This window comes from Macadamia integrifolia, chromosome 5, assembly GCF_013358625.1.
Source record: "Macadamia integrifolia cultivar HAES 741 chromosome 5, SCU_Mint_v3, whole genome shotgun sequence".
NCBI classification, from domain to species: Eukaryota; Viridiplantae; Streptophyta; class Magnoliopsida; order Proteales; family Proteaceae; genus Macadamia; species Macadamia integrifolia.
Genome location: NC_056561.1, coordinates 45,100,415 through 45,170,956, shown reverse-complemented (window position 1 = coordinate 45,170,956; position 70,542 = coordinate 45,100,415). Strand labels below are relative to the sequence as shown.

Sequence of the window (70,542 nt, the reverse complement as noted above, 5' to 3'; positions counted from 1 at the left end):
TCTCTCTGGGGACTAATCTAAGCACCAAGGCCGCAAGCTGAGGAACAAAAGAACTAAATGGGGGGAGCGAAAAGGCATGGAGAGGCCCCAGGATACGACAATGAGCATGTTCTTTGGGGTATCAATAACTGGGCGATGATGAAGAGAGGCTATCTTGATGGAGACATCAAAGTAGATGGCATTCCAAATCTTTTCGAAAGAACGAGAATTGGAAGTCCATCTATGAAAATACCTCTCCATTGAGACATGGTTGATTGTGAAGAAGGCGAGCTTTCCGATAGTGTCACAAACAGATAAACCGGCATAAGTCATATCGACCCACGTCCATTCTCTACTCAGAGGGAGCACACATCTTCTCAAAGGCTAGCAGTGACTCAAAACTTTCTTCTAGACGAGGAGGAGAAGGGACAAGAAAAGAAAAGGTGGTTCACGTCTTCGGTACCATTCCAGTATAGGCTGCAAGAGGAAGGAGCCTGGATGTCGCGAGAGATCAGGAAGAACTGGGTGGCGAGGCAATTGGTCATTGCTTACCAGGTAGTGAAGCTGTGATGGGGGATATGACCTTTGAACCAGATATCTTACGCCAAGGAACGAGGGGGCGTTTGGAGCGAATGAAATCCCAAGCAGAGGCAAAGTTGAAGGTGCCAGAGGGAGAAGGCATCCAAGAAATCAAATCACGTCTCCCACGATGGCCCCGGGGGGAGGTGGGGGGCCAGATACCATCTTTGATGATAGTGCTAACCCTAGTAGATCAGTTGAGTACGAAGGAGTTGATGGTTCTAGAGCTGACAATACAGTTGAGGACTCCAAGAGGATGCCAGGGGTCAAGCCAGAGAGAGGTTGAGGAACCACCCTACTTTAATTCTCTAGGAAACATCAGCTTCTATATCACCCTCCTTGTTTATGAATGATTGACCCTAGATATCTAAAGCAATCACTTTGTGGTATCTCTCGCTACTCAAGTTTCACCACTTCATTATCCGAATTAGTTCACCACTTCTCTCAGGAACCAAACCTAAGAGAGGACCATAAAGGGGAGAAGAATCAAACCAGGAGAAAGAGAAGACAGCACCAGTCAAACCAAACGTTCAGCTCTCACAGCAGCATATAACCAATATCCATTCATTCAAATCCAAATCTTGCATTGAGTAGAACCTTGTATTTAAAAAGGAAAATAAATCTAACTAGACTCTAAAACTGAAACAAAACTCTAACTCAACTCTAAGACTGAAAAAAATTTCGACTCAAACTCTACTTGTAAACTATGACTATTAAAGGGAAAAAACTATTGAAATAAATCCCAAAAGAAACAAACAACTGTATAACCTGGTTGAACGAACACCCAGGTTTGAACCTGGTTCTTCTGGGGTCAGATTGGACCAGCCCCATAACAGCATCAGAAACACTACTCTGAAACTGAATATCCTTCTTTCTAATCCAATCAACTAAGGAAATGCACAATGTGAATATGAGTTTATGATCACACGACAGAAGTAAAACCTCTCTGTGATACAGCACTCAATACAAAGATGTGCCTCTAAACGACCTTGACCATTTGATCAAGGGCCAATATAAAATGACTATACAAAAAGGCCAATACCTTAGACAGCAAGGATCACCTAATCACCCCATCCAAAATGTGGACAGGTCAATGATCTTTTGTCCAAGACAATACTATAGGATGAAAGATAAAAGATATCAAGGAAGCTCATAGATCCCAGGAATTCCTTCAAAAAAAATAAAAGGACCAAATTTTGAATCAGTGATAGTTTAAAACTCCAAAAGATAATAGTGGATGTACTGAAAGTTTAAAGGGTACAAGGGATACCCTCTTCACTGGGCTTCCAATGTCACACCACATGAAAAATCCGCATCTTCTGCCCTGAAGAAATTTAAAGAAATAAAAAAAATATATATTAGACACATATATCGATCTAAAATTCCAAATTTGATAGCTAATGGTGCAGTGGAACAAGACAGCCTGGGATGTGTTCAGGCCTGACCTGACAAGGGAATCATGTATATAGGCCAGGCCCAAGCATCACATGACAAAAACAATGAAGGCATTCCCAGACAGGGCTGGGCCGGAGGATATGAGCCTTGCCTACTCGTACTTTCCACAATTTCAACATGGACCTATGACAAACCTGGGCCTCAAAATGCAAACTAGCCTAGCGACACAATATGCTAGGACCAATAGTGAAATCATTCCACCCAACAAGTCAACAGCATGACTAATAATAAAAGTTAAAAAGTTAACACCCCACAAAATATAGTCAATGAACAATCCAAAAAACCATAGAAAAGTATATTATTTAGAAACAAGAATTGGTCAACACTTCCCAGTATAAAAACCCCAAAGGGGTAGTTCAACTGGTAAGGACCACACCTCATAACTAAAGGGTCATCTTCAACTCTCCTTGGGGACTGCCAAAAAGAAAAGGAACACTTCCAAGTATAAAAACGTACAGAAGCATGGAAATATGATAACTCTTCATTCTTTTTTAATTACATTTCTCATGGATATGCAAGCTATGTCAAAGATAGACTTACAAGAATGCTTTAAGCAAGCATCATTTTTATCAATAATTTCTGAAACCCCATAAAAAAATCAATTAGAATAACAAATGAAAGCAAATGAATAAAAATTATCTTTGGATGGTCATTTGTGTCGGGATAATATGTTGTGTAAGTAACTGTCATAAAAATGTAAAAACAGCAATTATGTATTCCACATCTAGACTAAGTAGAAAGCATCGAAGAACATAGGACATGATAAATCAAATAGGAAGGATAAGCAAACGGGAATCAGAGACAAAAACAAAATCTCTATACAATTGCAACAATTATGATTGATGAACAAAGTTTCTTTCCTACAATGAGTCTCTATTTTCACTCCTTGAGGTCGATTACCTTGTTGCTTCACAGTTCAAATACAGACATCAAGGGAAGACAATGATAACATCAATATTATCGCATTAAAGGAGGTGGGTTCCTATTTTCCCACATTTATGAACCTTGACCGATTTTATCCAACTCGACTCAACTCAACTCAACCTTATCTCAACTAAATAGGGTTGGCTACATTGATCCATTTTCTCTAATCAGCTCTATTCAAAGCCAGACTTATTACAGGTTCTAAACTATGCATGCCTTTCCTCACCACTTCTCCTAGTGTCATTTTAAGCCTACCCTTGGATCTTTTATCTACTTCAATCTGAATCAAATCACCTCTCTGTATTGACAGCCTTGACCAATTTTGTATTTTCTAAAATACACTTGAATAATATACCTACTCATAGAGGTAAAATGAGTAAGAAAAATTTATTTAGTTTATCCCTTATCTATAAAGAAAACTTATTAAGTTTATCCCTTCTCTATCTCTTCCACATCCAAACCACAGTAACATCTTAATCTCTCGTCCTCCCCCAGACATTACTTGGGGCAATTGCTATCAGTTGCATAACAACCACCACCGCCACTTTCATTGTCTCCCTCTACCTAAACCCCTATGCGTATAATGCGAGTTCTGTTTCTCACCCATATCCACCATAGTTTCAACCGGACAAACATTTGCAAAAGCATTAACAATCAACCCAGTTGGGCCAAGGATTTTTTTGTAAGAGAATACCATAATTTGATAAGTGTACATGTCAGCTATGGACCTTATCCTATACCATATGCTGAACATATCAGGTAAAGATGAACATCATACAATCCTAATCTTATCAATTACAGAATTCAGAAAAGCCCTCACTGACAACTACCTCAATTCTGTCCTTTCTCGATTTTCATCATTTCACATCCTAATTTTCCGTTCCCTAGATTCTCTTATCTTAAACCCGTCACAAACCAAAGTGGATCCATCTGTTCAGATATTCTGCTCACTCACAATCAAGCACTCATACATATCGACTCCGTCTCTCACCATCTTACCTATAATACATCTCCCCTCCCCCCCCCCTCTCATGAACCTTTCTTTTCCTTCCTCATTACTTAGATTGTCATTTTTGGTATTCGTTTTGGTATCATGTGCACCCACTCCCTTTTTTATCTCACCCGCTATAATGTTTCGGATATACTAATCCTATTCAGTCAACTCTATTGCCTTCTTTTCCATAGTTGTTAAGGCATCGCCTAGGTGCCACGTAGGCTTCTAGGCTCTTTCTTGGGTACAAGGAGATAGCACACCGCGTTAACACTTCACGAGTTTACGTTGATTTACGTGTATTGCTTTCTTTTATTTTAAGAAGATGCTTATATTGTATCATAAGCTTGTTTATTATAAGTTGGTTTTGTTATAGTACTAGCGTAATAATATCACATTGCATTTATATGGAATATATGTTGCATAGAAACATAATTATATAAAGGGTAATTTATAGCGCCACCCCTTGGAGAATGCCATTATTATAAGAACACCCCTTCTGTTTCACCAAATTAGACTCAGACCCCCTACCGTCAGTCACTGTTAAGTAGTATACCCTATATGGTGATGTCAGCTTTTGTATTTTTTTTAATACGAAAATATCCTTGCTAAATGTGAAGTACCTAAAATACCCATTTAATAAGTCCCCATCTCCAAATCGATAGCTTCACGTTTAGAGCACCGGCAATCATTCTCCATGAAGAATAGTAGATAATCCCAGCGTGGGAGAGGGTTGGAGCCCGACCTCCTTTTCTTGGGGATCGTTATCGATTGATACCTTTTATGTTCAATTCTTTGTTACGTTAATTCATGCAGATAGGGTTTTGGTGTTAGTCTTCGTTTCTATAGATCGAATCGATTTCTTTGATTGTAAACAGCGCGGATAACAAGGTAAGTCCTCTAATGCCCTAACCTTCGCCAATCTCTATACCAACTTCCCCTCCAAGTTCGGTCCCGGAAGCATCCATAATAAGTTAGCCGTCCTTTACCTTCTTAAAGTCATCTCCGAAGATCGACGAGAAAAAATCCAATTCTAGGGTTCCCTCCTCCGCTTTTCTCTCTTCCACCATTTCCGGCGGACTCCCAGTGTTATTCGAAGACGACAGTGGCTCTGAGAACTAGAAGCCCCCCGATAAGGGTTGGACTGCTGGCGTTTTGCTGGTATCCAAGGATCCTGACAATCTAAGGGATATTGCCTTTTTTTTTAGTGAACATAATCATCTCATTCTTGTAACCTGGAAATTCAATTGCGTGCATTCTGTCATCCTTCCTAAGGAATAAGAAAACAACCTTAGAGGGCTTTTCCATTTTTCATTTCACTCTTTTTTTTTTTTTGGGGTACATAATAAGTCAAGAATAAGCAAATTACATTTTCATCCAAAAGGATAGCTTCCATGGTCTTTCCAATTTATATCTTAGGTATCTTGAAGTGATTTCTTCTTCTTCATTGTCTTTCCTGTTTTCTTTTTCTTGAGGCTGACCCCTGCTCCCCGCTTGAACACAGCTAAGATTTTGATGCTATTGGTGCCTGGAAAGAAATTGAAACCATGTGCATTTTCCAAATGCCATGCCTTAGCAGACAACAAAGACTAGCAATCATCTTTAAAGCTTTCCCATCCACAGCTTATATAGATAAGAGTTTGAGGCATGGCATTTTAGCAAACAACCAAGTCCTGCAATCCTCTTTAAAGATTTCTCATCCACAGCTTATATAGATAAGAGTTTGAGGCAATGCCTCGCTTTTCTCCCAGATTGCGTATTTGTTGAATGAAGAGAGCGAGGTCTCTGAGGGTGCTCTGGTTAGGGATGTCTTGTATGCTTGTCAAGGTATTAATGGCAAGTATGTGAAGTTTGATAAGAGTATTGGCGCCTATGTGATCCCGGATTCGATTAAAGTGCCGAAAGCCATCAGAATTATGGTTCGGAAGCTCTGTGAGTTGGGTTGGTTGTTTAGAAACGTCAAAGGTTATATCTCGGAGAGCATGGATAGTTTCCCTACTGAGGATGTTGGAACAATCGGGCAAGCCTTTTGCGGGGCATTGCAAGACAAGCTTGCTGCGTAGTACAAATTGTTGGTTGTCCTAGAAGCTCAGTTGATGAATCCCATCCCCTTACTTTCGAAGACGCCGATCTCGGGAAATTATCTCCCTGAGGAAGTTATCAGTTTGGTTTGCAGAACTGATGGTGAAGATGAGGCTGATGGCTCATGGCTGTCCTCGTTGATAGCTGCAAGGTTTTGAGGGGCGATGCAATCTGAATAGGGTATAACAGTCATTTTAAGTCTTCACTTAATAGTGACTGACGGTAGGGGTGTAGACACCGAATTTTGTCACCCCCCGGCAATGATGACAATATGAAGGATTACATGTTGGATATTTTAGACTTGGAGAATTTTCAAACTTAGAGTAGAAAATGACCATATTTTCCTATAAACTTTCAAGAGAAAATGTTTTCAAAAAAATTAGAATTTGATGTTGTGCTCCACCTCGGCCTACATCAAGCCGTGCTGCACCGCGGCCTCCATCAGGCCGTGCTCCACCTCGGCCTCCATCCGGTCGTGCTCCACCTCGGCCTCCATCAGGTCGTGCTCCACCTCGGCCTACATCAGGCCGTGCTCCACCTCGGCCTCCATCAGGCCGTGCTCCACCTCGGCCTCCATCAGGCCGTGCTCCACCTCGGCCTACATCAGGCCGTGCTGCACCTCGGCCTCCATCAGGCCGTGCTCCACCTCGGCCTCCATCAGGCCGTGCTGCATCTCAACCTCCATAAGGCCGTGCTCCACCTCGGCCTACATCAGGCCGTGCTGCACCTCGGCCTCCATCAGGCCCAAACCCCTTTGTCCAAAAGCAAGGTTTTTTGGACAATCCTCTCTAGTTTTAGTCCCACATCGGAAATTTGAGAAAATTGTCCCAAGTCCCAGGGCTATAAAAATAACCCTTCCCCTCTTCCAAAGGGGAGGAGAAAAATGGAGAATTTGGGAGAGAGGATGGCCCTATTAAGGTTTTTGGCTAACTTCTTCCCTCTAAAATCAAACATTCTCCAAGTTTAAAAGTTTAATACATTAATCCTTCATTGAGCCGGGAGATCTTATCCGGTTCGGTTCAATTTGGGGGCTCAAAGCACAAGGGTTACCTCCCCTTGTTCCTTGATTAAAGCCGGCTTAAGGTATTTTTCTTCTCCTAATTGCAGTTTAGAACTAGCTTATCTAATGTAATAAATTAATTCCTAATTTATTTGTTTAGATTAATTATATTTAATTAGTCTCATTTGGGTTCAATACGGTTCGTTAGATATGAATTGATTTATTTCGGTCCAATTAAAGGTATTTAGGTAATTGATTTTTTATATTAATTAAGTTTAATTGTTTTTTATGTTTACCTTTGATCTGGTTTAGTTTTTTTAAGTTACTTTTTGTTCTTTTGATCTAGACCCTTAGATTAGGATCTCAAGCCCTAATTTCTTCCCCATCTTTTCTTCCTTTATTTCTTCTTTTCCCTATAGCAGAACTGCAGCCGCACTAACTCCTCCTCCTTCTTCTTCTTCTTCTCTTCTTCTCTTTTCCTTCCCTGCTGCTGCAACCCCTAACCGGCAGCAACCGAACATGTTTCTCCTCCTTCTCTTTTTCTTCTTCTTCTTCTTCTCTTTTCCTTCCCTGCTGCTGCAACCCCTAACCGGCAGCAACCGGACATGTTTCTCCTCCTTCTCTTTTTCTTCTTCTTCTTCTCTTCTTCTCTTTTCCTTCCCTGCTGCTGCAACACCCAACCGGCAGCAACCGAGCCCCCCTCTTTCTTCTTTTCTTCTTCTTCTTCTCTTCTTTTCTTTCTCTTTTCCTTCCCTGCCGCTGTAACTGGCAGCAACCGAACCTGCACCTCCTTCTTCTTTTCTTCTCCTTCTTCTCATCTTCCTTCCTCCAAAGTCTGCTGCAACCGAACCTGCACCTCTTCTTCTCAATCCCTAAAAGTATGCTCCTCAGCTTATTAGGAGAAAATCCTTCCCCCCCTCGATTTTCCTCATCTCGGCCGAAGCCCTTTCTTCTTTTTTTCTTTTGTCTCCTCGCTCCTCTGCTTTTCTAAACCGAAAAATGTAGAACAATCCTTCTGCATTTTTTTTTGTTTTTCTTCATTATAGTCTTAATTGTTCATTGTGGATTAAATGATTTTGATAAGTTGTCCCTTTTTTCTTGTTTTCTTTTGTTTTCTAAAAGCTTTCCAGGGATCTCAAATTTCCCTAATTTTGGGTCCTAAAATCAAATGATTTTCTTTTTCTGTTTTCTTTTCTCTCTTAATAATATATGGGACGTAGTTTAGGGCGCGTTTAGTTAAGGACGGGCGTGGCTGGCCCCTCAAACCGGCTCGTAGCATTAGGTGCGTATTGGGGATTTGGGTTTTCCTACTATCTATCTTTTGTACTCCAACGTTCACTTGCATTAGTGTAGTACTAATTTAGATTAATTAAAGTAACTTAGTTAATGTAATTAGTCATTTCAACTGTTGTTTATTTAATTGTGGTTTGTTAATTTAGCTTTTTAAATCATTGCATTTGATTTCTTCATTCAATTCAATTTATTAAACTTGTGTAATTACCAATCTTTTTCCCTCGAGTGGTTTGTTTATTTTAATCAATCAATTAATTAGTTGTTTAATGTAGGATAATTAATTAGATTAATTAGTTAAAAGATTCTCTTCTCATTAGCTTAACTAGGGTTTTGAAAATGTTTAACTCATCCTAGGATTAGCTCAAGGTAAACATAATTAGTGCAATTAGGTTTCATAATTAGTTTAATTAAACCGTAGGTTTAGTTTAATCCTCCTACACTAGATTAGGTGGATTAGTAAAAATGCATTCATTTAATGTAATTAATCCATTTCACTTTTATAAATTAATTAGGTCTCATTTAATTTATAAATCTTTTTAATTAGATTAAGTAGGATTGCAATAATTTATTTCATAAATTACTAGGGATTAGGATTAATCATTTTAATTAATTCAATTTAGGATTTCATAAATTCATTGATCACCCATCTAGGTTAGGTTCAATTAATCGAATTAGTTTAATTTAGGGTTTCACAAATTGCTAAACTAATCCTAGGTTTAGGCTTATTTAATTAGCTTAATCTAAGACTCATAATACATTAATTAAATCATTTAAGCTTATTTAATTAGCGTAACCATTTCATCATTTGCATCATAACCTAGCTAGCATAATTTAGACACTTGGTTTAGGGTTTTCACATGTCATGCTTAGATACCTAGATTAGGGTTTTCAGTGACCTAGATTTAGGACTAGTTAGTAGGGTACAAACAAACTTTGGTCAAACAAAAAGAGACCGGCCTTAGGGTCGGGCAGACTGGGTGCCTAACACCTTCCCAGTCTGTCACTTGACACTTGTCCAGAATCTTGGTGCAAACCAGCCTTATCCATCAGAGTCATTAGTCTCTCTCCCTTGATTGGGGGAGACATTTATGGGTCCTAGACCCTTTCTAGGTGGCGACTCCTTTTTACCGATAACGTGTATCCCCCTTTGGCATTTGATGACCAGGGGATACTATCTCATCTCATTAGGGTTGAACCCTAGCGTGTGTACACGCGCTACGCGCCGTATCGCGATCCCGCGATCGCGGGGGCGGAGGTCCATGGTACCTACAAGGGGGTCTGAGTCTAATTTGGTGAAACAGAATGGGTGTTCTTATAATAGTGGTATTCTCCAGGTGGTGGCGCTGTAAATTACCCTTATATAAATTATCATTGTTTTATTAAATATAGTCATTAATGCATGCCTAGGGCACCAAGGTAGGGGACTTGTTACCTAAGCAGCCACCTTGGGTCACCTAGTCGCCTTGACAACTATCTTATCTTTTAATTCTAAGATTTTGGTTTATGTACAGGACTGCATGTGCATTTTTTTAGCTCACAATTCTCCTAACTGCCTTTTTTGGGCGGTGTCACCTACTGATTTTTTTCATGTATGCCGCATAGGATTTCAACGATGTACAGCAATTGCTAACGAGACTTGAAATACAATAATACGCCCATGAACCATTAATCAAACCAATTACTTCTTTCACTTGTCAACCTGTTAACGTCTTTTTATCAGATTCAGCACTACTTAGGCTCTTTCTGGTTGCAAGAAAAGGGAAATAAAGCAGAGTCAAATTAACTTAAAAATAAATAAATAAATAGGAATACAGTTAAAAAGTAAAAATTTTAAAGGAGAGGTTTCATACAACGCCAAAGTGCAGTTATGCACCAATAGTAGGGGAGGGTCACGAATCATCCAATAGGGGTGGCCATTTGTTGAGAGAGAGTAATCTGTACACTGGCATTGTGTGCTTCCCTTTCCCGAAGTTTAATAACTGTATATGAAAAGTTTTATTATTCGAGATTCCCCGGTCTCTAACAATTCAATAACAATTTCATATGACAATTTAATCTTCTTAACTTCTTCCATTTACACGTCAACGAATATTCCATTTTTATGATATATAGACTATATGACTATCAATTTGCCCACAATTTTTTTCTGCCCTCCATTTCACTATAAAAATGTTTTGAAGATGCCAATTTGGTCCCAATCCCACCATCATGTAAAGTAAAGCCACCATCAACAAGATATCAAATATCCTATTTTGTTGACCACAAAATAGTTTTTACACTTTTTTCCAAATAAATTGGCAATAGCTAAAGTCTATACTTCAGTATATGTATTATTTTTTATCTTCTTTTGCATAAGCTCACCTCCCTGAGGGATTTATTAACATTTCGTGCATGTCCTCGCAAATTTATAATGGGTGCAAATTCTCCCAATTTGCGACCATAGACAAATGTTCCTTTTCATTATGAATAGCAATTGCATGGCCCATCATTGTGCATACAATGATAGATGCCCAGGACCAAGTTATTATATCTCTCTTCTGCCTTCGTGTTGAGTTTCTCAATTTTTGCGAATAAATCGCAAGCCACAAAAGGTTTTTTTTTTTTAGTGAATGTGTCATAGTTAACTTCTCCCTTTTTTCTTTTGTAAGGACGAAGAAAGATATTCTACTCTCTCCTATTTCGTAACTCAGTTGGGTGCGTAGCTTTTTTGAGTCAATTGATAAACACTAGGGAGGCCATCTGCTCGATTTCCTGAGCTAGTATTTTTTTTTTTTAAGGCAACAAACACAGGTAATAATCCCAAGGGACAGTTGGATCGCAATAAAGCAAGAAAAAGACATAGCAAGAAGGAAGATCCGATCTCTGATAGCTACAGAAGTTAGAACAATAAATTAGCTTCAACAAAGAAAACAGAATAAAAACCTATAAATTAGAAATCTGCAACTCACTTGTATGCCAGGGCAACAATAGAACTTTCTCCCAGGATTTTTCTCCGTCCATGATATTTGAACAATGCAAGCTCCAAGCCCACAAGTGCACTGCATCTCCGGGGAACTTTGACCGTCGATATCCATAGGTTCAGTGCCAGATTCCACCTACATAGATGGTTTCATTCATTGGTTGGGATTTTTCTTTTTAAATTTAACTTCCCTCAGAAAAGGTTCAAAGGCGGGGAAAAATAACGCAATTTAGTCATAAAGTAAAGGTAAGATAACTATTTATTAGTAAAACTACAAAACAAAGGGAAAAAACCAAGATGCAAGCAGGTTAGTCTTTATTATTCAAGAGTCAAAACCTAAAGCATGAGTGGTTAAAAGAAGTTGACAAGTCTCTCCAAACCAGCATTGTTAACAAAACTGAAGGCGGAGAGATACCAGCAACTGAATTCATACAAGGAATTCAAAAAGGTATCAACAGACAATCAGACTAGTCAGCAAATGCATTCCATGAAAATTATAGCAGCTAATCAAGATGTTAACAGCAAGAGGAAATAAACTAAGCAACCATTTCATCTTTAAACGGTAACCAAGTAAAATAAGAGTATTGAGAGACTACAGATTTCTTCACATATTCCAAGAAAGCACAAACCAAAAAACATTACAAACCTGCGTTAACAGAAATGCCTACTACCCTTATTTATAGACTTCTTTCACACAACTATTCAGGTAGAACTTATATTGTAACGCCTATAGATTTCATCATAAATCCATTACAACTCAAACCCAAAACTTTCAATTTTTACCTCACATACTTAAGTTAGTTTTCTAGTATCACTAAAAAATAAACAACACTAACAAGCCTTTTCCCAACTAAATGGGGTCGGCTACATGGATCCTTAAGAGCGTAACATAAAACAGAAGAAAAGAGAGGGACGAAACAAAGCAACGCCACAAGAATATCCCGCCTAAAAGCAATCAGTTACATGGATCTTTGCTTTCCAAACAGCTCAGTTTGCGGTCACACTAGAGTCAAGACCTAGCTTCTAAATGTCTTCCTTAACATATTATCTTGTCATTTTAAGTCTGCTCCTAATTCTTTTAGCTCCTTCCATTTGGATCTGATCACTCCTTCCTTGGGCATCCCAAGACTCTATTGAACATGGTCATACAAACTTACATGACAATCTCGGAGCTCGTCCTAAATCAGGGCAATTCCCATATCAGCTCTAACCCAATCATTCCTTACTCATCTCTCCTAGTTTTTCCGCACATCCACCTCAACGTCCTCGTTTCTACTACACTCACCTTAAGATAGCCCTGTAGAATTTTCCGTGAAGCTTAAAAGGAATACATCACACACAACACTCCAAATGCACCTCTCCACTTCATCCATCCTACTTTAATTCTATGAGAAACATCATCTTCTATATCCCCTTGTTTATGGTTGACCCGCTATATCTAAAATAGTCGTTTTGCGGTATCTCTCTCTCCTCAAGTTTCACCACTTCGCTATCCATCCTTGTGCAACTAAAGTTGCACACCATATACTCCGTCTTCGTTTGACAAATTTTTAAAACTCTTGACTCTAAGGTAGATATACATAACTCCAACTTATCGTTAATCCCTGCTATTGTCTCATCCACCAGAACAATGCTATCGAAAAAAATCATATACCCCAGAACCTCACCTTGAATGTTCTTGGTTAAATCATCCATGGTAAGAATAAATAGATACAGGCTTAAAGTTGATCCTTTATGTAACCCAATTGTAATTGTGAACTCACTACCTTGACCTCCACGGTTCTCACACTAGTCACCACACCCTCAATCATTTCTTTAAGATATCCACATACCTACTCGACACCCTTCACTTCTCCAATACATGCCAGATCAAATCTCTGGGTCCGATGTCATAGGCTTTTTCTAGGTCAATGAAGACCATATGGCGAACCTTCTTGTAGGCTACAGTTGGTAAATAACTCCTGTTGTGGATCTACCTGGTATAAAGCCAAATAGGTTCCCCAAGATATAAGTTTCTCTTCTTAGATGTGCTTCGATGACCTTCTCCCATAATATGATTTATAATTTTTATGCCTCTACAACTATTGTAGCTTTGGATGTCACCTTTATTTTTGTAGATTGGAACTACAATACGTCTCCTCCATTCATCTGGCATTATTCTTATGCTCATAATCTAGTTAAACAGCTTGGTTAGCCAAGATAACCCACATAGTCACTACAAAATAAAGGAAGCAAATTCCTAAATTACAAAGACTAAAGTCTTAAGATATGAATTAAGGGGGAAGTAGCATTCTCTAAGTCTCCATCAATTATGGTCGTAGTTGAGCCTCGGATAGAGCCTCCCTTTGGGTTGATCTTCGCTTCCTTGCTTCTCAAGTTGGCTCCCACTCCTAGGGTTGTCCTACTTCAGACTGGGTATCTGATTGTTTAGAAGATTGCATGGGGTCATAGCTTCTAAAAAGTTGAGGATTGTAAGGAGGATATTCAGAAATTGAATTCCTTGAATTCTTTGTCTGTTGAAGACTTTAATTCTTGTCTGGAAGATACGGGCTTGAATGAACTCAAATAGTCTCGTACCAAGCTCACATGGCATAATAGAAGAGCTGGTATCAATAGGATTGCCTACAAGTTTGACAAAGTCTTAGTCAATGAAGCTTGGCTTCCTTCTTCCCCTTTGCCTCCCATACCACTTTCAACCTCACCGACATCTCTAATCACAACCCTATCTCCCTCTTTGTCCACCCCTACGTCTCCTTTGGCCCTAAGCCTTTTAAATTCTTTGATATGTGGTCTCTCCATATCGGCTTTCTTCCCATTGTCAAAGATGCTTGGGACTAGCCTGTCCAAGCTTTTCCTCCCATCATTGCCTTTGCTAGAAAGCTTAAAAATGTCAAATGTGCCTCAAGGTCTAAAACACCTCCTACTTTGGCAACATTTCCTCCCGAATCTCCGCTTGGAGAAACTCCCTGGCTTCTATCCAATTCGGTCTCCAATTAGACATCCTCAACCCTCTCTTTGCGATCCAGGAGAAAGAAACCTCTTAAACTCTCCTCCCTGATTTGTTAAGAATCTCCTCCCTGATTTGTTAAGAAGAGAGCTTCATCAAGCAAAAATCCCGCATCAAATGGTTAGAGCCCAAAGACTAATTCTACCTACTTCCACCCTTCCACGAAAGCCCGAACCAACAGCAATTCCATTCCCCAACTCACTGCCAAAGACGGATCTCTACTTCATAGTCCTGAAGACATTAAGTCTAAAGTGGCTTCCTATTTCTTTGAGATTTTCACCCCCTCTCCCACAATCCTTCTAGTCCCATATATTCTTTCGTAATCAACAAATTCATTCCCAACCATCTTCTAGCGTCTCTCCATTCCATCCCCACAGATTTTGAAATCTTGGCTACCATCCATTCCCACAATGCTAAAAAAGCCTCTGGCCCTAATGCCTTCAGTATAGGCTTCTTCATCTCTTGTTGGGATATCATTGTTCATAGTTATCAAGGAGTGCGCCAAGGTGGTTCAGCTTGAACTAGCGCCTTAGTCACCTAGGCAACTCCTTAACACCTTGTTGGTGTCGCCTTAATTTTATACTATCTACTATCACTTCAGCCGCTTTGTCGCCTTGATAACCATGTCATTGGTAATGATCTCACCAAAGCCATCATAAGCTTCTTTTTCAACCCCAATCAAATCTATGGAATCAATAATATTTTCCTCTTCCTCAACCCTAAAAAGGAGGGAGCCTCTTCCACGCCTGACTTCAGGCCCATCTTTATCTTTGCAACCTCCTGTACAAGTTTATTGCTAAAATCTTTGCCAATAGACTCAGGCTAGTCATTGATTCCCTTGTCAATCAGAATCAATCCGTCTTCATTTATGGTGGAAGCATCAATGACAATATCATTCTTTGTCACGAGATTGTCTATGACTTCAATAGAAAATCCCACTCTCCCGCTACTCTCCTTAAAATTGACATCCATAAAGCGTTTGATTCCAACAAATGAGACTACATCTCAAATGTTCTGCGTGTAATGGCTTTCCCTCCAGTATTCGTCAATTGGATTCACTCCTACATCTCTTCCCCTAGCTTCTCCATTCTTATTAATGGCTCCCTAGGCGGTACTTAACCTCCTCGATAGGTATCAGACAAGTTCGTCCTCCCTCCCCCTTCATCTTCTCTCGGGCCCACAAGGTCCTTTCCAGTTCCATCCAATCCCACATTGATCCTCACCTTATCTCCCCCATTCTTAAATGTAAATCCATCAACCTTACCCACCTTGCTTTTATAGATGACCTCATAATCTTCCCTAAAGCTAATACCCTTTACATTGAATCCATCATGTCTTCCCTCTAGCTTTTCAAATCCCTCTCTGGCCTCCATATCAACCTCCTCAAATCTTGTCTCTTCCTTGTCAAGGTCCCTAAGGCCTCTAAAGCTCGCCTTCTCGAGCTTACTAGTTTCTCACTCGGCTCCCTCCCCCTATCAAATACCTTGGCTTGCCTCTTATTACCTCCAGGCTGACTGCCCATCACTGTGCTCCCATATTAAATCATATCTGAAAATGGCTTCAACTCTGGAAAGGTAAGCTTCTCTTCTACACTAGTTAGCTAAGGCTTATCAGATCTGTGCTCCAATCTTATTATATCTATTGGTGGTGTTTTCTAGCTCCAAGGTTACCATCAACTCTGCTGAGTCTCTCATGTGTTACTTCAAATGAAAAGGAGCTGATTCATCCATATTCCTCCACCCCATCACTTGGTCTTCCATCTACCTCCCTAAACAAGAAGGGGGCTTGGGCATTCGAAGAATCAAGGACACCAATTGTGTGGGCATCCTCAAGCTCATTTGGAAGTTTGTCTCTAAGCATAACAACATTTGGGTCTCTTGGGTCTACTCCCCCCTTAAGAACTCTTTATGATCTGTTCCTCCTCCCAGTGCCTCTTATGTATGGCATAAGATCCTTCAAACCATACCTATTGCTCTCAAAGCCACCCATTCCTCTATAGGTGATGGCGCTTCAACTACCTTCTGGCTTGACAACTGGCATCCCTCTGGCATCCTCTCTTATATTGTCGGTGCCAAATCAATCTATTCTTCCAGGCTCCCTAGGGATACCCCTTGTTGAATCCTTCATCTCCAATGGATCCTAGTTCCCCCCTCCCACCGTCTCCCCTCCCATGTCCTCCCCTTAGGCTTCCCTGCCATCTCTCCCCTCGAATGGCAGAGAGGAGAGAATCATTAGGACCCCCTCATCAACTAGCTAGTTTACTTCCTCCGCTGCTTGAAACCTAGTCAGGTCTCATAACCCTTTTGCGCCTTAGTACAAAATTGTCTAGTTCAAAGGTCATATCCCCCACTATAGTTTCACCTCATGGAGAGCTCCTTCCAATTGCCTTCCCTCTCAGTCTTTCCTCATCTACCACCATATCCCTGTCCTCCCCGTCTGTTGTATGTGCTAGTGTGGTTTTGAATATATCAGTCATCTTTTCTTAGAGTGCCCTTTATCCTTCATTGTTTGCAAAAGAATTCTCAGCTTTATTTGGCCCTCTAAGAGGAGGCTCCTTCCCCTCTTGAGAGAATAGATCTAGGTTGTTATGACTTTTACTGGTAACTCTGTCTGTGATATTGCTGGGAAGCTAGCCTTCGATGCCACTATCAATCATATTTGGATGGAGCGTAATCTTCGTAGATGGACTTCCAACTCCAAATCTGGAAAGCCATCTTATTTGATGTTCCGTTCAAGCTTGCTTTGCTCCCTTATCGTAATGTTGAAGATTCCCTGAAGAACGGGCTCATTGTTTCTTCTTAGGGTTTGCCCTCTTCCATCCTTCCCCAACCCCAGTGAGGATTCTCCTCCTTGTATCATTCTGTTGTTCTCCCCTTTGGAGGCCTTGTGTATACACCCCCTCTTTCTCCCTTTGGTCTTGAATTAATTATTCACCAAAACAAAAAGATTTGTTGTAGGAGGAGGACACGATACGCTGGATGGACAAAATGCCTCATTCATGGATGGTATCTTCTCACCAAAAAGAATTTGGTTTTTCATTGGTTGAAAGTCAGAGTCTAATCCAAATAAAAAAATTTCAACTAAGAACTCAGGACGTTGACATTTAAGGATTTCAATATCTGTAGAGGGAGGTTAGACACAATGAGTTCATTCCACATGCCTTTCAAGGAACCCTAGCAGTCACCGATGGATTTTCCACTCTACTTGAAGGAAAATGACATTTCATATAAGTCATATACCTTCAACATGTTCCTATCCTAAGAATAAGTTTCTTTCAGGTCATCCCAAACATCCTTAGCTGTGGTATGGAACATCACATGGGAAGCCAAAGAATGCTCCATACTGTTCCACAGCCAACAAAGTATTGTGGCATTTTCTTGATGTCCATTCCAGATACTCAGTAGTAGTAATAGCAGGGAGTGGCTAAGTCAGATAATCCATTTTTCGCCTAGCAGTGATATACACTCTAGGCCTTTAACTGCCTGTGCCAGATTAAAATAGTTTGATGCATCATTGAGTTTAACAGATGTCAGTTGGATGTTCAAAGTACGTTGGGGGTTTTGAAATACCCACTATGAACAATCAATACCCAATAAGATAACTAGCAGCAAAGCACAATAGTTATATCAAAGAGCAATTCCTGAGGAGGATATAAAAATAAATAATAACCGGTGGCAGCTACAGATGGGCAGATTATGATCAGAACAGCAGGCAACCAGAATATAATAATAAGACCTCTTCTGATAGGTCTCCAAATCTGGACAGATACAACAACAATAACTCAGCCTTATCCCAACTAAATACGGTAGGCTAAAACACGAGTATTATGCAGCAGTGATTTCATAAGAATCTGAAATAAACCACCCAGATATATGGTTTCAAAAATCAGAAAATCCGGGTGTCAGATGGAGAGAAAACCATTGTCGATTGACACTTTCAAATGAACTAGTAATCAATTAATACATCGAACAGATCCGTATGTTTAGATTTTCGGATTCAATACTAGCCAGAAATTGCAGTAAAACATGGTATTGCCAGCTCTGTAGAGCAAAACAATATCTCAGCATCAGAGGCTTGCATCAGCCTCAAGTAAGCATCAAGTGTCCTTACCATATGGAAGAAGAGATTAATATGATTGCGGATTTTTTAGATTTTTCTAATGATTTAATTACCAACTTTGATATTAATTTTGATTCAGAATTCCAAGAGTGTATAGATGAGTTGGATGATGATAGTGAAAAATTCTTTTCTAAAGTCTTGAGTCTTCACACACCTGTGGAGCCCTTAGGACCCCTTTCCAATTCCATTCCATAGTTGAGCCCCCTAAACTAGATCTTAAGGAGTTGCCATCTAATTTAAGGTATGCTTTCCTAGGGCCTGATTAGACTCTTCCTGTAATAATTTATTCAAATTTGACTTCTAGCCAGGAAGAGGAGTTACTTAAAGTGTTAAAAGATAATAAGGAAGCCCTAGGTTGGACCATAGCTGATATCAAGGGTATAAGCCCTTTCTATTGTACAACATCATATACATCTTATGGAGCATTCCAAACCATCCACAGAACCCCAAAGAAGAGCTAACCCAGTGATGATGGAAGCTATTAAGAAAGAGATCCTAAAGTGCTTGGATCATGGAATAATTTATCATATTTTTGACAGCCAATGGGTAAGCCCAGTTCACATAGTGCCTAAGAAGTCTGGTGTTAATACAATTATCATACCAAAGGGAGGAAAGATAAGATACAATGTGAGGAGACAATTCTTGGAGTGGATAAAAATCCACCAATTCCTCCAGAGTTTGACATATCTCAATCGTCCTGAATTGAAATACATGAAGATTAGCATCCCAATGTTGAGGTGCTTGTTTAAGTAATCCATGGTGCAATTCCATACATCTGATCTGGTTGAACATAGATAAATTCACTGATTTTAGCAGGTCTAGCACAGAGGTGCCAATGTTTAACATCCACTTCCTCAGTGTCTCATCCAAAGAGTCCATGTTCTTTCCTGAAACCAAATTAAGCAAAGGAGAGGTATAATGACATTAGCCATTGACACAACCAATCCTTTACCACTATGCATCAAAGTTCTGACTAATCAAGGGTGGGGAATGAAGTGGCCTTGATTACTAGTGTCGGGTGGCAATCTTTGAGGAGAGAGATGAAACCTTAGATAGGTATTGGGAGGACCATAGGAGAATGTTAGATTCCTAATGGCCATGTATGCCGAATGGTGATTCTTGGGGAAAATGAAGTTCTAGATGAGATGTGATGGACCATAGGGGAATGATAGATTCTTGATGGTCATATATGTCAAATGGCGATTCTTGTGGGACATAAGCTATGATGATCTTTTAGGGTACCTTGATTATTAATCTAGGAACTGATTTATTGCCTTGTGATGGTTAAGACCACACTTGGGCATGTCAAGTTACCTACGTATCCCTTGGGAGGAATCAAGTCTAGCATAGTCTGGGCTATTCACCCGATTAAAGATAATATCTCTTGAGTTGATCCATGTTGACCAATCCTGATACTTCTTCCCCATTGAGGTCAGTAAGCTTCACTGCTTTGCCTAGTAGAATTTTTTTGACAGTAAACGGGCCACTCCAGCATTATTGTCCTTATCAAATCATATCTCAATTGTATCCAAAAAACGAAGTACCGCCAGCATTATATGGATAAACCTTGATTCCAGTAGATGAAAAACTCCATGGAAGAACAGATGTAGATAGTAAAGGCAAGAAGACCCTAGTTCATCATCATATAATCAGAAACTATGACGTCATACTGTCATACAGTATGGATGGCAGCATAGGTGCTGCAACCAAAAAAAAACTTCAAAGGACTATCAAAACAGAAATTGAATGGTGAAAACTGATTAAATTTGCTCTGATACCATGTAACAACAGATAAAACAATAACTAGACCTCACAAGGAGGAAGAAAGAAGGAAAGAAGAACAGAAAGGAGAAGACAGACGAGAGAAGATCGTGAATTCTGGAACACTATAGGACTCAATAATGTGCCTCTCGTGGATGTGGACCAGCCTTGCCTCTTGTATTATATTCCAGTCATATACTTTAGTAGGAAACCTACTAAGAGTCTAAGTCCTAATTACAACTAAAAACAAAGGAAAGATAAAAGACAACTCTCACATATCACACAAGTAAACAAATATCATGATAGGGACACTCCCTGTTGGAGGGTCCACCGAAAACTTTAAGGCATAAGGTGGAGATAGGTCCTCAAGTATGTTAAGGCACCATGGATCAAACTTAACCAATTCCCAACATCTCAACACAACCCTTATCGTGAGTAGCCTTTAACAGCCAAAACTCAAGTCCCCCCCCCCCAACACCCAAAAACAATTAGTCATGTCAGTTTCTGTCTTCCCTATATTTTTTGTTCTTTATACATTTTTATGAATACAGTAAAAGCAAGGCTTACTATATCCCTGTACATAATCTCAGCATTCAATGTGCATTTCCTAATAGTCCTATTTTAAGTTATTCCAACATTTCATGTTACCAAGTTCAACATCAGCTGGCACCCAAAAATAAATAAATAAATAAATAAAATTAATATCAGCCAGATTAGTTAACATCGAATTTTAACTCTCTTTTTCCCCTTTCGAATTAAACTGAAATCGAAATTATTTAAACTTTACTATTTGGAGATGTTCTAGGTCTAATTCCTCTCACTTTGGACGGCATGGATTCCACAAAATTGACTACACAAAGAGATGTCATCACAACCACAGAAAAGTTAAATCAAACACTGCAAATATTCATCTCCTCATAATCAGTGCCGATTTGACATAATTTTCCATCTAGGCCAACCATGTGGAAACACTACTCTGAAACCATTTATCCTTCTTTCTAATTCAATCAACTACATTTGGAAGCCAAGAAAAGAAAATAGTTCAAAAGACATAATAAGAAAAAAATCATAATTACACAATGATTTCTTTAAGTGTCTATCTCTCTCCTCAAATTCATTTTTTTTGAAATGCACAATGTGAATATAATTTCATGACCACATTAAGGAAACAAAACTTTTCTAATACAGCACTCAATACAAAGATGCACCCCTTCAACCCACCAATCCAACACCAACTAGGTGGACAAAACCTTGGATCAAACACACCCAAACAACAGAAGCATCCTTTAAATGACCTTAACCATTTGATCAAAAGCCACTAAATAGAAAACACAAGATGGACAATACATTAAACAGCAAGGATCACCTAACAGGCCCATCCAAACAGTGGACAAGGTCAATGACCTATTGGCCCAGAGTCTACTATAGAATGAAAGATTAAAGACTTCAACATAGGTTGTGGATCCCAGGACTTCTTTCAACAAAAAATAATGGACCATATTTTCAATCAGTGACAGTTAACAACTCCAAAAGATGATAGAGGAAGTACTGAGAGTATAAAGGGTGCAGGGGTATACCCTCTTCAATGGGCTTGCAATGTCACACCACTTGAAAAAATTGCATCTTCTGCCCTACATAAAGAAAAGAATATATACATTACACTCATAAATCAACTTAAAATGCCAAATTTGATAGTTGCTAGTGTGATGGAACAACATAGTCTGGGATGAGTACACACCTGGCCTGACAAGGGGATCAAGCATATGGCCAGGCCCAGGCATCACACGAAAAAACAATGAAGGCATCCAAGACTGGGCTGGGCCAAAGGTATGTTTCCCAGTCTTACTTTCCATAAATTTCAAAGTGGACATATAAAAACTGAGCCTTACAAAATAGCCTAGCCACACAATATGCTAGGTCTAAATAGACAAAAATACTCAATGAACCATCCTAATGATTCTAAAAGGGAAGAAGATTCATGAGCAACATTGATGCAGTTAAGTTATCCAAGGCTAAATACGCTTATTTGATTTGAAATAAGCTTTGGTTTGAGTTATGTATGTGTTGGGCCTTTGATCCCATGTGTTCTCATCGTAATGGGCCACTTTAATGGGCCTATAATATGTGTAGAGGCTATTCATATGCGATAAGTTAGATAAGTGTCTTCATTTATTTATTTCAATTGTTATTAAGTGTTTTAGTCAGGCTGGATTAGGATTCTACAGGTCCAATCCTGTTTTGAGTCAGTTTCCTAGTCAGTTTATGCTACGTAATTAGTTAAGGATTGGGTTAGACCTTTCCGTTTTAAAGTTTAATTCTGTTTTTGAGTTTTCTATATAGGTTTGTAATGGGGTCCAGCATTAAACAAGGATTTTGATTGATGAAAAGCTTTTGCTGCTCCTCTTCTCCACTTGTGAAGAAACCTTGTGCACTATCAAGGCTCCTTGTGTTCAATCAAGGCTGGTTGGACTTGGTGTTCAATCCTTCCAGCCATTTTGCAGTGTGAAGCCTGGGAATTTATTGTATTCTTCTTCTCCATTAACAAGTAAGTATTGTTCTGAATTTTCTGCAATTCTGATCAGGAATTCATATGCAAGATTTTTTTTGCATGAATTTGGGTTAAGAGAATCTAGCCATTAGATTACCTTCATCTTTTGATAGGTTATTCAGAACCCAAGAGAAAGAACTCAATTAGAGGTTCGGTCAGGAGATATTTGCGTTCTCCATATGTTGCCCTTATCTCTTAACCTGAATTTTGTACTTTGGAATATTTAATCAAATTACTGGTTTTACTACTTTGATATTGCTGAGATTTATAATATATTTTCAGGATCGATTAATCTATCCATTCCTTTCTTTTGAATTCTGTTTTGAATGGTGCAATTACTGTTCTACCCCCCCCCCTCTCCTAATCCAACAAGGAATTGCCTCATATCTCCTGATCCAGCCCTTGGATCGACCGAAGATTTAGTATTGTCGATTTGAGTTTGGTGCTCATCAGACCATCTGATTTACTTTTATTATTATCCTCCTAATATAGATTTTGATTCTCTGAGAAAATGTCGTATTTTTGTACTGTTTTGATCATTCAAATAGAATTCTATATTAAACACTTCCAAGTATAAAAACATATGGAAGTATGAGAACTCTTTTTTTTTTACTATTCTTGTGGATATGCAAGCTATGTAAAAGATAGACTTCCGAAAATGCTTTTAGCAATCATTATTTTATCAAAAAAAATCATGAAAACCCCATTAAAAAGTAGTTAGAATAACAATTAAAAGAAAATACATGAAAAATAACTTTTGGGTGGTAGTCCATGTCGGGATAATATGCTGTGGTAGTAACTGTCACAGACAGAGATTAAATAATCCACATCTAGAGTGACTAAACACAAATCACAGACGAACCAAAGGACATAATAAATTAAATGGGAAAAGCACCATATAATTGCAACAATTATGATTAATGAATAAAGCTTTCTTCATACAATGAGTCTTCACAAACTCGAATTTCACTCAGTAAGGTCAATTATCTTGTTGCTGCACAGTTCACATATGAACAGTAAGGGCACATAATCATAACATTGATACCATCAACACTAAAGGAGACAGATTCTTATTTTCCCACATCTATGAAGTTTGACTGATTTTGTATTTTCCAAAAATACACTTAAATAATAAAGCTATTTATAAAGGTAAAATGAGAAAACAAAAACTAGTTAGGTTTATCCCATCTCTATCTCTTCCACTTCCCTAACCATGGTACCATCCCTATCTCTCATCCTCCCCCAACCATTACTTTGCGCTATTACTCCTTCCCACCCACCCTATATCCCCCATACATTCAACCAGTTACTAGCCTATCTATCCGCCCTTTCACACTTTCACATATAGACAAACAAACATTTGCAGAATCAATAACAAAGGATAATGTTTCAGAGAACACCATAATTTAATAAGGGTACATGTATATTGAGGTAGATAAGTCACTTGGGCTTATTTAATTGCAAATAAGCCTTGGGTTGTGTTATGTATGTGTTGAGCCTTTGATCCCATGGGTTTTCTTTGAAATGGACCACTTTAATGGGCCTAAAATATGGGTAGAAGGTAGAAAAACGGGATTTAATTCATTAGCTTAGTTAGTTGCTATTTAATTCAATAAAGACCCATTAGGCCATTCGTCGGTTGTAAAGTCCTATATGGACTATTAGTTAGTTAGTCCTACTCTATGTTGGAATCATGAAGTCAAGTCCTATTCCTATTTTGAATTCCTAGTTGTAGTAGGAGTGTCTAGTCCTATTGAGAAACTAGCTCCTAATTGTAGTAGGAGTGTCTAGCCCTAATGGGAAACTAGCTCCTAGTAGAAGTTTGATTGCTATTCTGCCCTCTATAAATAGAGGAGCTTATGTACTTATAATTGAGATTGGAACGAATGAATTATTGAGTGATTATTCTTTAGCTAAAAAAACTGTTATTGAGAGGTGAAATGCCTAAACCTTTGAAGGGTATGATACCCAAAACCTGAGAGGTGAGATACCCATTCCTTTATTCTCTTTCACCCTTCTCAACCCTCCATCGATTCTTCTTTTTCTATTTTTACTTTTTGTTTATTTTTATTAGAAGTTCAGACATGTTAAAGCATACAAAATCTGAATCAGCCAGCCAAAGAGTTCTTGTTCTTGAAGCCAATCGACCCTCATTACTGTCCAAGTTTGAGATCTGATCTGCAGATCCTTTGGAGGACTGGTTTTATACTCTAAGAAGATCAAACGTTCCTCTCTTAAAAAAAAAAACTGAGAGGTGAGATGCCTAAACCTTTGAGTGGTGTGATACCCAAAACCTGAGGGGTGAGATACTCATTCCTTTATTCTCTTTCACCCTTCTCAACCCTCCATCAATTCTACTTTTTATATTTTTATTTTCTGTTTGTTGTTATTAGAAGTTCAGACCTATTAAAGCATACAAAATCATAATCATCTAGCCAAAGAGTTCTTGTTCTTAAAGCCAATCGACCCTCATTGCTATCCAAGTTTGAGATCTGATATGCAAATCCTTTAGAGGACTGGCTCTATACTCTAAGAAGATCAATCGATCCTCTCTTGAAGGTTATCTGAAGAAGATAAGTTGTTGTTCCTGCAGAATTCTTCACATTCTCTCTCCTAGGTCTGAAAATCAAGAAAGCGCATAACTCCATAACCAGCCTTCAGAAGCCCTTCATATTTGGGGGTTTTTGTACCCTCCCTAGGGACTATCTACACCCAAAAGTGCAGCTCAATCAGACTCCCACAGACCTGGCCGCACCTTTATCTCTCTAGCTCTATAGAAGGTCTTTCTCTCTCTTATAGGGTTGGGTTTTGGGCTGGTTTTGCTCCTATATGGGTATTATATCCTTGGGGGTTTATTTGATGGTATTATTTCTTTGTTTCTTACTCCTATTTATATTGTTTGGGGTTATAAATTGCGGAGTTAGTTACTTGTAATCTACTCCTGCATTATATATATTCTGAACATATCAGGTAATGATGAACATCCTACAATCTTGTTCTTGTCAGTTTAAAGATTTCAGAGAAGCCCTCATCACTGACAAGTGACAACTACCTTAATTTGTTTATTAGTGGTTTTCCTTTCCTATTTTCATTTCCCATTCCACATCATTATTTTTTGTTCTCTAGATTTCCCTTCTCTTAAAACCCATCCATCACAAACCTAAGTGGATCCACCCATTACTCCTGCTCCCTCCCAATGAAGTGCACAAATCCAATACTTCGTCTCTCACCATCTTACCAATGATACCCTTTCCCCCTCTCATGAACCTTTCTTTTCCTTCCTCATTTCTTAGATTGTAATTTTTTGTATTCTTATTGAAATCACTTATATGTGTATCATATTTTATACTCACTCCCTTTTGTATCTCACTCTTTATAATGTTTTGCCTTCTTGTCTTTAATTAACAATAGTTTCGTTTTTTTCTTCAATATGTACAATACTGCATGTGCATTTTTTCTAGTTCACTCAAATATGTTGGTATTATCCGAACTGTCTTTTTTTTTTTTTTTTTTTTTTTTTTTGGGGGAGGGGGGTGTGTTGTACCTGGGTCTCAAGTTTGCTTCTTTTTTCATGTAGAGCGCACATGATTTCACCAATGAACAAAAATCACTAATGAACCCTGAAATGAAACTGTATGCATATGAACCATAAGTTATAAACCCAATTACTTCTGTTACTTATTAGCTTCTTTTTATCAAATTCAGCATTACTTAGGTTCCGTCTGGTTGCAAGCAAGGGGAAATTAAAGGGAGTGAAATTAAATTTCAAAAAAAAGTAAAAATAAAATTTTGAAATCATGATTGTGTATCTAAATTTCACTAAATATAGTAATTAAACTTTTCAAATAGGAATTCTTATCCCAAAAATTAGAACTCTTCAAATAGAATCTTTACTTTTTTCTTATTCAAATCGAAGGAAAATGGTTGAAAAGTGTAAAATTTATATACTAGATACAAAAAAAAAAAAAAAAGAGTTAGTTACACAATCATTGTTGGTAAAAATTACAAAATCTTACTTTTGATTTTAATTTTACTTTCACTACCCTTTCCTTCATTTCACTTCCAACCAGATGGAGCCTTAGGCTATGTTTGGTAGCCAAAAGAAGAAAAGAAAAGAAAAGAAAAAAGAATCTAGAAAAGAAAAGAAAAGAGAAGAAATGGTGAGAAAATAAAAATAGTATGTATGTTTGATTACCAAGAGAAGAAAGAAAAAGACAAATACATAGGAAATCATTGTGTAATCATTCATTTTTTGTCTTATTATCTTTTCATATTTTTTCATGTTTTCTTGTGTTTTTGACAAGAAAATTTTTGGGGGAGCAAAAGAAAATTTCACAATTCCCAAGAGTAATTTTGAATTTGAAAAGGGGAATCTTCTCTTAGTTGAAAACATACCAATTGCAAAGAAAAATTCTTAACCCAAAGAAAAAAGTACAAAAAGTGTACTTTTTTCTTTTATTTTCTTTTCTTCTCTTGGTTACCAAACACAGCCTAAGAGAGTATGTATGTTTGGTAGCCAAGAGAAGAAATTGTGAGAAAATAAAGAGAGTATGTATGTTTGGTTATCAAGACAAGAGAAGAAAAGAAATGAAATGAAAAAAATTCAAAAAATTTTGAACTTTAAGAGAGAGATAGACACATAGGAAATCATTGTGTAATCATTCATTTTTTGTCTTATTATTTTTTCATATTTTCTCATGTTTTATTCTGTTTTTGGTAAGAAAATTTTTGGGGAAACAAAAGAAAATTTCACAATTCCCAAGAGGAATTTGGAATTTAGAATTTGAAAAGGGGAATCTTCTCTTGGGTGAAGACATACCAAGTGCAAAGAAAAATTCTTAACCCAAGGAAAAAAGTAAAAAAATGTACTTTTTTCTTTTCTTTTCTTCTCTTGGCTACCAAACACAACCTAAAGAAGAAAAGGAAAAAAAAAAGAATCTAGAAAAGGAAAGAAAAGAAAAGAGATAAAATTGTGAGAAAATAAAAAGAGTATGTATGTTTGGTTACCAAGAGAAGAAAAGAAAAGAAAAAAATTCAGAAAAAATTGAATTTTAAGAGAGAGATAGACACATAGAAAATCATTGTGTAATCATTCATTTTTTGTCTTATTATGTTTTCAAATTTTCTCATGTTTTCTTGTGTTTTTTGCAAGAAAATTTTTGGAGAGCAAAATAAAATTTCACAATTCCTAAGGGGAATTTTAAATTTGAAAAGGGGAATCTTCTCATGGGTAAAGACATACCAAATGCAAAGAAAAATTCTTAACCCAAGGAAAAAAGTACAAAAATGGTACTTTTTTCTTTTCTTTTCTTTTCTTCTGTTAGCTATCAAACACAACCTTAGGGGACGATTAATGAATGACCCACCAAACCTGCACACAGGGCTACGGCCCCAATAAGTAGCCAAAAGCCATAATGTTCAAAGGCTTAGGACTCCAAATTGAGTTGGTCCCACCACTAAGGTTACAGGCAAAAAAACACCAGTATTGGATGCTTTCCACCCATCTTTGATTTTGAAATTAGCAAGCCTCCGGTTCACAAATTTTCATTATGATAATGTCATTGTTTATATTTTTCATTATCAATACATTTTTTTAATACAAATATGAAATGAGAAAATTTTACCCATTAAAAGAAGAAAAATGTGTTAATTGTTATACTAAGAGGACAAAAAGTAAGGTTACAAATTCCTGTCAATAAGAAAAAAAAAAATTATATGAAATGTATATTACATTTTATCTCTTCTTTAGAATAAAGAGAAAAATAGACAATCTCGCTGATCCGCAGGCATCAGAGAAAAATGCGCAGTCCGGATCACCGAGTTGGGTAGGTAGGTTTTCCAATTCAAATGACAATTCACAAACACTGGGGAGACCATCTGCTAGATTTTCTCAGCTAGTAATCCTACAATAATCTACATTTTTTTATTTTTTTATTTTTTTATTTTTTTTTTGGAAAGCAACAAACACAAAGGACGGTTGAAACGTAATAAAGTAAGAAAACGGTTAGCAAGAAGGAAGAACCGACCACCGATAGCCACAGAAGTTAGAACGATAAATTTGCTTCAACCGGGAAAACAGAACAAAAGCAACAAGAGGCATCAGAGAAAAATGCGCAGTCCGGATCACCCGGTTGGATATGTAGGTTTTCCGATTCAAATGACAATTCACAAACACTGGGGAGACCATCCTGCTCGATTTCCTCAGCTAGCAATCCTACAATAATCTACATTTTTTATTTTTTGAAAGCAACAAACAAGGGGAATCACTCGAGGAACAGTTGAAACGTAATAGAGTAAGAAAAACGGTAAGCAAGAAGGAAGATCCGATCAACGATAGCCACAGAAGTTAAAACAATAAATTAGCTTCGACCAGGAAAACAGAAGAAAAGCAACAAATTAGAAATCCACAACTAACTTGCATGCCATCGCCAGGGCAACTATAGAACTTCCTCCCAGGATTTCTCTCCGTCCATGATGTCTTAACAATGCAAGCTCCAGCCCTGCAAGGGCACTGTATTTCCGGGAAAATTTGACCGGCGATCTCCATATTTCCGGCATCAACAGATTTCACCTACATAGACGATTTTGTTCATTGGTCAGAATTTTTCTTTTTTCAATTTACTCTCCTTCAGAAAAAAAACTTAAAAGGGAAAAAAGAAGTAAATGAAATTTTACCTTCGAATTTTGCAGTGAAACCCCAGAGTGCGCAAGTATCAAAGGAGGAAAGCGAAAGATTAGGCGTTTAAGTGAGCGAAAGATGATGAAAATGAGTTGAAACTACTCAAGCGCGCTGCCCTCCCTGAGGATCGCTCTCAGTATACCACAACTCTGTTACTGTTGGAGAAGCGTAACAAATGCAACTTAGAACTCTCAAAGAAGATCATTACCAAAGAGACGTCAACACACTCCTCCTTTCTCTTCTTCTTCTTCTTCGTTGTCGTCGTCTGCTGTTACTGTTGGGACGCTCGCGATGATATTCTATGTTTCCATTGACACTGAACAGTCAAATTTTCCAATAATGGAGATGACGAAGACCCAATTGCATCAGTAAAACAAAGAAACAGTGGTTCAAATAAATAAAAAAAAAACAGTTCAGAGCAGATATTTTATGAAAAAAAAAACTAAACGAAAATACAGAGCTACACCTCAATACAGTATGCAGAAAACCTTCTTCTTTCTGGCCGGGGACGATCGTTGGGGATCACTCTGCGCAGTGAATCTTACTCAGCAAGCTTTACTCGCCAAATTCGAAACCAATGCAACTTAGAACAGTCAAAGAAGATCGTTACCAAAGAGACATCATCATACTCCTCCTTTCTCTTCTTCTTCGTCGTCGTCGTCGTCGTCGTCGTCGTCGTCGTCTGTTACTGTTGGGACGCTCGCGATGATATTCTAAGTTTCCATCGACATTAAACAGCCCAATTTTCCAATAATGGAGATGATGAAGACCAATTGCATCAGTAAAACAAAGAAACAGCGGTTCAAATCAACAAAATCAAACAGTTCCGTGAAATACAAACCCACACCTCAATAAATACGGAAAAAAATGGTCAGCAATTCCAATCTCATACAATTCCGTGAAATACCATCTTCAGGGGTGACACGTGTATTGATACTAATCCAATGGTTCAGATCTGATTTAAATGCCTCTTCACTGATTTAATGTTTTATTAATTGTATAAGATATAGACCATTGCATTGGTATCAATACATGTATCACCACCTGAAGGTGATATTACACGAAATTATATGAGAACGGAATTACAGACTATTTCAACCCCCTCAATACAGTATACAAAATACCCTTCTTCTTTCTGGCCGGGGGCGAATCGGTGGGATCACTCTGCGCAGAGAATCTTCCTCGGCAAGCTTTACTCGCCCTAGTCGATCGCAACGGTAAAGTAAAAAAGCAACCGCTCAAAAGCCTGTCTTTTTGAAATTGAAAATGGGAACACGTGATCTGCAAAGAGCTTCCGTACTATATAGTCTAGTGGACTTGTCACTCACTCTAGAGTCTAGTAGTCTATCCTTTTTTTCTTTTTAGGTGAAAGCATAGGGCTGTGTTTCGTCAAAATAAGATAATAAAAGAAAAGAAAAAAAAAAAAGAGTACACTTTTTATACCGTCTTTCCATAGGTTGATGATTTTTCTTTACACACGTTATGCCTACATATAAAAGAAGATTTTTCTTTTTTAAATCAAAATTTCTTTTGAAAATTGTAAAATTTTCTTTTATTTTCCTAAAAAAATTTCTGGCAAAAGCACAAAAAAATATGAAAATATAATAAGACAAAAAATATTGATTATACAATGATTTGATCTATCTCTCTCCCAAAATTATAAAAAAATTAAAAAATTTTTTTTTCTTTCCTTTTCTTCTTTTCTCTGGGTAACTAAACATACATACTCTTTTTATTTTCTCACAATTTCTTCTCTTTTCCCTTTTTTTCTTCTCTTTTCTAGATTTTTTTTCTTTTCTTTTCTTCTCTTGGCTACCAAACATAGCCTAGTTGTCTACTCTTCAAAGTAATAAACTATTGAAGTGTCGGTTTCACTTGTTAGAAGTTTGATTTTTTGAACTGTCGCCCATAATAATTTTTTAACCCAAATCGAGTATACTCCTTGGCAGTTCCGATCATAATCGGTTCCAAAAAACCTAGAAGTGGCCCTTCAGGTCTAAAACCTATTCTTAAAATAATAAAAAATAAAAAATTCTCTAAAACTTGGATGGATTTAGATCCTTCTCAACGATTTTTCCTCTAATCTCTCACATGAAAGCAGTCCAACGCCTGAGCATGAAGCCTCAAGCTTGCATGTTGTTGGAGAGCTGCTACAGTGAGTCATCGGAGTGGATACCAATCCCTAAACCTAACGTTCTAGTCCCAAAAACCTTAAGAGAGTTGGGCCAGTCCGATTTGGCTTATCCAATTCAACCGATTTGATTCTAAATTTTGATTTAAGCTATATGCATCCCTCAATCAAGCCAATTAATGGGTTACCCTCGTGCTTCACTAAAAACGAGAGGTGTCGATTGATTATAATATGGGCAAAGATATCAATGCAAGAATGGGGAATTTTGTGTTCACACTTCACGTTGACACTCTGTTTTGATATCCATGCTAAAATATCTGTCACTAGTCTTCTGTTTTTTTCGGTGTAGCTTTCTCTTTTGGCATCGTGAGAAATCTCCACCCACATAAATTATAGGAAAAGAAAGTATTCTCTAAGCAAGTGGATATATAAGAATGCTCTAATAAGGACTTTTTATTAGAGGACAATGAAATCATTTCATATCAAAATGAGAAAAGAGATAGATACAGAAGTATTACTGTATTAGATATTAGATATAAAGGCTAAAACATATAAAATAATACTATTACCTTCATTGGAAAAATAATTATATGCTATTCTCGATAGTTTATGAAGCCTAAAGAGAAGTGAATTATTCCAATCCTTGGGGTGTCCCAAGGATTACAACATAGCAGCCAAATTTTTTCCCAAGAAAAGGTTGTGTCCACATATACAATACCAAGTTTTAGTTTGACACAATCTACCCAACACAAGAAGGCACTTGCCACTTGGTGCAGAGAATGTAACGAACACTGTCGGGCGCAGGTTTAATTGGTCGAATCGGCCAATCCAGTTGCCAATTCCGCTTATTTGAACCCTGACCGGGATACAACTCTGTCAGTTTAACTGACAACTCGATGAAAAACACCAATTCTGGACGGGACCAAATTGAAGTGAGGGGATTAGAACTATTTTCAAACAACATGATTTTCATCCCTCGAGGATCCAAACAAGTAGAACCCCACAAATTATATACCACTCCAGAGACTTATTAGCCAATAGAAGTATTGATCAAACCATACTGTACATTCTTAATTATCATAAAACAGAAATCTTGAATACAAATCTTCTATTCTCAATAGCTTCAACCTTCAATATGTAACACGACTCACCACGTACTTAGCAACTTTATATCACTATCTTGATATATTTCCACCAGAGATTATTATTATTTGCTTAGTTATGGAAAGGCATCCTTATTCGTGACTAATTGCGAAATGTAATTCCTTCCACTTCAATGGTAAATCAAGGTTTACTGGTTTCCTGAAATGGGGCTGTCCCGAGCCTTCTTTGTGTCATCCCATCCTCTTACCCACGGTTGTCCAGGTAGTGCCCTTGTCTCGGGGGCAGAATGGCTATCAAGGTTGTTCATAACCTTGTCACGGACAGCCGAGAACACCTGCATTAACAGTTGAATTCTATATAAGAAATGTAGCAAGAAGCAAACACAAAACACCTGAATTGGCATCAGTCAGTCATTATATTTTTCACCGGATTGCTGTTCACTGCCTCCGGTGGTTGCTCCTGTCCAGTTAGCCACTTCCATAGATCGGGGTTTTCCTGAGGAACAAGGACAAAATGGATAACATCCAAGAGGGTTAAAAGTTTTCAAATGAACCATGCAATAAAATACCAAGGCAGCTAAGGCAGCTCTCCTAGAGAATTTTGACAATTTATTCACCCTATTAATTTTATTATCACTATGTCAGGAACATAAATCAGTTTCTCAGGTAAACACACACACACAGAGATAGAGGCCGCTGGGATCCTAAATCAACTTGAATGTCACATTTTCACCAAGGTAGCTATCCATCAGACATGAGGAAACATGTTCTTTTCTTATCTTTTGATGAATTCAGAAAATGGATCAGAGATTAGAAGCCAGACCAGACTGAGCATGAGAAAAGGGCTCTCAAAGAGAGAACTAGCTTATTTCAAAACCAAAGATACATCTTTTCTAACTTATGTATAACCCAGGCATGTATCAATCAATGGAGAACAGGTGAGCCTTGCCAGTTCAAGCAATAAACCATTTTCTCATTTTCTTTTCTTCCACTTTGGCTTAGCAGATATCACCTGGTCAACTCACCAATGTCACCAGCCTAATGCAGGTCCAAGAAATTAGTTAAAACCAAATTTTCAATTAGCTGGAGTTTTTCTCCTAGGGGTCATTGGGTTAGATATGAAGTAAAGTGAAACATGTAAATTTGAAGTATGTCTACCGCCAATTCTGAGTATTTTTCCCTCCCTTCTACCCCTTTACTTATTTCTGTCTCTTTTTATTTTAAATCTTCGTCTTCTCCTTCCTTTTTTAATTCTCCTTTTTTCCCTTTCCCCCTCAATCAGGTCTGGGCACCCTGAGGCCCTTGACACTTAAAACTTAAGTCCCATGTATGGGGTAGAGTCCTTGACAACTACACCCATGTTAGGATTAGAAGATTATGAAAAGACTCAACCCAACCTATATTCTCACAAGTTCTTTGGAAACCAGTTAAGGGTCTAAATTGGCCATCTTTCCAGCATCTATACTCAATTTCTCAAAGTTATGAAAAGGTAAGAGATCAGGAAAATTATTACATTGCTTTCCAAGTTTCAGGTCAATTTTTCTTAATAATGTGAATCTAAGAATAGTTACAAGCAAACTCAGATTGCAAGATGGACACCTCATATGTACTAATGAAGAATAGATTATAGAACTACAGCCTAAAATTGGGCGGCCATTATGCCTCCCACTCTATCACTCGTTTTCACTGTTACTATTGATTGATGAAACCCTAAGTTTCAAAACCAATTGCTTGATGAAGTGTGCAACCTTCTAGTCCTCATCCTGTCATTCAGCAAGTTATCGTCCACCTTCCTTCTTCTCGTTGTTATTAAATTCTTCTTGTTATTCTTATTATCTTAGGACTGGGATTGAGCAAGTTGCTCCTACTACAAGTAGGCATATTAATCCTACATACATAATCTGAGAGCCAATAAAGATATTCTAGTCAGAAAAACTGGGACATGAGCTTCAAATGTGAGAGGTACTGATCTTCGATACCACTACACTATGCCATCTATTGCAATTGGGCTGTCAGGTGGAGGTCAGGCCAGCAACTTAACCCTGGTCCAATAAAAGAGTGCACGAGAAGGCTCAAACCAAGCACCATTTCATGGGGTATACGGGATTTTATGGCATTATAACATAATCAAAGTTTCTTCGGGAGTACAATATTCTCAGAACAGTTAAAATGCCGTAAAATGGAAATTCTAGATTAACCAGCACGCTACAGAGATGAACGGTGAAAGAATAAATGAACAGGAACTCAAAGCTATCTGTTTGTGAGGGTGCAAAGGCATAGAGTTGCCTTTACCAACCAAAACTATAAAAGAAGAACGAACAACAACATATAATAAAGAGTAACACAAATTTACCAGGTCGAGAACATCCACGAGGGATTTGATACGAGTTTCGTCCATGGAGAATATATGCTGCTCCACCCAGCTTCCCAAAACCAAATCCAATTCCAGAAACCCACGTTGTTTGCTTCGATACAACAATCTATGCAGAACAGAAAAAACGTCAAAAAACTAAAGACAAGAGAGAAATTACGCCCTTGAACGAACAGGATACTGCTTCTGAGATGAAATCAAATAAAAATTCAAGAGCTAAATTAGGGCAATAGGGGAAGAGAATGAAAAACCTGTTAAAGATACGCCTTTTGTTTTCTTCATTGGAAAGATCAATGTCGAACGACTGGGTATCAGAAGAAAAGCGAGAAATCGAACCCAAGTGAGACCTGTAAGAGCGAGAAAGAAGAAACAAAAAATTTGAATCAACAGAGAAATGATTGGTGGCCGAAGCTGGTGATTAGAAAATTTAAAATCCCTAACCTAAGAGGAGCGATGGCATTTAAAGTCCGGTTATAAGGAAGTGCAGTCGAGTTCAGGGTTTGGCGGAGGCACAACAGAGCCCTTCTCGCAGTGGTCGCCATTTTTGTACATAAGCCTCCTGCTACTGATTTTCTCCAATCTGCCAACCGAGAATTTCGGAAAGAAATTTCATCGACGCCCTTTAATTTCAGAACGAAGGGTACCGTGGCAAATTTGGAAGCACAATTTTGCTAACTCAATGTTGACACGTGATGAATGTTCAAACCGCACGTTGTGCAAACTCGGCACCCCAACCATGAGTCCATGACAGCTGAGTCCGATCACAATTGAACTAGAAAAATTAGGCCTTTTTTGGTATACATTTTTTTAATAGATTTTAAAAGTAGAATACAGAAAAAGATTGAATTTCATAGTTCAAGTCAGAAAACTTGAGCATGGTATCCGGGTCAGTTTACATCTTGACTAATCTTTGAGAAGACTAGTGTAATAATTCATCGCCACGGTTTACAGATACACATATGGAAAATCGAACCTGAGATCCTATGTATATCTACACAGTCTCCAATTATGCATCCTATCCACATAATTCGGCTTGATTTCCCTAAACTCTAAATAAATTTTACCTAAAAAAATCTAAATAAAAAAAAATATATATATATTTGGGTACAAAATAGAAAATTAATAAACATGGAATATGCAACCTCAATCAATTTATTTAATATTTATTAGAAAAAAACCCCTATTATTATACTTATTATTTTGAATTTATTAAAAAATTGGAGAAGGTATATAATAGGTTCATTCACAAAATTGCAAAGACACTAGCCATGTGACGTGGACAGTAAAGAGAGATTTACTATAAAAAAAATTAAAAAACAAACAAACAAATAAAGTTGTAATCACCTCGGCTGCAAACAAGTTCCATTTATTTTTTAGTTTTCTAACATTATAAAAGTAAAGAAAATACAATAATTTCAAGAAATAAAAGATTTCATGGGGGATATAGATTCTATGATCCCTAGTCCTTATTATACAATTAGTGATTTTTTTTTTTTTTAAATACATCATAAGGAATTACCCAAGGAGACTTTACTCACGTACACAAAGGGACTTTAGCTCAGTATCTTTTATTTGAAGGGAGAAAGCCAAATTATTTCCATAATTTGTCATGTTTCATATAAATAGATATCTTGTACAAGACAAAGTGATATTCAAATTTTGCCGGCAGAAGAAGAGGGTAATAAGTTAAGACTTATTAACACGTGAGCCCAACTTCCATTGGTTCCTTCTTCTAAAATGGTCAATCCATTTAAGAGTGTTAAAACTAAACGAAACCATTTATCAAAATCAAAACGAACCGTTTACATTGAAAACATGAAACCATCTAATAAAATGGTTTGGTTTTTATTATAGAATAAAATTATTTAATAAATGATTCGATTTTGATTTTAATACAATGATCTATTCATAAAGGAATTCTCTAAACTTACAGTATTCCCCATGCTTTCTCATAAAACATTCTTTATTCACTCTCTTAGGGAAGACAAATAAACAATAAAAAAATCAGATGGCATGGAGAATGCCTTAGGCTTAGAGAGTCTTTTCTCATTACACAAATATCACCCTCACGGATCTTCGACATCCTCATGGCATCACCTTACATTGAAGAGAGTGTTTATATTTTTTCTAAAAACAATTATCCAAAATGCAAAGAAGTGGAATATATTTATATCAGAAAATATGTTTTTTCCTCTTTATATAAGAATATATTTATATTAAATATTTATGATTTTTTTGGGAGAAGGATAGGTATGCCGCCGATATCAAGTATGCTAACGGATAGCACCAATAGGAATACATGATGGAGTATCATTCAAGCAGGATATGAGGGCCATTTCAGAAAAAAGGAAGAGAGAGATAGACACAATGAATGCTAGCATACTTGATATCGGCGGCATACCCAACCTTTTCCCGATTTCTTTTTACGCAAATAGGTTATTGGGTGCAACAAAGGATAAAATAATTATAAAAAATAATAATAATAATAATTAAACCTAAAGGTATTTCTATCCGATTGAAATCAGCCTCCGTCGATATCGGACAATCCCAACCCCGATTGCATCTTCTCAAACCTAGTTCTGCACAGCTCCCTTATTTCAAACTGTTATTTTCGAAGTCAAATTCCCCGCATAATAATATGAAACTTCATTGTACTGAAACTAAAAACAAGGTAGAGACCAGTTAGTCCTACTTGCTCACAAAGCAAAGCCACATCGAAGATTTCCATACCACTTTGCAAGAGCTCATCCATAGGAACCACCCAGGGAAAATAACACCATTCCAATCTTTCCCACTGTATTTTGGCAATCACACCAAAAAGAAGGTGGGGGAGAGAGATTTGTGTTTTCTTTTTTTACACAGTAATGTCATCATCATTAACCCCAGGGTAGCCGAATTGATAAGTAACTTTCACCTCAAAAAGCGTTTGGTTCTGAATTCGACGAGTCTTACGTCCTTGGGTCCACTCACATGGGGTGTTTAGTGCTCTTCACTATTTTCAATGAAGAGCAAGCCAAAGTCCTGGATACCGGTTGTTACAGAGAGGGAAAAAAAAAAGTAATGTCATCATCAAATGTTTCAAAAAAGCCTGACCAAACACCAAAAACCAACTTCAGAGTATTGGCACCTGAACATGAAACTCGGGAAACAGACGATCAACATATCATAACACAAAGTAACAATCTAGTCCACCATTGAATCATTCTTCAGTGTGGAATGCAAAAACAGAATTGAATAATGAAGAAAAGAGACCACTGGGGGAAAAAACTTTGGACTCTTGTTCTTTTGAAAATTTGATACCAACATATTTCAGAGTATATTCTCTCACCTAAATATATTTCAGTCCTTTAATATGTAATTGTCTTGAAATTAGATACTGTACAAAGGAATAAGTAATTCCTAGTAGCCCCAATATCTTAACCTTTATCACATCTGTGATAATCACAGATGGTAGATTAAGAGGCATTGTGATCAATGGAATTGAGTTTGTCTGCCTAGTGTAGCTCCAGACAAAACAGTTGAATAGGATGTGGCTAGGGAAAGTAAGGACAAGGAGAGCTGCGTTCTTGACTGCAAAGAACCAGTCTAGCCCTCCAATCTCCAGGCCCCACCCAGCATTCCCATGCCAGACTTCTTCCCATATCCTGTACAAAGCAGTCAAGACTAGGTAAACTGAGATGACCACTGTCATGGGGAAATACCTTTGCCTGTCCCCAAACCCAGCAATGAAGTCTGAATCTTGGTTCAGGAGCAGTAAGATTGGTGCCAGGAAGAATATTGAACGATTGGAGCCGCCAGTCAGGTTAATGTTCAAAATCAGGCAAATAGCAAAGCACATAATAGTCGCAACATTACCAATGGCTGGCATCCAGGCACCATCTGCAGCCACCCGCTTGACTGTGAGAGTCGGCACAGTTGAGGCCCTCCTCTGTTGCATCAGCCTAAGTTTTGGAGGGAATGCAGCTGAGGTACTCCGACCCGATTGATTGTGAATCCCACTCCTGTCATGGGCCCTCTCCTGTATTAATGAAGCCAGCTCAAACTTTATCTCCAGCGCAATAACCATGAAAATTGAAGCATATAACCCGAGAAGCGATGTCCTTGCTCCCTCTACTGCCAATAGCATGGAGAGCTTGTTGTCTTCATCAGCCACTCCAGCTCCACCGTCAAGGATGTCTTTGACTCTTAACAGGCCCTCCAAAAGGTATGTAACTGGGAAGAGAGCAACTATCAGAGCAAATACCCATGGCAGGAGCCTTGTGCTTGAAGCAGATGGGATATGGGTGAAGACCACAAAGACTGTAGTACAGACCAAGGTTGCCACAATAAAGGCATGCAGGATTGTCACTTGCAGGAAATATTCAGCAGATATGTAGATTCCTAGTTCTATACCAACCCCAACTGCATAAAATGCTCTCAACTCAACAATGTACTTGATGGGAATGAAGGAGGTAAATGCTGCCAGTGTGAGGAGGATTGTCAAGATTAGAAGCCATGATGGCCATGTAGGTTTTGAGGCCACAAAACCATAGATGGAGATGTCATCAGCAGATTGATGAGCAGCCCTAACCAAGTTTGGCTGGAGAGCCCAGGATAGAGGAATTGGTGGCTGCAGCAGGACAAACAACAGGCCCGTTGCCACCACAAGCACTAAGCATCTCTTTGCTGACTGCATAGGAAGCAAATAAGGCACTCTGAATTAGATTAGCATAAAACATTTACTCAATGGCATAGGCCTAAAAAATGAAACAAGCACAACAGTTGATGTCTGATTCAGACAATTAAAATGAGAAAAGGACTGTTTACCCCCCACAACACACCACTCCCAAGAAAATTCCCTCAAAGAAAAAGTGAAAAGGATTTGGAGGTGATAAAGAATTATTTCAATGATGAAATGAATGTCAGGGATATTCTATAATTATTGACATGAAGTGTTGACCAATAAATAGGCCTATAAGGGTTACAAGGGTTTACAAAGATACCGCAAGTTTTGTGCTGCAAATTTTAATTAGAATTTTGAATGATGCAGGTCTCTTTTTTGGTCTGGTTATGTTTTTGCAGCGGAGCGATAGGAACTGCCCACTCCTCTATTTTTAATTGCATTGTGACATTCTACTGTGCTAAAAGGAGGTAATATACTGATATCTTGACCACTGATACCCTTGGCACCCATGAGGGACTCCACCCCCACCATGTGGCTGAATTCTTTCCCTCGCTAATGAATGGTCGAAAACAATAAATAAAGTTTATAAAGAATAGTAATTTTCCAGGAAAATATTTTATGATGAAACAGAATGCGCCTTCATTCAACATTGGACGATAATCTATTTGCTGGATCATCTTTCTTCTTCTAGCTTTGTTTTTGTCGTTGTGTCATAGGTAGGTGGTTTTTCCTACTCTTTAGGTTGCTGATTTTGCATTTATGCTTGGTAAAAGACTTTTGTTGGTATGAAAATCCTCCATCTGGTTGACATATGTGGTTTTTCATTTGCATTATTTCTTACTAAATGTCCTTACGATATATATATATATATATCAAGGTATCAAATTTTTTGTAAACTTGCTTTTTTATCCTTAAGGTATGACATAATTTTTTTTCCAATTAGGGTAATAGTGTCAATTTACATGTGTACTCGCATAACAATGACAACTTTTATAATGACATAATGATATGCCACTTTCAACTTATTTCTGAAACTTTTTTATACCCGTATCTTATAAACCTTGTGGAAATAAGACAAGGTGCAGTGCAATTAGGAGAAGGTGCCAAATTCTAAGTACACCTTCAGATTTCAGACACTCCCATATATATAGGGATCATCTTGTTGGTAAACTAAGAAGTTGTAACCTTCTTCCAATTCCCCCTTGTCTTAGTCTCAAAAGTTCTTTAAGTCTAAGTAAAAAAAGGTCTTTAAAATAATTGAAATTGACTTACCGTTGTATCATTCTCAACAGTTGTCATTGTCTTGTAGTCTTTTTAAGTATGCATGTGAAATGACAGGATTTTACCCTTGAAAAAAGAAGTGAGTTATATTAAAAGGGCAAACAAATAAGGTTTCAACTTCTTTTTCACCAGCTCTGTTTACAAAAAGATTTTCCCATATATTTATTAGAACTGCTTTGTGCTCTCCTCTGGACTGTGGACCTTAAAAATTCCATTATCTTTTTAGTTCATCTGGTTGACCAGGACAATATTTGTAAAGCTACAGTTGGTCACTAGTTGGAATTCGGTTGTGTTGGTCACACCAAGGCAGTCACCCATGAAGCTGTTTATTAGATGCACCCAGAAGGCCCACCCTAATCCCACCCATTTTAAACTTGCCAAACCAAAAATTAAACCAAGAAAACCACTTAAACTACAGAATTATCTGAGACCCCAACATGCTAGAAATACATTTCATGCAACATACATGAGCCATAACATGTAAAACGTGTGTCCTCAGGCCGAGGGTGTTAAGGCTACCTAAATACAACAGAAGATTCCTTTCCTCCTTTTTCTTCTTCTTCTATCTTTTTTCTTTTCTTTTCTTTTTTTTTTTTTTTTTGGGGGTGGGGGGGGGGTAGTGGGGGTTGGGAAGAGATTTAAACTGATGGTAACCACCAATCCATAAGAGGATAACCCATCACCTACCATGGAAGAAAATACTGTCAACCCAAGCCCATAATTACTGGACTTGTAATGATGCAGGTAGATTTACAAAACCAGCAGGCAACAAGCACATTAAACAACAAAAAATAAGAAAATAAAAAAGAAGAAAGAAAGAAAGAAAAAATGACAAGGGCTTGCTCAATGCTCACGATGAAAAAAACTATGGTTTGGCCACAAAACCACTTGGAAAGAGAACCATTCCTTAACCGTAACCAAAGGCCAAACCACTTCACTTAGAATATGCTGTTTATAATGCAAGGCAATAACTAGGCCCCTAATTCCTTACACAAATTTAACGTTTTGACTCTCATTAGAATTCCTAATTTGCCCCCAGCTACAATTTTACCAACTTACAAACAAATATAATAACTTAAGAAGAAAACAAAAGTCTATTAATCTAACCAAACTTACTAAAATGGTAATCCCATCAAAAACTGAAACTCCTGTGGAAAATTGATCACAACTTTCCTAACATAGAATGGAATTGCAAGTGGGGCTGCTTTAAATGGATCTTAAAGATTTCATCGCAATTGGGGAAAACACACTTATTTTCGTATGTTCCCAAACAACATGTTTCAATGTAACTGTGTGGTTAAACTAAGTGGTTTAAATAAGTCCTTATTTAATAAGCACTTATTCATAAAGCAATCCTAGCTAAATGACCCTTGAATGAAAACCCCAATAAAATTTCCATTCCTTCGCCATCAGTGCGTCAGGTTGACAGTGCACTTATTATAAAAACCATAACCCGTCAATCTTTTTGCATGGATTGACAGGCTTTCAGCCCACTTATTATAATTAGTCATAACTCGGTTTGTGAGTTCCCGAATTTCTCCTATATCCTACCTAGGATTAGGATCACTTGTGATTCTAGTCTTACATCACTCACCATCATTAACCCTAGTTTCTATTTGGTAAACTGAACTGAGAAGTGAGTTTTGGAAGAGAAACGGGTGGGTTCTTTTCCTTCTTCTTCTTCTTTTTTTTTTTTTTTTTTTTTTTTTGGGCAGGGGGGGTGGGGGTGGGCGTGGGTGTGGTTTGTGGGGGTGGGGGGACCCTTGATGGTTGCAAGAAATGTGGAAAATCAGAGAATCAGGAGTACTGCTCACCTAGGTTTTACGGAACACCCTAAATAGTCAAAGTTGCCTTTAATCCATCAACTTTCCACTCAAACTGGCAAGACATCGAGTTAGGGCCCGTTTGATTTTGTTTTCAGAAATGGTTTTTTTGTTTTTCAGTGCTCAGAAATAGGAAAACACCCTAAAAACTGTTTGATTTTTATGTTTCGTTTCACTTGTTTTTGGAAACAGAAATAGAAATTTATTCCTGTTTCTGTGTCTGGAAATAGGAATGGAGAAACAAGTTACTTGTTTTTCTGTTTGTTGAAACAAGTGGGAGAGAAAAATTATTGAAAAACCGATGCTTCATTCGACCTACCCAACCCATTGAAACTTCTCGTTCAAAATTTTGGCTCTTCCCTGCTACCCAAAGGTGGCTGCTCTCACACACAAATCAGACAAGGCATTTGAGAAACAACCAATCAGTGCATAGAAGCTCAATGAAGGGCCGTCGGTGTCGGAGGACTGTTGTATGGTGGAGGAAGTGGCACCGGTTGTACCGGAAATGGACGATCCCTCACTTCCGTTGATGACATTCAAAGCTTGGTTTCTGGGTGTTACTTCTTGTGTTATGATTATGATCCTTCGCCAACATCAACAGATCGGTTGTAGCCCCTGATTCATCTCGCATATGGTTTAATTTAAAAATAAATTAATAAATAACCTTAAAACTCGTAGAAATCAGTGGCGGTGTTAGGTGTTTTCAGTCGCCGGTTTTGGCCATCGATAGTAGCCATATGATCTGCAAAATCTGTTCGTCCTTCTCTGGTATTCAGACACGTCGGAAGAAGCTTTACTGACCGCTGCCAAGGGTGGCTTTGATCCTGCAGATCAATGCGCTTCATAGGTTTCGGCCATATGTTTTGGGGTCGGAATTTTGACCTTCTGATCTGTTGAAGGGGGGCTGGTAAAATCCTAGCATAGCAGACCCAACAGAGAATTTCAAGTTTTAGGGAGAAGCTTCAGCTTGAATCCAGGAACCTTCAAGATGAAGGAGCATGTGATCGTCACTATTTTTGCTAACTGTGCCTTATAGAGGTGGAGATGCCTACTCTATCGGTGCCATTGCGGTTATGAAGGCTTACTACAAACAGAGCTTGAGTTTCATTTGTCTCCTCTCCTTGTTCTGAGCACAAGGGTTGGTAATGGAAATCTTGTTGGGGCTTTTTCTTGTTTGGGGGTATGAATCATTTTCTTCTCTGCTACTGGTTTGGACTTTGGATTGAAGGGTTGGACCGTTGGATAATGAGATTTCAAATCGTACAGGTAAATTGTATCTTTCAACTCTCTCTTCTTAATCAATCTTTGCGGAAATCATTTCCGGAAACAGATTTATCAAACACTTTTTTCAACTCCAAAAACTAATTCTTAGAACAGAAATGGGGAAATTTGTTTCTGCTGTTTCTAGACACAAACATAAGAAACAAAATCAAACGGGCCCTTAGTGTCCGACTGACTTGGGTCAAGTCTGGACACATTTCTGACAATATGAACCACCTAACTCTTGACTTGGACAGACCTTGAAAAATTGATCAACTTACATATTTGGTACGGCAACCCAGACAAGTCATTCTAGACATCAAAATTATAGTTACAATTTAGAATTTCCAATCCCAACACAAAGTTTAAAAGTGTTATGCATAGTTGCCACGGCGCAAAGGCGAACCAAGGCGGTGGAGGGTTGTCTAAGCGCTTAGGCGAGAAGGCGTCTGCCTTAAGGCGAACTAGGCGAACAAGTGTTATTTTTTATTTTTCCTATTTTCTAACATTATTTAGTAAGTTATGTATACCTTGTATCATAAAAAATCAAAATTAAGCCACATCAAGTCATTAAAAATCAACATTTAGCCACATCAAATCATAAAAAATTAACATTAAGTCATATTAAGTTATAAAAAATCAACATTTAGAGAAATGCTCTTATTCTATAATAAGTTTGACTAGTCAAATGATTTTACTTTTACATGAGACTTTTTGTATTAGTTATAATATAAAACCAGCTTTCTAACAAGTCTAAGATTACTTAAATCTGAGTTGCAATGATAAAGTTATGCTTTAGTCAAACTTATTTTTAAGTGCGCGAATACTGTTAAAATCGCCTGAATGAAAATAATTTTATGAATATCAAAACAAAATATTTTTTTACCGGACTTTTGGTTTTTAGCAATGTTTTAACATGATAGAATTTATAAAATTTTCATAATTGAGAAAAAACCCTAGCATTTAAAAGTTGAAAATCGTCCCTATAACCAAAATCCAGTTTTTGTTCTTGGACTGGGGGGTTGACTTTTTATCCTTTTGGAATTTGATTTTTAAACTATTTTTATTGGATTCAAATAGGGGGTATTTGCTTATTTATGAATAATATCTTAAGTAAATGAAATAATAAAATATTATTTCATTTACTTGAATGATATTTGGCATAAATAAGTGCCGAAACACAAGGCAACATGCAGTGCAACAAGGCGGCTGTCGCCTAGGCCCCAGGCAAACCGCCTGGACGCCTAGTCGTCGCCTAGGCGACGCCTTGACAACTATGGTGTTATGTTCCACTAAATTTCAGTTAATAGGGTCATGATATGAATGAGGCAACTTAAAGTCACAAATCATTTCAAGGTCTCTCTATATATATATATATATATATATATATGCAGAGCAAGGCAACAATAGCGAAAAGTAGTACCTGAACGTGAGAAAAGTGAAGAGCTACTATGGGGATGCAAGCCAATCCCGTCAAAACAATACAGAAACCTAAAAATAGGCTGTCAGATGGAGTTCTTCCATTCCACCATTGAAGAGCTTCAAAAATTGTTTTACGACAAAGCCAGGCAGAAAAAGCCACAACAATCGCATGAGCATAACCTTGCCAAGGTCTCATTTTTGAACCCACTTTTGATCTCCCCCTGCAAGTCCAAGTAAGATATAGATTAAGTAGATGTATATATTGAATTAAAGAAGCATAGAAAGAAGATAGAACAAATAAGAGGCAAGAAGCACAAGTCAATACTTGTAAAGAAGCAATGGAGGCGAAATGGCCAACAACAGAACAGCCGATGCCCATAAAACAGACTTTGATGTAACAAAGAGCATAGCCAGCTTTGAAGAATACAGACAAGTCAAGATCCAGACAGCCTTAGGTCCAAGACGATTATCAACAACCAGTTCAGCAAAGCCAGGCCCAAACAAGTTGTCAAAATAACCATGTAACTTGGGTACATCACTTCATCATCCAACCCATAATAGTACATACTGGAATTATTGTAAAAACAATTCTCAATGTAGCAAAGTAGCAGTGCATGGCTGATCAGACCAACCTCAGTCAGGAAACGAAATTTTGGTGGAAGAATAGAAAAACCGGGAACAGTCATAGCCAGGATTACGCTTGCGACTATCAGCTTACAGAACAGTTTCATAGAGATGCCAGCCAACGAAATGTTGAGATCCCAGAAATTATGCATAACAAACCATGCAACCATCAAGCTCGCAAGCAAGACAAACGTAAAGTATGAAGGCAAGTTTTTCTTCGTGAAAAAATGAGCCAAGTAAAATCCAGAGACCAAAGGAAGGGGAAGAAACTACAAAATCAAAGAAGACAAGTAACTTTAGTGGGAGCAATTTGATGCACGTGGAGATGAAATTCCCCACCCCCCCAAAAAAAAAAAAAAAAACTGAGAATCAAGGTAAAATTTGTTCACCCATTAAAATAATAAATATCCAAGTAAATTACACACTCAAGGATAATAATACGATGGGGTAGATAAAGTTTACCTTCAAAACCATAAGTTAGATGTTTGAGGATCATAAACATAGATTCCAGTCTTCCATGCAGCCAACGCATAGAAACAACGATGGAAGAATACACCGTAAATGTACAAATATTTCTCATGAGCTAGATCCATTATAGCAAATAAGTTCTTTTCAATTTAATGTATTGCATTCCCTAATTTCATAAATATTATTGAGTGTGTATATATATATATATATATATTTAGAACTGCATTCTCTAATTAACAAAGCCCATAGCTTATATACAAATCATGAGCTGTTCAAGATGTGAAGGGTGGTTTAGCAGCTGGACGTCCAGTTTCACCATAATTAATGAGAATTCATATGTATCAGGTTAAAAAAACAAAAAAAAAGGAATTTATTAAAAAATAAATAATCAGAAAAAGCACATCCAGCTGCCCCCCCCCTCCCCAACACACACACACACACCAAGAGCTACTTGCCTGCTCAATAGAAATGAACAAACTCTCTCGTTAGAGGGACAGGCATAAGTATATGCTTCATATATTAAGCAACTTGTTGAATCAAAAGAGTTAATTACCCCCCCCCCATTAAGGAAATCCAAAGCTAATTACCTTCCTTGAAAGAAAAAAATGAAAGGAGTGACTAGGAGAAAAAATCTAATATGTATTTTCAGCATACTTAAATGTAATAAAAATATGAAAATAAAAGAATTGGAAGCCACCAAACATCTTTGTTTTGAAAAAGCACCAAATCTTATGTAATTCATGTCGTCCTTGCTCCCTAACCCTTGGTTGTAGGTTTTATATTCACGATCCTTTTACTAAAGAGGAACAATGGAAGAAATGAGGAGGGGATTTTAGTTTTAAAATTAATAAAAAGTTTAGGTCACTAAACATCCTTCTTAGCAAATTTGGCTGGACAACTAAGTCGAATATAAATTGAACAACTAAGACAATATCCAGAGTTCAAGTGAATAATCATCAGCTCAAATGACTCTGCACAGGCTGATTACCATAGCTTTTGAACAAAAGTGGGTCTGACAGATGAAACCTGCCATATGAGAAATGCTCTATAGGCTTCCCCTTTTCAGAACTTAGCAATTCGATTTGATGGGAAATAAATTTAAGTAAACAATGAATCTTATAACTGGTGAAGAAAAAAAATTATAACAATCGCCGCAGGACATAATGGCATAATATCAATGATAAAAGGGAGGAAACCCAGCTGACAAGCAACTCAAGCTGCAACCTTATCAAACGTAGGAGACTAGATAGACATGTATTTTTACACGAGTGCAGCGATCAAGCTATACAGTAAATGAAAATCAATTCAATAATATTATGCAGATAAAGCATCCACCTAAAGTTTGCGGAGCTAGCCCATGGACGGATGCAAGACATCCAAATACACGTGAGCCAGAACAAGACAAACATTTTCAAGCGCATACCAATAAAGGGAAGCCCACGACAATTGCTCCAGCTGCACTGACCAGGATAGACAAAGCTGTGAATATTGCTGAGCTGAAAGCATCGCCAATCATACCAACGGCATAAGCACCAGCTGCAGAAGCTCCTCCTAGCATCGTAATGGTCACCATAAGATAATTCAGCGGCGGAAGCAATTGAATATACCGCCCAAAAGAATGGAAAACAATTCTGATCTCCAAACATATTACGACAACGACCAAAGCAATAGCACCGTTAACGACACGGATACTGTGCAGCTGGTGTGCATTCTTCGTGACCCACCAAAGAGCGCCCCTGGTCGAGGCATAGAGTTGGAAAAGGAAAGGAATAAAGGAAAGAAGAAACAGATCACAGACAGCAGCAGCTGAAGACAGTACCACAGCGCGGTGGGATACAATGTGAAAGAGCATAGGAAAGAATAGGAGATTCAAAGTATGGATACAGCTCTCTAGGAAGCCCAGGATGAGGGTTTCATCAGGAACTTCCCCACCATGGTAACCAGAATCTTGCTTTGACTTGAAGGATGAGGTAAGCGGGATAGAGAATAGCCAGTAGAAAACACAAGTGAAGAACATGAGAGAGTAAGCAGCGTTACTCATACCAACAGCTGAGACAGTAGCCCACGTAAACAGAGACGAAGCAACAAACGGGAGGCAAGCAAACAAAAGGCGCTCGAGAGCGAGAACAATGGAGGGGTTCTCGATCTGAATCCACTTGAATTGCAGCGACGCCCAGGCTCCAATAAAGAAGTTGGTGAGGGCGCAGAGGAAGGCCGCGAGTATGAAGAGAGGAACAGAATCAAAGGACGAGAAGAGAGACGAGCTGAAGAAGAAAGAAATCTGAGCAGCGACGAGAGAGAACCAGACACCGAAGAAGGAACCGGACTTGACACTGAGTGAATCGAGGATGTAGGCGATCATGAGACCCACGGTGAGAGTAGCGACGACGGGGGTGCCGCCTAGATCGAGGAGAAAAGCAGCGCAAGGGACGAGAGCGACAGCGATTCTAGGATTGTGGAGGAAGGAAGAAGGGGAGAAGCGAGTGTTCTTGAGGGATCTAGTGCTACTGCTTCTGCTATTGTCACTGAGACTTTTAGTGCTAGGGTTAGGGCTTCGTTCCGGTGAATATCCGCCATTGAATTTCAAGGCGGCGAAGGTCGGAGCACTGACGGAGTTGGAGATGATGGGGTGGTGGACGCGAGGTTGAAGCTCCGGCGGCATCATTTTTGCCGGGAGTAACTAGTGAGGTCCCACACCTCCTCAAACAAAAAAGAAAAAGAACCAAAACGACCAGAAAACTTTTGCTCTAAATTTTAAATAATTAATTAATCGGACGCTGCCATTTTGGATCATGGGACTTTAGTGGGCCATGGCCCCACCAGAGACCAGACCCAAATCCCGGAACAAAAATAACATGCCAGTCCGGGACCGCATCTTCAGAGATGTCAAAATCAAATTCGAACCGGTTGGACTGATCAGAAACGATCGAACAAAATCAAACCCTTATGTGATTTCCCTAGAAAGGGGATCAGATTGGCCCGCTTGGTGGTTACCGATTCAGCGGCTATGCCATATTTAATCGATCTTCCTCAATTACCAATATAATGTTGGATCAACTATTTAGGGAAAAGGGTGCTCCATGGTAGGAATTATAGCCCTCCCTTTGAAGGTCTCATAGCATTTTCATAGGACCAACAAACTATAATGTGATGTGTCAATTCAAAATCATAAGAGTCAACTCGAGAGGTGATGGGGCAAAGGCTTTCTTTCACTAAGCAAGCAACTTGGTTGGTGATCAATTGTTTCTATTAAAACTAAGATTACATGTATATTCTTTCACCAATAAAAGATTAGGAAAAAGTTTTTTCACTGATGACTAAATGACGGAACAATCCAGATGTGACCCCATTACTCCCCACCTCTCTCCCCCCCTATTGTATGTTGTCGATGGGCTATGGTGAACTGGAATTCACTCACCGTGGCTTAGGGAAATATGGTCCAAAAGATTATGTGTAAATTATTTTTCGTTGTCTCCACTATGATTAATCATGGATTCATATTTTTTTTCTTTTAAATTATCTTGGTTCATGTCAATATATTATGCTCTTAAAATTATTATATTAATAAAGTTAGTTCTTCCTGAAAAATGAAGGTTGTTGATAAAGAAAAATGAAAATTTTCTAAATAATTAACCAAACGATTGAGGAGCTCGACTAGATTTGATATGTGACCTATCTATAGAATTTTTCATCTAGTCTTAATCTTAGATGGTCAGGACGAACTCAGGATTGTGTGGATTAGGTGCACGATCCCAGGTTTGATTATCCATCTGTGCATTTGCGATTTAAGTGGAGATCATGACGGTGGGTTGTTGTGCTAGTCTCCCCGAGGATTAGTCGAGGTGCACGTGAGCTGGCCCGGACACCTTGGTTAACAAGAAAAAAAAATAATCCTAATTATAATGACCAATTCATCAATCCATATGGTGAAAAAAGCGATCTAAATATTTTGTGTGTCGCAATAAGCCACACTGATCAAAATAATCGTATGAGAAAATTTCCTTCTTTCAATAACTTAAATGTTCAAGTTTAGGACCCATCTCAACCACATAGCCCATCAAGTAATGAATCTTTACAAACTATATTTTTGAGGTTTTCTCTGAGAAAAACAGTCTCCCCTCTCTTTGATCTTTGCCATCCTCCAAAGAACGAGAGTTACAGATAGGCCAAATAAAACCTGGAGAGGGAGTGAACATTTGGATCAAAACAGACTAGATTGTGGGTTTGGATAATAAAGTTCAGTGGTGGAAGCAGTGGCACAGTCTTAGTAGGGTTACAAAAAGTTCAACAATTACGTGTAGACATATCAGTGTATGAGAACTTTGAAGGTTGATCATGAACACCATTTAACATTTTATTGATATTAAATACTTCAACAAATCTTTTGATCATGTTATAATATTAAACTATTCCTCTGTAGCTATTATGATATTCCTACTAGAAAAAATCTATTGTGATAAGTATTTTAGATCACGTAGGGAAACATTGACATGATTTTATTTATTGTATACTTTATATTCATTACAGTAAGACAACAAAAATAAGGAGGAAAAAAATGAAAGTTGATAGGATCTTGTTGATATAATTTTATGCTCCTATTGGCTTATATTTTCATCAAATTTTTCACAAAAAAAAAAAAAAAATGCATTATTTGAAGGTGGGAGGGGGAGCCTTGATCTTGACTCAATCTGAACTTATTAACAGATTAAAAAGAAAAGAAGAAGAAGAAGAGCAGAGGATCGAGCTCCTCTCTAATGCAAATCCAATAGTTGGAAAATCCTCAGAAAGCAGCCTAAGGGGGTGTTTGGTTCGGTAAATCTTTGGGATGACATTCTTTAGAATGATAATTCTTAATTTCTGGAGTTGTTTGGTTCCACTAGGATGACCCTCATAAGTGAGCATCCTACTTCCCATGAATGACCATATTACAAAGGATGTGTTCCAAATCTGAGTTTACCTCAACACTTAAACTCATATTTGAGTAACCTTTTTACCACATAGTATAAAAGGAGAAAGCGGAAAGACGTTCTCTACAGAAGTCAATATCTCAACCCACAAGAAACATGTACTAGCCTCATGGCAACCAAACGATTTTTCAAAAAGAAACATAATTCAGAAGAATGTCTATCAAAAGATTGACATTCATATCCGATACATTCACCATTTGATTTATCGAACCAAACACCCCCTAAGATATTCTCAGCCCTTAGATCTACTATACACGCAGGGTCGCAAGAGGATCCAGATCCAAGAGCCGATGCATGGCAACTTGAAAGCACCTTTTTTTTTTTTGGTGGAAACTTGAAAGCACCTTACTACACGGCAAGGGTGTTTTCACATTAAATGCCATATTCTAAATTAGTTATAGCCAGCTCCAACCATGAGTAACTAGAAGACTTCTTAAGGGAACAAAAAAAACCACCAGTCACATTTGTCAAAGTGTTACTTCGGTAAATTTGAAAAATGAAGGGTTGATCCTCTCTTCTTCTCAACAAAATTTACCAAAAGCCATATTTGTCAAAATGTGACTAGGAAAATTGAAAAATGAAGTATTGATTCTCTCTCTCTCTCTCTCAACAAAATTACGTGAGTCACATTTGTCAAAGTGTGACTTTGGTAAATTTGAAAAATGAAGTTTTTGGTAAAGTTTTTCTTAAACCTTTGATGGAATCGGGTCAGGTGCCTCCGAGTCCAATTTGAATCAGGCAATTCACCCGATTCGATTCTGATTCATCAAACCTTGCTTACATTTGATAGCTTAGGTGGGAGCCTTGCAAGTTTTATATTGATTGCCTAACTGAAATTTAAAAAAGGGCTACTATAAGGGAAGATGTACAATGCAATATGGAGTTGAACTGGGCAATAATACCCAGACATGACTAGTCCAGAGCATGGCATAGAATGCTTTACAAGTAAATCCAAAGACTAGTATAATATGCTTTACAAATAAATCCAAAACCACACTAACATCAATCTGCAAACTGATATTTCCAAAAAATAATGTTGTACAATATGAATTCTCATACATTTATGGGTAAAAAGAAAATAGAAAAAAAAAAGTTACAGCTGTTCTTTTATACACTTACCAAGCAGCTGGATTTTCTACTTTAAATCTCAAAGAATAATTCACAAAGATCACATAAATAAAGAACACATAAACAATACTGCCAATCACAAAGAATAATTCACAAAGATCACATAATACCCCAAAGCTATAGCAACACTCTTTATCTTGAAGCGGTAAATAACTGGCTCCCAAGAGTCACAATTGGGGTGCCTTCACCCATGACTGTTGTCAAATTCATTTCTTTCTCAAGTATCCGATCGAGTTCCGCTACCACATGGTTCATGTTGGGCCTCCTTTCACTAGATAAATCCACACAATGGATGGACAGCAGTATGAACTCTTTCATGCCTTCAGTAGTGAAATTGCTGCCCAGTTTGTGATCAATAATTGAGGATATGTTGCTTGAGTCCTGATAATTTTGTGCCTTCAAGAAGCCAGACAAATGACTTTACTATCAGATAACCTACAACTAAGCTGACACCTAAAAATGTTAATTTCAATTTTCCACATATGGGGCAATGACATTTCTCAGCAGTTTTATAGGAAATGGGTTAGGATTTTGTAGGAGATGCCAACTACCAGTTGAGATAAAGAAGAGGAATATCTCTCTCTCTCTCTCTCTCTCTCTCTCTCTCTCTCTCTCTCTCTCTCTCTCTCTATATATATATATATATATATATATATGATAAAGAAGAGGAATATCTATTTGTCCATATCAGGCCAACTACTAACATCAGGATGAGAAGAGAAAGTAAAGCAACAATAATTCCACCCCACAGAAATGGTGTAAGAGGTCTATTTGGATGGTTAGGATCATCTTATCATCAGCAAGATATGCAGAGAATGAAATTTACCCATTCAACCAAGTTTTGATCAAGTCCAGAAGACACAGATTGATCTGCTTCATGACCGCTCACCAACTCCAGCATGAATACCCCAAAGCTGTACACATCACTTTTTTCCGAGAATCTTCCAAACTCTTTCACCCTACATTTTACAGGAGTATGAGCAACTAGTGATCATCAAATAAAAGGAACAAGTAAGAGTTTATCACACCTATGTTTTAAAATCCCAGTCAATGATATGACTTGACCAGGTAAAGACCCAAGTCAGGTTCCTCATCAAATCGTACAACCGTATCGCTATAAATATATAATGTTATATTTTAACGTCAAAAATATAAACAGCATTCCAAATCGCATTAACATCAACTCAACTCAATGCAGCTCAGTTATTCCCAACTAATTGCTATTAATATCTAAAGCACCTAGACAATGGGGTATCCAGAATAAAAATCTAATATAAATAGTTACAAGGAGAAGACAATTACTCTGGAGCAAGGAAAATATCATCAGCCATCATTTGAGAAGATGGACCTGCAACATCAACTCCACCAAGTAAACTGCGAAGTCCAGCATCTGCAACCTTAGCAATGAAATTTTCATCTACGAGAACATTGGCTGTTTTGAAATCCTTATGTACCAAACGGGGGCTCAATGAGTGAAGGTGCGCCAAACCTGCATGGAAGTATAAATAAGCGGAACAACATGAGAATTACTTTGATACATCCTTGATCCGGAAGAAGAGATTTTTGGAAGAAACAAATCTTACAGTGAAGTTTACAAAAGCATTTCACTGACCCATCATGGATCTTCAGTTACTAAGAGAAAAATAAAAACAAATACCAGGAAAGCCACCAATGCTCACTGATTTTGCAGAGGATCACCTTTAGCTGCCCCTAAAGCTATTGAAAGTCTATGCTTGAATTCTAGCTTCTCATGGGAAATCTGACCTGTACCTACAAAAGAGGAAACAAGGAAACTCCTGAAGTTATGCGGAGAATTGACCATCATTCCATATTCAGTTAAGTGTGAGGTAAGATCATCTCGCATGTCCATCCACAGTATGCACAACTATTGGCCATTTGCCCATGATCCCAAGTACTTTGAGCTATAACTTCATACAGTACACATTAAAAATGAATTTTGAGTATGCACGGGCTAAGAGTTACCATATAAGTGACTAGAAACACTTCCATTGGGTATATACTCGTAGATAAGCATTTGTTGACCATTTTCCTGGCAGTATCCCAGAAGGATGACAAGATTCCGATGCTGAATGGATGATAGATAACGCACCTGATACGGAAGGCAATCTGTTCTCAATATTTCAGGCCATAACAGAATTACAAAGAAATCCCCAAAAAATAACACTGGAAGGAAAACAGAAAGGCACATAGTTAACAAATCAATGGTTTAAACATTTCAAATTAGTTTCTACACTGCCAAAGAATTTACTCTGTAAACAGGCAGACTTATAATCAGTATCATTACCAAGTTTTTGACAAAACTAAGCTCACAAACAAATCAATGGACACTTTAACTGGAGGAAAGGGGGGAAAGAAAAAGAAATCGGGAAGATGATATAGGGCTCGATTTTGAATCAATCCCATACAGATGAGAAAATAATCACAAGTTCCAGAGAGGAACTTTTCTCGGACAATTTAAAAATTCAAATTATTCTTGGACAAACAAACCAACCATAGGTATATTGGGAAACATAATCTTAATCTACCAGGTAGTAGGAAAAAAAAGACGACTATTACCTCCTCAAAAAACTCCCGGGTTGGCATCCCAGGTCGCTTTTTTATGGCCACAATCATTCCATCATTTAGTAAACCTTTATACACCTTCCCAAATTTTCCTTCGCCAATCAAATTAATATCGCTAAAGTTCTTTGTAGCCGAAGCCAAATCCTCCATTGGAAAACTCCTAGCTTCACGTGACTCGGGTGGAAGACGTATACCTCCTGCTAAAGGCAACTCAACTCCGATGTTTCTTCCCGCTGTCAACCATAAGCAAGGAAAAGAAACGTGGTCCAAAGGAGGAAGAAGAAGGAGAAGATGTTTAGTCACAGAGACATTAAATGCACTTGAATCCATACCCTCTTTTAAGCAAATGTTGTTACACTACCTTGAACAGATGGATCAGATGAACCGGTCTCAGACGTTCTTGAAACGCTTCTGTTTTGAGACAGGCAGAACCATAGAAATACTATTACCATTCCCACCAAAGCCACGGCTCCTGCAGCACCTCCAATTAATGCCGCAACAAGAGTCCTTGACATTTGGTACAGAATCACTTCAGCTACGGGGAATGGCAGTCTCAGAGTAAGTATCCCTATACATTGAACCTGGAATATAGACGAATTCCCAGTATAAGCAGAATGGAGATAGCTGTACAGAAGTAGCAAAAAGCAATGCAAGCTATTAGGGTTTCACAGGATGATTAAACAACAACATTTTTGTGAATCTTCACAATTCTAAGTCCATTCTATTGATGGGAACAAAACAAATACCAAGCGGTAGATAAAAATATCCGTATCATTCGTTCAAGTAATGAAAGGCAGGACTGACATGACTCAAAAGCTTGTGACATTGACATACTCATGCGAGTCTGGTAAATATCCAAGCATGAAATCTGCAGATTTCAAAAACCCGTGTGGACTGTAATGTAGAAATGCTACAGAACAATTATGGAATGAAGATCAAAGGAATTTAATATGTTGCGTCTAATATAATTGACAGATAAAAGGAGTCAATCGAAATAAAAGCTCAATTGATCATGTTTGTTTATTTAGTTACCTAGGTCTTGCGCATAGTTACCTGGCAAGCGGCAATGGAATACTCAAATGGGACCTAAAAGGTACACTAAAAAGCTAATTTTTATCAGGGGAGGTCATCGCTATGATGCTTGATATCGAAAGTTTTTCCATCTATCCGTTCAAATATAAGTTGGATAAAAAAAGGAAGATTTAAAAGAGAAAATTTTGCAAACTGTTTCATATCTATCTGCTCATCTTAAATCTTCTGAAGAATGATAAGGTAACCCTTTATATCTTTTTCCATTTTTTTAATATATAATAAATAGTGAAAGAATGATATAAAACTCGAACTTGATATGAATTCTTCAAGTTCACATTAGAGACTTGATACCTGCAATATCTTCCCAGACAAAGAAGGCAATGCGATCTTTATGCAGCTCTTCTTCATTCGATCTAATCAATTTTCCAAATGCCGTCGTGAGCAAGACCAGAATTGATCCACATTCCCATCTTGAATCGCCTTCAACAGATCGAGAGAACGTGAAGTCGAATCCAGAAACCCAAAAAACTCCCTTCCCAGATTGATAAATTGGGTGAGGATGAAGGGTTCAAAGGAAGCAACCGCACCCACTACAGTGAATAGTGAAGATTGAATAGTAATGAGTGATTACGACCAGGCATGAACTTCCAATTCGAAACAACCACTTGAGTTGCCGGGTCGGAATCGATCCTGCAACTACTTGTTGGGTTGGGTGTGCTACTCTAATTCTGTAACTAACCCCCCTTGTGCCACAAGCATCTCTACTGTACTTTGTGATTATTTAATCGGAAATGCCTTCTCTGTGTAACATCGTCGAATACCGACAATACCGACAGACAATGACCTCGCGCCGACACAGACAATCAGGGTTTACCACCCTCACCTCAATAGTGAAATACAGAATACCCACCAATTCAATTCAATTCAATTCAATTCAACAGAACTGAAACTGGGGAAAAAAATGATAAAAATTGAAGCTGAAGAAGATTGATACAAAAACAAGAACCAGGAAAGAATAGCAGGAAAAGAAAATGGGTATCTAAATCAAATTATTAACAGAACAAAAAAAAAATTAATTAGATAGAGAGAGAGAGAGAGTACAGAGTGGAGGGAAGAGGGAAGAGGAAAGGGAATGGAATCATAGGATAAATGGAAAACAGGAGTGAAACTGGAAAAAATAAAATTGTATTTGTGGGCTGTAAAGCAGTTTCATGGTTGTCTGGTAGTGCAACTTGGAAGGGGGAGGGGAGGGGAGGGAAGGGGAGGGGTTTTATTAATTAATTACTATTTATTTTTGTATTAAATTATTATTATTATTATATTTTATTTAATCTGTGGGCTTGTCCAGGGCATCTTGCACTGTAACAGACTAACAGCATCTAACCAAAGTAAAGAAGCGGAAAAAAAAAAAATCAAAAACAAAAACACAGTGGAAATTGACAGAGAAATAAACAATTAGTAATGAAATAAATAAAAAAGGAAAATAAATCAATTCCGGGAAAACAAAATTTAAGGAAGGAGAAGGAATGTTACTATTTTGTATTCGAAGCAGTGGGGTTCTCAAGTCTCCATTGAGAGTCCCCACCTGGCACCATCCATTCTTGTTGAGATTTTTCATACTTTTCTATTCAGGAAATAAAATCGGTTCAAATAATATAGAGAGAGAGAAAGACTGTGTAAGATTGAGAGAGAAAGAGTGGTGAAAGAGGAGAAGAAAGGGAAAAAAATATTTTATTTTCCTTTACCCTAGGTAGGTAGGAATAATTCCAATACAAGGTGATATGTATCGGGGATCATCATATCGATCTTGATACCAATATGGTATCAATAAGGATGGATTATTCAGGTGTAATTCCATAATTGAATCACTTTTTAATTAATATGATCGATCCATATATGTATTGTATTTCAATATGTGCCAACTGATATTTCAAAATATGGCCTACAAGGATAGATGGTGAGATTGGATAGGGAATTCAACTTGTTAAATTCCATATATTAATTCAGGTCTTTTTTGGTATCATTTTTCGTTTTAATTTTTACTTAATCAACAAAAGTCATTAATAAAAATTATTTTTTATAAAAATTTAAGAATGATTTAGTAAGTACTTGATAAAAATGGTTTTTTGTGAGAAATAGTTTGGTATCTTTATATGCAAATGATTTTTTGAATAAATGAGTGAAGGGAATCGTCAACTTTATTACTCTTTTTCACCTTTTTTTTTTGGGTAGAACGCTCTTTCTCTACTTTGGATTGAAGAAGAGGGGGTAAAGGACTTGGATTTCTAATTATAAACAAATGACTACATTATCCCTTCATATTGAGACTTTAAGCATGTGCTTATTAAAGTTTAGCTTATAAAATAACTGAAAATCAATTTTGATCAAAACACATAAATGACTCTTGCATCTTTTTTTGTGTTTTATCAAATTTTTTTAAGGGAGAGGGATAGGTATGCTAGCGTAGTACTTAGGAATTAGGAATGCTAGCGGCATTTTGACCGTAGGATTTGATCAACATGAATTGAACCATTGGATGGAGAGAATATATACAATTTGTCAATTTACGGTTGCAACACCTTTACTCTCTCTCTTTCTCTCTCTTCTCGCCAAAAAAAGTTTACTGGAACCTGCCGGAGAAAGCGAAGTTGGGTTTTTTTTTTCCCTTTCTTTTAGCGATTTGCAAAGTGCAGCTTGAACATCAGCAGCAACTGCGGCGGCAGCAGCGTCGGTAGCAGTGGCGGCAACGGCGACAGCAGTGTCGGCAGCAGCGGTGGCAGTTCCAGGATCCCTTTTCCGGAATCTAAATCTCTCTCTCTATTCCTTTCACCAATGTTGCAAAATGAAAACAACTAGTACTACAGGAACACTACTTTCGATTTCGAGTGTAAGAACTAAAACAAACAGAACAGAGAGAATAAGATAGAGAAACTAAAACACACCTCTCCTGGGCTTCACAGTAGCCTTGGTGGTGGTGGTTTGTGGTGGTAGAACTGTGTTGTACCGATTTCGTCTTCTCCTCAATAGGGAACAACATGCCATCGATGCCCTGTACAGAAATTTGACCGTCGGTGTAGATGTCAGGATCGAACAGATAAATCGATTCATCTCCCTGTCCAAATTTCACAAACCCATCTACTTCTTCCACCACAACCTTGTGGGGTACTCGTAAAGTATCGTACTTGATCTTACCGAACCTCCTCACCGCATTGTACATACTCTCTTCCGTCTGATACTCTGGAATGAAATGGTAGTAGATGATCTGTTCTGGAGCACCAGGTTCGCTCAGCTGGTCCGTCGTCAGATTCTCCATGGCATTGTCGTTCGGAGCCAATACTATTAAGACGTAACCTTCAGACACTAATTTCCCCACTTCTGACGCTAAGGATGTGAGGTTGACCAAAATGTCGGCGAGCTCGTTGTATCTGCCGTAATGCAGGAGAGTGTGGATGAAGTCCTTAACTTGGGATTCTCCGTCAAACTTGAGGTGAGGACCGCCGGGGCCTGGTGCTTGTGCCGGAGCTAGTGACGGCCCTGGAGCCATTGCATCATAGATCGGCAGCACAGGCGGTGAACCTGCCGGCGCCGGTGGTGCTGTTTTATTGAGCCGGTGGGTTATGGGGTCGACAACCGATGCTCCTTCTGGTTTCACCGCAGAAGTCTGTTGGAGATTTCTCCGACGGTTGAAATCGTCTTGAATGGATCGGGGGAATAATAGCCGTTCGATCCCGTTAATGACACCATCGGGACGGGTCACCGCATTTGGATGGATGACCGCCGCAGAATCGACCTTCTTGTCGGAATCCATACAGGTAAGATGCACATGATCGTGAAAAAGCGTCTTGTGCTTAGCTGACTTGTCGCCGTCGCTTCCGCCGCAACTGCAGTTGCTGTCGGTTACCAGATAGTACCACTATCGTCGACAATAACGGCAGTGCCAACTACTTTGCTTTCTCCGACTAGATTTGGTAAATGAATGATTTTTTTCCGACGAGGAGAGAGAGAGAGAGAGTAAAGGTGTTGCAACCGTGCATTGAAAATTTATTTATCTTCTCTCCATCCAACGGTTCAATTCATGTTGATCAAATCCTACGGTCAAAATGCCGCTAGCATTCCTAATTCCTAGGTACTACGCTAGCATACCTATCATTTTCCCTTTTTTTAAATAGAAACAAGCTCCATAAATGATACCAAATGTAGACAAAAGATTCAAAACTATTTTTGTACGCAAAAATAAATAAATAAAAAAAATAAATGATACCAAAGATATTTTCTTAGATTTTTTCAAAACTATATTTTAAATAAAATGTTAAAAAGTTGACATATAAGTAGAGATAACTTAAGAATCTATCTATCTACCGAAATTGACTCCCATTTGATTTGCCATATAACAATTGTTGAATGGAAAGATTTCAACTATAAAGTATAACCACGTTGAAATAAAACAATAAACAACAATAAAATAAATAATTATAAAAAATTACTACCACCTATGCTCTTGCTTTCGGCTTTGAGTTCCGCTGTATATTTCTTTAATCAAATCAATGGATGATACACTCAAGAGAAAAATGAAAGAAGGCTTTGGATTCTTTGCAGTATTGCACAACCATAACATGGCGAGGAATGAGCATCACTCAAACAAATATCTCGGAATTGCAAATCCCACGCGCCTATGGAATTACGCGCTCTGCGTGGTATTCCTATGGTAGGCCAACACATGGGGTACTACATCTTTGACATGTATATAAATTCTCTGAGCTGCCAGAGAATATCATCTCCAATGTATCTATGTTTACGATAGGGTTCTCCTCGTGGCACAACAGAGGTGGCAGTACATCTGACAAACTGGATCATATCATGGATTTGGAGTTGCGTTTTTATGTGTTGGGTTTCATGTCCAGATGCTCCAGGGAGTCGTAGGAGGTACTGAGTTAGATTGATATTGATAATTATTTGATGAAAAAAAATTGTCTGTAATTTTGATCTCGTATAATTTCGTGTAATATCATTTTTAGGGGGTGACATATGTATTGATACAGATATAATGGTTCAGATCTGATTTAAATGTATTTTAATTGATTTAATGTTTTATTAGTTGTACTAGATCTGGATCATTGTATTAGTATTAATACACGTGTCACCGCCTGAAGGTGGTATTACACGAAATTGTACGAGATCGGAATTACAGACGATTTCAACCCTCATTTGATACGTTATTGATATGGTTTGGACAAATGGTAAAAATGTAAAAAAAATGTATGATTCGATATATTTAAGGGAAAAATGTTTGATACAGTCCATATTGATTTCAATCTCTTGATACACGATACCTTAAACCGTGGTGAGGATACAGTGAAACACTCTCTCTCTATCTCTCTCTTTCCTTACATGAAATGTACGAAATTGTTTCATCATATTTAAGTGTGTTAATTTGAGATCATGATCAGAACCGTCTTGCTAAAAACCTTGTACTAGACCATCTTATTAATAACGTAATGGTATTAAGATCTAATCTTAGTAGTGAATAATAAATGGGACAAAGCAATTGAGGGATGGGATTCTCAATGGTATTACTGAACTAACAATTGGGTATTGGGTTAAAACCAAAACTATTAGTATCTTTTGAAATGGTATATTTCATGTTATGGGGTTCAAGTTTTATATTTGCTATTTGATGTGTTTGGGTGTTGTTTTATCTTATATGGAGTTTTCAATTGATGGATCTCTAGTTATGTTTCTATAAACTTATTTAGTGATGACAATAAATCATATATGGGTTTGTTTATTTGGTCATTATTAATTCTTAATTATCATTTTGATAAGCTTACATGTGCTCACATGGAATTTGAAGAAATAAAACCATTAAATTCATCATGGTTTAGCATTCTAAGTTGATTTATAAAGAAAGGGACACCTTAGATCTCATGATAGTTTACCAAAAAACAACACAAAGATCTCTTAATAGTGAAAAGATCCACAACATAATAATATAATCATCTAATTAAGTGGATCTACGACACCTTGGTTAACAAAAAAAAAAAAAAAATCTAATTAAGATTCATAAAACTTTTCCTTTTTCTATAGTGCCTTGAATTAGGGGTGTCAACACCTAAATCAAACTGGCAAAGCTACCTCGGACCAAGCTGATTGAACTATAACCAAATCGAATCGAAGGTTTATTGAGCCGGTTTCAGTTTGACATATTGTAATCCCCTTAACAAATCGAATTACATAGGACACCAAAATGAAACCAATTAAAAAATCGGACAAAAAACGAATCAAACCTGTGAAAAACCAAAAACAACCCAAAATTCATTTAAAAAATAAAAAATTGCATTGTTTTGTACGGAAATCAAACCCAAACCGGTCAAAAACCCAATTACAAACCGATACAAGAAACCGAAGTAAAACCGAATCCAAATTGCATCGAAACCGAAACCGAAACCAAAATATCCTTATTGATTTAGTTTCAATTTCACCATTTCCACACCAAAATTAATTCAATCGGACCGAAATTGAGCCGAACCAACTCATTGACACCCCTACCTAGAACTGTTTAGAAACCTGTATCATCTAATAAAAAATTGGATTGGGACCCTATGTTTGGTCTTGTTAGTTGGATGAGACGGTTTTGGCATTGGCACCTATCTCGATTGAGACCTTTAAGATTCGGACATCATTGGTGCTCCCCTCTATGATGCTTGATTAAGGAACCCTTTCCTTTATACAACTAATAAATTTGTATGGGAAAAAATGTCCCTCCTCCCCACACTTTATTCACAAATCTAGTTGATGCTCCCTAATTAGTTTGCTCCTCCCATCATGCCAGTTCATATAACATGGGTCCAATTTTTATTTAGACCACTTATTTGAAGGAATGTCTAAATATTTGTCTCGTGGCAAATCTGAGGGGTTCAAATTTTGTGAACAAAAAAAACCCTAAGGTCCCATGTTCATATATCAAATTTCAACCTAACTAAATTTTATCAATTGATAAAATAAACATTTGAAAATCAGAACTATAGAAGAGTGAATAATAATGAAAATGCAAAAACATTAGAAGATATTTGTTTGAAATAAGTTTCGAAATTTAACAGATGATCCATCCTTATTATTTTTTAGATATCCAATGGTCACACTGCGATTCCAATGACATATGAAGTGTGTAAAAATGATCCACATACAGCCGTTGTGAGAATCTTTTCCAGATAATTGTAATTTATTTTCATGAAAATCCACTACTTTAGAAGTGGGGTAGGGTTGGGGCCTGGGGCACGAGGGAAAGCATATGGTGGGCCTCACCAAATTTATTGGTTTTGGGACTGGGCCCTACCAATAAATCAGACAATTAGTCATTCAATCAGTCCTCTCTAATCCATAATTTATTATTAAATTTAAAAGTGCTTTGGTAGAATGATTGTGACTGGGAATTTGGGCTAAGCCCATTTTCTAACCCACAGTATATGGGGAGGCCCAGAGATACCTACATAAGCCCAAAAAAATAAGCCCATCTTCTTATCTTGAAACTATTGTTGTGTTAATTAAAGATCCTTTAAATTCCATCCCAAGATGGTTGCGGTGTTTGGTTACTTTGGTAAGGCCTGGTTGCACACCAGACTGGATAAACCTTCTGGTTCGGGTGCTCCATCTTTATCAGAATGGCTTTCTTGTTTCAATGAACCATTTAGAATAAGGTGATTTAGGTGGACCTACCATGGTTTAAAAACCAGGAATCGGTATCCGGATTGGTTCTGACTAATTTCGATCTAGAAGGGATTGGGACTCAATCGGATTTGTCAAGGATTGGCCCCAATTTGCCCTAACCCAAGCTTTTGAAAGGGAATCAGCCGAGTCGGATCAACCAGCGTCGGGATAGGTCTTGGCTGATCTGATCCTGATTTTTAAAACCCTGGGCTCGACCATTCCCACTCGATTGCCCACAAAAAAACAAAAAAAATTGCAAGTGGTCGTGTCTCTTCTGCAAAAATTCCAGGTTGGACCATCATATTGGATGGGTGAGGAGTCCTGATTCCTGAATCCTGATCGCTTATGGGAACCTTGGGCTAGAAGCAAGGTTATTACACATCGAAAGGAAACCCAGCTAGAACCACATGTGTAAGTTTTCCTACATGTGACTCATCCATGATAATTTCTTTGAATTTGCGTGAATTGATCGATCACTAAGTGGGGGCATAGTTAGCAAATTCGGATTCGGGAATTATTCGGGTGGAGAATTATTCAGAATAATTCGATTGATTAATTTAAGGATTCGGTCAAAAAAGCGGTCAAAAAAGAGGACAAAATAAAAATCGGAGTCGGAATCGGATTCGAGAATTATTCAATTAAAAAAATAAAAGTAGGGCAAAAAATTCGGATATTATTTTTATAGTTTATTGTATATTTTTTATTTATCAAGTTATTAATTTGATTTGTATACTTAGAAGGAGCAAATTACTTTATACAATAAAGTAAAAAACTATGAAAAAATTATCATTGAGCGATGGAAGCAATGGTTATTGTAATTCAATTTCTACTCATGAAATAGATTAGGTCCCAAAAGAGTGAAAGCAAGATTACAACTACAATAAAATAAATAAATAAATTGACCACAAAAAATTTTCACTATCATTTTGCTTGGGTTCACAAGACCCATATTGCACTAAGACGCACTACTTTTTCAAAATTAAAGCAACAATATAAAAGAAGATTGATTGATACGGCAATATGAATATGTCCTGGTCCCCCGGAACCTCAAATTATCCATCAAAGCTTGATATCTCCCCTATCTTAGGATGAACTGATGAAGTTATGAGAAAAAATGAAATAAAGAGTAAATTTGAACGATTGTTACAGAAGAATTAGGTGGAGAAAAAAGATGAGAAGAAGGAGGCGGAAATTTGTGGGAGAAGAAGATAAAAAAAAAAAACTATTTCGGTGGTGGGTACCGTGGGTTTCATATATGACGTTTTGTTTTTTTTTTTTTTTTTTTAAATACTGTTTAAGTGTACCGAATAACTCGGTTCGACCCGAATTATTTGTGTTTTAAATTCAAATAGTAAAAAGCGCGTTTTTTACCGAATTTTATTTTTAATTCGGATTCGATCCAAATTTTTTATTTAATTCGGAAAAATTCGATTCGGCTAAATAATTCGTTATTCGGCCGAATTGTTAACTAGGAGTGGGGGTGCTCTTTGAGCATAAGCGAATCTTTTTAGAACAAGTAAATCCTTCTACCCTAGTTGATCTTCAACCACTCTCTCCTGATGATTAAGCTCTGATTTAAAACCTGCATGATTAAGATTTTGACTATGTTGTTGCACACCGTTGAGTGGAGGAAAGTATTGTTGGCCCTTGAGGCCCAACCCATGTTTCCTTCATGGTGAATCCAACCCAGTTCATGCTTTGATGTGCTTCAAAACGAGAGCAAATCAGGTTCACGTAATGGGAATGTACAAGAACGACCTTAGTCCATGGATTTAAAATTAATTTTCTCTTTTTTCATTTAATAAATTTTAAATTCACTATTAATTTTCTCTCTTTTCATTTAATAAATTTTAAATTCACAAACCAGAGAAGTACGAGAACATTCTCATATGTGAACTTGAACCGTTCACCTCCCAAACTACCAAATGGCGTCTTATTGGGCACAAGAACAGCTGGGTCTGCAACCTCCGTTACAACGGAAGCAAACGTCCTTTTCTGTTTTTGAGGAGATAGGTAGGTCCCAAGGAAAATTTAAATCATGATCTCTTGGATTGGAATCTGCTTTAAGATTGATACAGTATTAAATCGTAGACATGTTAAAGACTCTCTCAGCTTCCACTCTCTAAGGAATAAGGATCCCATGAAGGAACTCTCTTACTCATAAACCTCCCCTCCACCCTGGAATCCAAAATCTTGATTGCTTCTTGGGACTTGACGCATCTGGGCGTCTTGTATTGATTCACAGAGGATCCTCCAGAAACGAAGAAATCCATGAGCGCATCGAACGTGCCATGCCTTACCACCCTTATCTCCAAGGGCCCTATCGACCTATCTCTGCTCCTGCACCTCCTGTACACGGAATCCAGCGACTGTTCCACGGTGGAGCAGCATTCCTCCATCACAGCGATGTCCACCTCCATCGTTTCTGGCTTTTGTCTAATGGGTTTGAGCTCCCAGAAGAGCACGTAGTGACCTGGGATGGACGAAGTGTCTGCGTAGCTGGTGTACTCGGTGAGAAGGAAGCCCAGTGGGTCAAGGAGGAGCTTCGCTTCTGTGACTGCCCTTAACAGGTCTTCCTCGTTGGTCTTGTCTGTGTCGATGCTTAGCACCACGTTCTGCCGGTGTACGAACCGGAACTGTGGGGCATTGTTGTGGAATCCAGTCACCATTAGAATATCTCCCACTCTGTATCTGTATAGCCCTGAATAAACAGAGACCAACAAACTTTGTTTGCTCGAATTTCAGAAAAATTAGGTGATATGAACTAGATGACTTTCCTGTTTCTGGGTTTTTGATTTTTTTTTTCTTTTTTTTTTTTGGGGGGGGGGGGGTGTGGTGTGGTGATTCCATTCCTGAAAAACCTGATTCATAATCCCCTTTTTTTCTGGTTATAAGCCTCCACCCGTGGAATAAAAATTAAATTAAATTAAATTGTAGTTTAATTTATTGATCAATGGGAATCGAAATCCGAAACAGTGACTGGAAAGTGGAAGATGACATAGCCATTGAAAATAAATAAATAAATATGTGGATGTGGGTCAGATCTGCAGAGTAAGAAAGATTCACCTGTGAAAGTGGTGACAACGAGTTCATAATAATGACCAGGCTTCACTTGTGTAAGATCTACAGCTTCACCCTTTTCTTCCCCTACTTCCTTGTTTTCCTTTATTGAGTAATTCATCTCTGAATCCACATTACATGAGACTCCATCACCCTCTTGTCCACTGTTTTTGTCTACAGGAAGGAACTCAAAGTAGGCCATGTTGGGGAGGAGTGTGTAGGACACACTGGATGGTTCACTCAGAGGATTGAGATTGATACCAAAGTAGCATTCCGATGAAGCATACATTGTTGAAACCAGAGGTAGCCCACCACTGTAAAAATCAAGTGTGGGGATGTATTGGGCCATTGACCCTGTTACTATAACATCAATGTACTTGGTTCTTGGCCACAGCCTCTTGATGATCCCTTCCCAAGATTTCACCTTGCATTCAGACTCGATCAAATCAGCCAACTCCAAATTGGGTAGTCTGAGGATGCCCAATACTGAGTTTCTGCAACTGAATTCTGTTATCCAGTCACTGACATGGCCTGACCTTATGTTGGAGCACAGCTCTTGCCAGTGATCCTCCAAGAACTTGATTGCTCTTAAGAATGCAGATGCGAAGACTGCGCCTACCCTGAGCACCTCGTCTCGCTGAATCAATCCGCAGAGCAATTGGCAGTACATGCTTTGCTTGTTGTCTAGACACAAGATGGTCTCATCTGGACTTGTGTACACATTAAACTTGTTGAAAGGCCGGTTTCTGAAGTTACTGCTCTTATAGTAACTAGTTAGCACTGGTCTCGCCATCAAACCAGATGGAGTACTAATTTCTGGTTTTATAAATAGGAGATACATCCCCTTTCCTTGGTCTAGACCCTCCACATACCTGAAACCAAATGAAAGTTACTAATAAGTACAAGGAAAGAGAAGATTGCTGACCCTTGATACCAGTCCTTTACTGTTACAATTATGATCTGAAAACAAACAGGAATGATGAAGAACACATAAAGAGAAGGAGAAGCATCGTACTGGTTGATTACAGGAACTAGGAGATTATACAAGAAGGTTTTTCTATCCAAGTCTTCTGCAGTCGATGGCATCAACTTTGGCTGTCCTCCTGAAGTTCCTGAGCTGAAAGAATGACAGAGTTCTTTGAGGTGGGGATTGTAAGAAAATTTTAACAAAGAAAAAGAAAAAAAAGAAAAAGAAAAAGAAAAGATGGCCAGTTCTTAAAATTTATCAAGAATGGATTGTTGATACCTAGTGAGAAGCTCTGTGATGGGTTGACCTGAAATGATCTGTGACGGCTCTCCATTGGCAATTCGTTCTATATATGGCTTGATATCCTCAAAATTCACAATGGGGACTTTCTTCTTGAAAAGCTTCCTATCGAAGCAGGAACCGCTGCCAAGAAAGCCTCTTAGATATTCGGTGTCTGCATTTTGTGTTAGTATTTCCTCTAGTATCTGTTGTTGTACATGGTTGGCATTCATGGTCAGGTCCTCCACAAGCTTCATACTACCTTCTTTGTCATTAGGATCACAACTCAGCAACATCTTTAATTTCAAAGGATGATGAAGAGAAAAATTCAAATTTAATCTTGAGCCAACCAATGTGGGCAGCTGTAGCTCTTGGCCCTGACCTCACTCAACATTAAAATGAATTGACACCCAAAAGAAAGATTTTTTCAAGTACTTCTGACCATGAATGCAAGGGACTATGGGAGTGCCAACCTCTCTTCCTGTTCACTGTATTGCAAAGCTAGCTTCCTTAGCTAAAGCAGAACAACAAATGAATGCTTGGAGGATTCAAACTCCGACAAGAGTATGAGAAGTACCACCATCAAACTAATACCACCCTTTGTTCATCTCCCTCACTCTCTCTCTCTATCTCATATTTATGATGTTTGCCTCTCTCCTTCCCCATCTCCCTATTGAGTTTCTGTTTCTTGGTAACAGCTGTTAAGATCAGGAGATGTTTAAATACTGATTTTGGAGGGGATTTTGGGAAATGCTGCATTTGAAAATTATAATAACAGTAGTAAGGAGGAGGAGAAAATGTAGGGAGGTAGAGACTATGGAGGTCCTACACACGTGGCCTTGCCTAGTAGGCTGTGATTTGATGCAGTGACCTTGGGTCAAAGCCGCATATCTTGATTTATTTTTTCAAATCTCTACTTCTTAAGATTATAATATTCTATTCAACAGGGACAAATATACATGAAAGTTGTAAAACTACCATGTAAAGGCTAGAGACTTGAAAGAGCTTGTGTAAATCCAAACCAACCATTAGATTAGCCTCAAAGATGTTCAAATAAGTTAAATTGTAAGTTAAGATTAGAAAGCAAACCATATTTCTGATGATTAATACTTACATCCTAGAATATCCAAGAACAAGCATGCACATGAGAGTAGAACATAGATACATAAAAATAAAAATAAAAATAAAATTCCACGCAGCAGTTAAGTGAATTAAGAAAACTGGCAATCACGGAGAAGCTCCCTTGCCAGCCCCTCTTTTTGTTTGTCAGAAAATTTCATTATTTGAAGCTGGGTTTTCATCTGTTTCTGACATGCTAGAGTTAGTCTTGGATTGCTATTTTTTAGAGGAATTTCTAGGTGAGAGTAACATGGAAATTAGAGGCATGAGATGCTTCTGAAGAACACATCATATTTTTAGCTAAAAATAAGTTCCAAAACAGTCTATCTGAGACGGGTTCTGAAGTTTCTTCTCGAGGATATCATCATCGACATGCAAGATGATCCAAAAGAGACATGCTAATTAAGAAACTGAGATTAGATTTTCTATCATGTAATAACCCCCCACTTTTCTTTCATTCTTAGATAATTTATCGACTAAAGGCTTCTCAGCTGCATTTATTCCAAGACAGCAAGTTTGAAGTTCCAGGATAGAAGCAGTCCTACCAAGAATACAAACACTAGAGAGTAGGGTGATAAGTGAGAGGAAGTGTGCGATAATTCAAATTAATGATTCTATAATACATTGCGTAGACTGCAGTATTTTTGTTCATAATAGTTAGAAGCTGTTAAATTTGTTACTGTTTCAATGATATTATTAGAACACATCAGTCTAAGATTTCACTTTCAATGCAATATTAATTTGGTGTCAATGGTGTAACCTAATTTACATTTGTAGATAGTGGGAACTTCTGCAGCATATGATTCAACCCAATCTATCAACACTTTGGGATCCAGTCTCTTTATGGAAGAGCAGGGCAGATGCACTTTCAGTTTGCAGTTAAATTTTAAGTACTTGATCTGGTCTGCTTTAGAAAGTAGCTTCACTTCTATTAAGTGATGGTGGTGTTGCTTTAATTTAAGGTGGAAGAAGAGATGGGAAGCAGGTGGGTAAGCGAGTTACCAACCCATCAAATCTGTGAAACATAAGCCAGATAAGAATGGACACAAAAACTTCTTGGAAAGTCAAAGTAGAAGGTGGCAGAAAGAAAACTCCACAAGATTATCTCTTATTATATAAATAAATATATCTCACACCCATAGCGGGATATGCTGGATTTGTTGTGGTAGATTTTTATGTTA

The 70,542-nt window shown here is 37.8% G+C and overlaps 6 protein-coding genes across 13 annotated transcripts in view; all 6 read right to left on the bottom strand.

Annotated features, from left to right (window-relative positions):
* LOC122079644 overlaps window positions 1–30,203 on the bottom strand; it is a 111,181-nt gene extending 80,978 nt beyond the window's left edge. For 5 of the 8 annotated variants that reach the window (XM_042646278.1, XM_042646273.1, XM_042646277.1 and 2 more), the window contains exons 1-6: window positions 29,843–30,203; window positions 29,373–29,692; window positions 29,113–29,268; window positions 21,727–21,780; window positions 11,252–11,398; window positions 1,829–1,882 (exon numbers count right to left, since the gene is read on the bottom strand). In XM_042646278.1, the coding sequence (XP_042502212.1) occupies window positions 1,829–1,882; window positions 11,252–11,398; window positions 21,727–21,780; window positions 29,113–29,244 (387 nt within the window). In that variant the 5' untranslated portion in view covers window positions 29,245–29,268; window positions 29,373–29,692; window positions 29,843–30,203. The remainder of the gene's footprint in view (window positions 1–1,828; window positions 1,883–11,251; window positions 11,399–21,726; window positions 21,781–29,112; window positions 29,269–29,372; window positions 29,693–29,842) is intronic. The other 3 variants (XM_042646274.1, XM_042646275.1, XM_042646279.1) reach the window with 3 other exon arrangements.
* A 2,350-nt stretch (window positions 30,204–32,553) lies between these two features.
* LOC122078520 (succinate dehydrogenase assembly factor 2, mitochondrial-like) lies at window positions 32,554–35,614 on the bottom strand. The gene is made up of 5 exons (XM_042644536.1): window positions 35,423–35,614; window positions 35,233–35,328; window positions 34,964–35,090; window positions 33,038–33,106; window positions 32,554–32,945 (listed from the first exon to the last, which is right to left on the bottom strand). Exons 1-5 carry the CDS (start codon window positions 35,521–35,523, stop codon window positions 32,799–32,801), a joined length of 540 nt encoding a protein of 179 aa, XP_042500470.1. The 5' UTR covers window positions 35,524–35,614; the 3' UTR covers window positions 32,554–32,798.
* Window positions 35,615–38,240: 2,626 nt separating this feature from the next.
* LOC122079705 lies at window positions 38,241–49,483 on the bottom strand. The gene is given in 5 exon segments (XM_042646386.1): window positions 38,241–39,650; window positions 45,432–45,651; window positions 45,756–45,912; window positions 45,915–46,323; window positions 47,946–49,483. Coding segments are annotated over 5 exon segments (3,369 nt in total). The 5' UTR covers window positions 49,188–49,483; the 3' UTR covers window positions 38,241–38,309.
* A 3,003-nt stretch (window positions 49,484–52,486) lies between these two features.
* LOC122078555 (probable serine/threonine-protein kinase PBL21) lies at window positions 52,487–57,440 on the bottom strand. Its single transcript, XM_042644584.1, has 8 exons — window positions 56,584–57,440; window positions 55,562–55,781; window positions 55,195–55,433; window positions 54,601–54,727; window positions 54,316–54,387; window positions 53,920–54,106; window positions 53,444–53,576; window positions 52,487–53,013 (listed from the first exon to the last, which is right to left on the bottom strand). Exons 1-8 carry the CDS (start codon window positions 56,638–56,640, stop codon window positions 52,750–52,752), a joined length of 1,299 nt encoding a protein of 432 aa, XP_042500518.1. The 5' UTR covers window positions 56,641–57,440; the 3' UTR covers window positions 52,487–52,749.
* On the bottom strand, window positions 56,650–63,880 carry LOC122078107 (fasciclin-like arabinogalactan protein 16). Its single transcript, XM_042643967.1, has 4 exons — window positions 63,846–63,880; window positions 59,237–60,122; window positions 58,857–59,049; window positions 56,650–56,822 (listed from the first exon to the last, which is right to left on the bottom strand). Exons 1-4 carry the CDS (start codon window positions 63,878–63,880, stop codon window positions 56,650–56,652), a joined length of 1,287 nt encoding a protein of 428 aa, XP_042499901.1.
* Window positions 63,881–66,044: 2,164 nt separating this feature from the next.
* On the bottom strand, window positions 66,045–68,709 carry LOC122078106 (indole-3-acetic acid-amido synthetase GH3.17-like). The gene is made up of 4 exons (XM_042643966.1): window positions 68,243–68,709; window positions 68,012–68,113; window positions 67,003–67,868; window positions 66,045–66,637 (listed from the first exon to the last, which is right to left on the bottom strand). The coding sequence occupies exons 1-4, from the start codon at window positions 68,536–68,538 to the stop codon at window positions 66,045–66,047; spliced, it is 1,857 nt and encodes a 618-aa protein (XP_042499900.1). The 5' UTR covers window positions 68,539–68,709.
* Window positions 68,710–70,542: the final 1,833 nt, after the last annotated feature.

Excerpts from the sequence above, each read along its gene's own strand:
- LOC122078520 (XM_042644536.1), bottom strand. The coding sequence starts at position 35,523 with ATGGCGACCACTGCGAGAAGGGCTCTGTTGTGCCTCCGCCAAACCCTG. Across the intron at positions 33,107-34,963 it reads TCGTGGATGTTCTCGACCTG|GAAAACCCCGATCTATGGAA; the intron begins GTAAATTTGTGT and ends CTTGTTCCTCAG. Across the intron at positions 32,946-33,037 it reads AGGCAGTGAACAGCAATCCG|GTGTTCTCGGCTGTCCGTGA; the intron begins GTGAAAAATATA and ends CTGTTAATGCAG.
- LOC122078555 (XM_042644584.1), bottom strand. The coding sequence starts at position 56,640 with ATGAAGAAGAGCTGCATAAAGATCGCATTGCCTTCTTTGTCTGGGAAG. Across the intron at positions 55,782-56,583 it reads TGTCTGGGAAGATATTGCAG|GTTCAATGTATAGGGATACT; the intron begins GTATCAAGTCTC and ends TCTATATTCCAG. Across the intron at positions 54,107-54,315 it reads AGCTTTAGGGGCAGCTAAAG|GTTTGGCGCACCTTCACTCA; the intron begins GTGATCCTCTGC and ends ACTTCCATGCAG.
- LOC122078107 (XM_042643967.1), bottom strand. The coding sequence starts at position 63,880 with ATGGAGCACCCGAACCAGAAGGTTTATCCAGTCTG. Across the intron at positions 60,123-63,845 it reads CAGAAGGTTTATCCAGTCTG|CAACTGCAGTTGCGGCGGAA; the intron begins GTGTGCAACCAG and ends GGTAACCGACAG. Across the intron at positions 59,050-59,236 it reads TTGAGGAGAAGACGAAATCG|AGAGAGAGATTTAGATTCCG; the intron begins GTACAACACAGT and ends TGAAAGGAATAG.
- LOC122078106 (XM_042643966.1), bottom strand. The coding sequence starts at position 68,538 with ATGTTGCTGAGTTGTGATCCTAATGACAAAGAAGGTAGTATGAAGCTT. Across the intron at positions 68,114-68,242 it reads ATCACAGAGCTTCTCACTAG|CTCAGGAACTTCAGGAGGAC; the intron begins GTATCAACAATC and ends TCATTCTTTCAG. Across the intron at positions 67,869-68,011 it reads CTAGTTCCTGTAATCAACCA|GTATGTGGAGGGTCTAGACC; the intron begins GTACGATGCTTC and ends ATTTGGTTTCAG.